Source organism: Brassica napus, chromosome C7 (genome assembly GCF_020379485.1).
Source record: "Brassica napus cultivar Da-Ae chromosome C7, Da-Ae, whole genome shotgun sequence".
NCBI lineage: Eukaryota > Viridiplantae > Streptophyta > Magnoliopsida > Brassicales > Brassicaceae > Brassica > Brassica napus.
The window spans coordinates 33333149-33390135 of NC_063450.1; the positions used below are offsets into that span (position 1 = coordinate 33333149).

The 56987-nt window shown below is 36.5% G+C and overlaps 5 protein-coding genes, 1 non-coding gene and 1 pseudogene across 7 annotated transcripts; 2 read left to right on the forward strand and 5 right to left on the reverse strand.

The window, feature by feature from the left end:
- Positions 1-7718: 7718 nt before the first annotated feature.
- Positions 7719-9825, reverse strand: LOC106374228 (myb family transcription factor PHL11-like). Its single transcript, XM_013814300.3, has 6 exons — positions 9225-9825; positions 8886-8962; positions 8706-8772; positions 8478-8553; positions 8320-8398; positions 7719-8233 (listed from the first exon to the last, which is right to left on the reverse strand). Exons 1-6 carry the CDS (start codon positions 9364-9366, stop codon positions 7832-7834), a joined length of 843 nt encoding a protein of 280 aa, XP_013669754.2. The 5' UTR covers positions 9367-9825; the 3' UTR covers positions 7719-7831.
- A 1368-nt stretch (positions 9826-11193) lies between these two features.
- On the forward strand, positions 11194-12162 carry LOC106372813. Its single transcript, XM_048764168.1, has 3 exons — positions 11194-11197; positions 11262-11498; positions 11690-12162. The coding sequence occupies exons 1-3, from the start codon at positions 11194-11196 to the stop codon at positions 12160-12162; spliced, it is 714 nt and encodes a 237-aa protein (XP_048620125.1).
- Positions 12163-26867: 14705 nt separating this feature from the next.
- BNAC07G18530D lies at positions 26868-28599 on the reverse strand. Its single transcript, XM_013814299.3, has 4 exons — positions 28319-28599; positions 27658-27773; positions 27486-27570; positions 26868-27158 (listed from the first exon to the last, which is right to left on the reverse strand). The coding sequence occupies exons 1-4, from the start codon at positions 28514-28516 to the stop codon at positions 27069-27071; spliced, it is 489 nt and encodes a 162-aa protein (XP_013669753.2). The 5' UTR covers positions 28517-28599; the 3' UTR covers positions 26868-27068.
- Positions 28600-28867: 268 nt separating this feature from the next.
- Positions 28868-30738, reverse strand: LOC106375376 (putative F-box/FBD/LRR-repeat protein At5g44950). The gene is made up of 3 exons (XM_013815265.3): positions 29683-30738; positions 29457-29600; positions 28868-29344 (listed from the first exon to the last, which is right to left on the reverse strand). The coding sequence occupies exons 1-3, from the start codon at positions 30511-30513 to the stop codon at positions 29018-29020; spliced, it is 1302 nt and encodes a 433-aa protein (XP_013670719.2). The 5' UTR covers positions 30514-30738; the 3' UTR covers positions 28868-29017.
- A 1666-nt stretch (positions 30739-32404) lies between these two features.
- On the reverse strand, positions 32405-38614 carry LOC111207805 (annotated as a pseudogene).
- Positions 38615-46157: 7543 nt separating this feature from the next.
- Positions 46158-46264, reverse strand: LOC125590789. Its single transcript, XR_007326791.1, has one exon. It is a non-coding gene; the product is annotated as a small nucleolar RNA R71 (small nucleolar RNA).
- A 5303-nt stretch (positions 46265-51567) lies between these two features.
- Positions 51568-53198, forward strand: LOC106375374 (transcription initiation factor TFIID subunit 14b). 2 transcript variants are annotated; one of them, XM_013815264.3, is made up of 6 exons: positions 51568-51862; positions 51986-52062; positions 52182-52403; positions 52484-52671; positions 52752-52873; positions 52970-53198. In XM_013815264.3, the coding sequence occupies exons 1-6, from the start codon at positions 51758-51760 to the stop codon at positions 53054-53056; spliced, it is 801 nt and encodes a 266-aa protein (XP_013670718.1). In that variant the 5' UTR covers positions 51568-51757; the 3' UTR covers positions 53057-53198. The 2 variants fall into 2 exon arrangements, with proteins under 2 accessions (XP_013670718.1, XP_013670717.1); XM_013815263.3 differs by having other exon boundaries at positions 51570-51862; positions 51983-52062.
- Positions 53199-56987: the final 3789 nt, after the last annotated feature.

The window sequence follows — 56987 nt, forward strand, 5'->3', positions numbered from 1 at the left end:
AAAAGTTTTCTGAAAACCAAGTTGCTTTGGTCTAGTGGTATAGGAGCTCCAGCTGGAGTGCCCGCCCCTGGGTTCGAGCCTTGGCCACTGCGGAATTTACATGTGGGCTGCAGCACCCGAGACCGAAGACCGTTACACGGTGAGCCACATGGTGACGCCCTGGCAGCGTCCTTGCTCACTTCGGTCTCTAGTCTGGACCACCTCGGTGAGGCCAGGATACTCGGTTAGCAAAAAAAAAAAAAAAAGTTTTCTGAAAATTGTGTTTGCAAGCAGTTACGTGTTCTGTGGTGATGTATACACATCTAAGGAATTGTATTTGCACCACATTAGCTATAGGCTCCATGCTCATGGTTTTGGTATAAGTAAACTCTATAGAGCGATTTAGTCATGTTTTAAAGCTTTTTGTACAACTTATCAGTAGACTTTAAAAATGTGAACAAAAATAATTGTTGTGTTCAGTATTAATTGTCAACTAGATCTTCACCCGTGCGACTCATGTTTTACAGTATATAAAAATTTTAGAAAACGAAAAATTTAACGATTCCATCTTAACTACTTTTGTTTATTGTTTAAACTATGTATTTCATCATTGTTTCATGTAACAGGAACGTCCGTAAAATGTTGTGAGCCATAAACATTGTAGTAAGAATTTTAAGGTGAGCGGTAAAATCGATGGCATTTTAAATTATTTGATCAGTTGAATAATCAATATAAAAATGACTGGTTTGATAGTCCATAAAATATTAAGGTTTGTCTGTTGGGTAATTTTGTTTCTAGTATTGTATATCTAGTTTTTTTTTTGAAACATCTATATGTTGTTTATAGATAGCTCTAGTAAATTTATATGGTTTTGGGTTTGTATGAAATGGTATTCTTATGATCAGTTATGGTTTTGGGTGTGTAGGACTTAGTTTGATCTCTAATCTCACGTTTACATTTTATATGTATGTCATCTTTGTTGTTTGATTAGCATTGGACCAACTCAAAAGCATGTCTAAAGATATTACAAAATTACATGCCCATTTGTGTATGTTTGTTTTTTATATAGACTCATTCGTATAGTATATGTAGATTTAGGAAGTTAATTATAAAATATTAAATTAATACATTGCTATCAATGTTTCCGAACAACCTTTTTTTTTACTGCTATCCACGTTTCCAAACATATCTAAATGGTACTTCTAGTTTAACAAGATAGATATTCTTCATGTGCTCCCTCAAAAGGTTTGTTTCCAAGATGTGTTTTTTTCCTTAATGAGCGAGTAGCCTGATTCCAGAAATGCTCTCACGGGGAACCAATGATTAATAAAAGATCATTGTGAAGCTTGTGATGGCATTTACTTCAAGAACTAAGGCACCTCTTTGGTCTTTTTGCGCCTGATAAGAGTTTTCCCTTGAGTCTCTATGTTCTGTTATGAAACATTGCATTGTCCTTCACCTCCCCAGAATCCCGGATACATAGATTGCCGAGATAAACCACAATGCTCAAGAAATAGTGGACATATATTAATCACTGGATCTAAACAGAGTATAAGGAGTCATTCATTGCCAAAGAGCAATCAATAGAAAAGAGTGTCCAAGCGAGATTAAGTGGTGAATGTGGAAGAGGAAGAAGATCGTAGTGACAGATTAATTGAAACGTAAAGAAATGTTTGCAAGCGCAATTAAACACATGTTGCAAATGATGACATGTGATACCACTCAAATTACCCTAAGGAGTAAATTACTCTCTCAAATAAGAGGTTCAGTTGCAGTATTTAGGGATCGAATCCACAAGGAGCTAGGGAACCTGTTAAATCTAGTCAGGTTATTAATTCTAGGTGTTTGTTGTTTCATGGGTTTAAAAGTAAATAGCAATCCTAATTGAGCAAGTCTATTGCTCGACTAACAAGATGATTGGGGGTGTAACTTTATTGGAAGATATTAGATGCATGGTTTATATTCAGGTGTTGGAGATTATAATCATATAGATGCCTAACAGTTGCATGCATGATATATTAGAGCTCAACTCCTTAATCACAGTGATCAGCGATGACAATGTTTCACTGGTTAACTAACTAGATCTTGGATCTCAACTGTCGTCTTTTGATCACAAGAAAGTGTCGATTGATGATCCTATAGGGATATCGATCGATACACCTTTCACAATATCGATCGATTGTCAGATGACGATATCGATCGATAGCTTCTAGTTAAGCCCTAGGCGCATGTTGATAATGCTCACTAGTCTCCTAGATCAGCGGTTAGCTCTCTCTAGCAATCCTAGCATGACCGATTAGATTCAGGACAGGATGATCAAGGATGCTTGACACATGAAAATTCCTAGGTTCAATATTCTATTTAGCAAGGCTAGAACAAGCATTAAGAACAATCAATCAATGAATATCCCAACTAAGCAATTCTATAGTTGGGGTTAATCCCTCTAACATATTTGAACCCAGAATCTAACAAGTAAACTACTCAGACATAGCTAAGCAATTCATGACACAAAATATAAATAAAAACTGCATAGAATAGAACAGATGAATCAATGGAGTTCCAATCACAAATCTCTCTATGATCTTCTCTCCTAAAACTCTCTCTCTCTCTCTTGCTGAAAGTAAGAATACAATGATGGTAAAAGTTCTTTCTGCCTCCTAACACTTAGGCAAGTATATAACTATTAGGTTAAAAACTCGTCAGGGGTAATCTTGTAATTTGGTGAAGCCTTGGGTTTAAAGTCGGCTGGAACCAAGTCGCGCGTTTCGCGTCTCGACATCGATCGATGGTATAAGATGTACATCGATCGATCATAATCTTCAATTGTCGAGGCTTCTCTTCTGTATCGATCGACGACACTGGGTGTGCATCGATCGATTGCTTCTTCTGCATATCGACCTCTAATGGTCAGCTCGGATGAAATCTCTTTTAAGCTCCTAAATGCTCCATAATCATCATTTTACTCCAAGATACTTCTGAACCTGAAAACATACCTAATAGGATAGAATATATAATATATAGATAGTAAAACACTTATATACCATGGATGAAAATGTGTCAAATCCATGGTATATCAACTCCCCCAGACTTACCCTTTGGCTTGTCCTTGATATACCATGGATTTGACCCATTTTCATCCATGGTATATAAGTGTTTTACTATCTATATATTATATATTCTATCCTATTAGGTATGTTTTCAGGTTCAGAAGTATCTTGGAGTAAAGTGATGATTATGGAGCATTTAAGAGCTTAAAAGAGATTTCATCCGAGCTGACCATTAGAAGTCGATACGAAGAAGAAGCAATCGTTCGATGCACATCCAGTGTCGTCGATCGATACAGAAGAGAGGCCTCGACGATTAAAGATTATGATCGATCGATGTACATCCTGTACCATCGATAGATGTTGAGACGCGGAACGTGCGACTTGGTTCCAGCCGACTTTAAACCCAAGGCTTCACCAAATTACAAGATTACCCCTGACGAGTTTTTAACCTAATAGTTATATACTTGCCTAAGTGTTAGGAGGCAAGAGAGGTTTCAGCCTCCATTGTATTCTTATTTTCAGCAGAGAGTTTTAAGAGAGAAAATCATAGAGAGATTTGTGATTGGAACTCCATTGATTCATCTATTCTATTCTATGCAGTTTTTATCTACATTTTGTGTCATGAATTTCTTAGCTATGTCTGAGTAGTTCACTTGTTAGATTCAGGGTTCAAATAGGTTAGAGGGATTAGCCCCAACTATAGATTTGCTAAGTTGTGATATTCATTGATTGATTGTTCTTAATGCTTGTTTTAGCCTTGCGAACTAGAACATGAACCTAGGAATTTGCATGTGTCAAGCATCCTTGATCATCCAGTCCTGAATCTAATTTGTCATGCTAGGACTGGTAGAGAGATGCTAACCGCTGATCTAGGAGACTAGTGAGCATTATCAACCTGCGCCTAGGGCTTAACTAGTAGCATCGATCGATATTGTCTTCTGACAATCGATCTATATTTGCGAAAGGTGTATCGATCGATATCCCTATAGGACCATCGATCGACGCTTTCTTATGATCAAAAGACGACAGTTGAGATCCAAGATCTAGTTAGTTAACCAGTGAAACATTACCATCGCTGATCACTGTGATTAAGGAATTGAGCTCTAATATATCATGCATGCAACTGTTAGACATCTATAGGATTATAATCTCTAACACCTGAATAGAAACCCTGCATCTAATATCTTCCAATAAGTTACACCCCCAATCATCTTGCTAGTCGAGCAATAGACTTGCTCAATTAGGATTGATATTTACTTTTAAACCATAAAGCAACAAACACTTAGAATTAATAATTTACTAGATTTATTAGGTTCCCTAACTCCTTGTGGATTCGATCCCTAAGTACAGCAACTGAACCTCATATTTGAGAGAGTAATTCACTTCTTAGGGTAATTTGAGTGGTATCAGTCCTCAAGCAAAACAAACAGGCAGTCTCTGTGAAAGAGGTTTGAAAACAGCAGGTACTCACAAATTTAAAACATAGAAATCATCGTCTCTACTTTTTTGCAATCCACATCTAAAAAGTCCTAATCACAAAAGCATATTATGCAATATCCTAGCTTAGCAACCAAATTCAAGTAGTCAACAACTCAGCAAATCATGTCTGACATTCCCCTCTACTAACCTCATTTCTTAGGATAAATATAAAAGTGCAGGTTTTACCTTGGGAGTATCGATCACAGGATGCAATGATTTTCAGACAAGTATCTGGAACTTCAGGTAAAAGTTAGTTCCTAATTTCTCTCTCTCTAATTTTTCTCTTGAGTCAAAATCTGCTTTTATTGCAAGATTAGTGACCAAGGTTGGACAGGCTTCCATGAATCAAGACTTAATGGTGGCTGCCACCAAGCCCTGTTCACTTCTTTTTGACATATATCCAAGAATTCTTTGTGAAGCGAGCCTTGAAGATTGCCGCCTCCGAGTCCCATTCGAATTCTTTTTATTGGAATCTTTATAAATCAAGCCTTAATGGTTTTAGCCACCAAGTCATGTTCAGATTCCTCCTAACTAAATCTTAAGTCCTATTTAAATAATAAATTTCGGAATATATATATATTTTTTAACACTATCTACTCTATGGTCGAAATAGAGAGAAAAAAAGTGATAAATGAATCTACACAAGGCGTTACCTTCTAGACTTGTCTGAAGAATCCGATCCCATGTATACAAAGCCCCAAGACAAACAATTATGTCAGGTTTAGTGTTGGAGGTCAGCTTTGGTTCCTTCAAACAATCAAGGCAAGTGTGTATAGTTGACAGGTTGATCCACTTTAGCATCTTTAGTACTATCTGCAATCAGTAAATCTAAAATTGTTCTAAAGAGTGGTTAGATATTCAAGTATAAATCAATAATAAGATCACAGTCCCTTTCTCATAGCTAAGTATAACTTTATTAAAATGCTTTTAATAAGAATTGTCAGTAAACCTCCCCCCAGACTTAAATTACACTTAACACAGTCGGAGTTATGGTGGAAATAAATCATAAGTACTCAATGTAACAAGTTAGGAAGATAAACCTGACCGGAGTGGGAATCGATCGATGTGCATCGGTATGCATCGATCGTCACAGGTGTCAGCATGTCGATCGATGTCGACGTCTCGTCCACGGTCGATATGGTGATCATCATCCTACTTGGGTTTTGCAATAAATTTAAAAGAATAAAAACAAAAGTATATACTAGTAACTAAGAAAACCAATTAAAATTACCTAATAGTGGGTTGCCTCCCACTCAAAGCTTTGTTATAGTCATTTAGCTTGACTGTGGAGGTGTTTGGTTAGTTGGTGGAAAGACAGCTACTTGTTGGGAAACAAGCATCCACCTCATCTCTGCACTTTTTGGACCAAGCTGCAATGAAACTTCTTGTGGCCTGATCATTTTTGGTCCATCTCTCATCCATCTTTTGAATTGCATTTGAGATGTCCTGTAGCCTTTCCAGGATGTTTTCAATGCTGAACTGATGTTTTCAATGCTGAACTGATGCCATCCTATCTTGTCGTAGGCGTATGCTGATAGCTCGTTCAGTTCCTCGTGCATTGACTCCATCTTATTGTGTATCAGCTGCTCGTCGTCTGGTGTAGACGTGGTATCGATCGATGCGACCATATGTCTATCGATCGTTGCTGGTGCATTACTGTCGATCGATTTGAAGCGTGCTCTGTCGATCGATGCTGATATTTGGTGTTGCGGTTGAACCGGTAAACCCGACAATCCAGAAAAAATCCGGTTTGGGTTTTGTGAAAAACCCAATATTTAGAAACCCGCAAAAACCCACAAAAACCCAGTAGAACCCGGAACCCAATACCGGTTGAACCACTGGTTGAACCAATAAATAATTTTTACTTTTTTAAAATTTTAATTATGTTTTTAGATTATGTTTTATATTCTAAATTTCTAATTAAGAAGTTATATACTGACAAAAAAAGTTAAGTTTTTCCTTTTCAGTTTTATATTTGTGATTTTTAGATTTTAATGAAGATTTCACTATGTCACTTGAATAAAATAAAGTGAACGATGGTAGAGAGAACTAGGCCTGGGACTTATTATCCGAGATCCGGATTCGATCCGAGATCCGCTCCGGATCCGCTCCGAAAATAGGATATCCGGGGTGCCCGGATCCGAATCGAGATAGTAAAATCTTGGATCCGTGCAAACCGAATCCGGATCCGGATATCATAATTTTTAGGTCCGGATATCCGGATCCGGATCCGTGTTTTTAAAATACATTAAATTTTTAAATTTTATTAATATTTATATTTGATATATTAATATTTATACATGAATTAATCTTATAATATTATATTTTAGATTTTACAATATTATAAACATATATAAATATATTTATAAATATTTAATTTATGTATTATATTAAAAAAATTAGTATTTTTTGTTAAAAAAATTATTTTTAATTATTTTGACGGATCCGGATCCGGATCCGGATATCCGCGGATAATAGAATATCGAGACGGATATCCGAAACCCGGATATCCGGAAACCACGAATCCGGATCCGGATATTAAATCCACGGATCCGACGGATCCGGATCCGGATCCGGATACCCTAAATTTCCCGGATATCCAGATCCGTCCCAGGGCTAGAGAGAACCAAAACTAGTTGATGTGATTTGGTGTTTATTTATTTCCGTTATTGATAATTTATTATAATGATTTTTTTTTTGGTTTATTTTGTATTTGAAATTTAATTTATTATTCACATTAAACATTTAAATATTTATAAATTTTATGTCTTGATTTTTTTAGATGTCATAACTCTTACCTTGTTAGACAAAATTATAAATAGTCTAAACTATTTTTTGATATTTTGTATATCAAATGAAAATAAAAATATAGAAATTAAAGTTAAGTATTTTCTGAATGTTATTAAACATAAAAATATACATATCCAAACTATTATTTTATGTTTATAAAAACATTTAGAAAATATTAAACTTTAGTTTCTATATTTTTGTTTACATACCTGATATATTATTATATAATAAAATTAATTCATTTATTAACCCGCGCTTTGTCCGCGGTTGACCCAGTGACCCAGCGACCCAGTAAATCGTCCGGTTCAGTGTCCGGGTCGGGTTTAAAAACATTGATAATAACCGTTCCCTAGCCTAAACATAACTTATTTAGTTAAAAGAACAATTATTTGGTAATTATCTGTCTTTTAAACACTGATTCAGTGGCCAGACTTCAAAGAGCTTTGATATTTGAGTGTGACGAAAACTTGAAGCCAGTATGTGTAACATTCTATTAAAGAAAAAGGAAATAAATTAAAGAAAGCGTCTCTTTTGACTTATTGATGTCTATCTGCAATCACATTTGGCTTCATTTCAATCCCATACTTCCCAGAATTCAAGAGATCATACCCATCTTTGGAGTTCAAATCAAAATGAACAAACCCGGATTCCGGTTTAACACATGCATCTTCGGTTTCTCCTGTATCTCTTTCTCCACATAACCGAAAATTATCCGTCAAATCACCATTAACGTGTGAGATATCAGTAATCAAACCCGCCTTATTGTACTTGTGATCATTTCCTACAAGTCCTGAAAGTGCAAGATTGAAGTCCGAGAATTGACCCTTGTCTGTCTCTGCTCCATTACCACCACAAGGCATGCTCTTCTGTGCTTTCTCGAGTAAAGTCAACAAATACTTTCCTTGTGCCTCCATTCTCATCTGCAACTTTTTCTGCACCTATACATTACAAAACATAGATTCATATTGCTTCTTGATTGTTTAAAGAGAACAAAGAAGAGCCTCCTTCTTATCTTTCTAGTTACCTCGAGCTGTTCTTGAAACCGCTGTTGCGCATCGACTTGATGTCTCAACGTGTCAGCAAAAGGTACATTCCCACTTTTTCTGCGCGTGTTTGTTAACATATTGTCAAACCATATATATAAAAGAAATCTACAAGTCCATTGAGAGTGGCATCAATTACCTAAGATGGTTATCAAATCTTGATTCATTCGAGATTCCTCCTTGAGAACAATTATCAAAATGCACATATGAACTTCCTGCACGTTTTAGCGTAAACTAGAATCAAATTCTTCCTTTGCTTCCAAGTCCTCTATATCTATTATCTATATAACTAATTTATTTTCTAATACAATATGTGCGTATATTGTATATGATCATCATTTAGACATACATAGGATACATAACATACCAGCATTTTCCTTGTTTTCTTCTGTTCGATTTTGTTTTTTCGCTTGCTGTTGACCAAGTCTATACTTCTACACAATCACACATTGTAAATGAATTATGTAAAAGAGCCATAGTAAAGTGTACAACATGTTACTTTATTATATAACTAAGTTTCGTATGTCTATGTGAATGGAAATTAAACCTGTAAATGACTTTTGAGATGGTACAATGTTAAGCCTTTTAATCCCATCAGCTTCAGAACCGACTTAGGAGTTGCTTCTGCAGATCAAATCAAAGAAAACTATCACTAATCGAGCCAGATAATTACATTGATTAAATAATCTAAACAACGACGGAAGTTATCAAGGATGAATTAGGGAAATAACTTTTTCCCAATTCGGTATATTCCTTTATTTAACAGTGAAGATAAAAATTATATTAATCAAACCGGAGTAAACCAGAATCATAATAGGAAACCGGTTATCTCAATTATTGAAGAAGAAAGGAAAAATAAAAACAAGAAGAAAGAGAAGAAGCTTACTGTCTGCGCCACCAAGTTTTGCGACGGCGTCGACGAAGCGATCGTGGAGATCGGCGGTCCATCTCAGCCTCGGTTTAGGATCTCTAGTCATCATCACTCCACCATTTTCATAACCTAAACCTCCTAGATTCACTCTCTCCATTTCCTTTCTCCGATCAAATATAGATAATGGCGGGAAACGCAGAAGGAATCTAACGTCAAGGAAGACGTCGGAAGGATGAAGCGTAACCTTGAAGATTAAAAAAATGGGAATGCAAGTGGAAACTAGGTGTTAAGAGAAATTGTTAAGAGATCGAAAACGAGAGGATGAGAGGAAAAGAGAGAGCAGGTGGTGAAGAAAGATATCAAGAAACCATTTAAGGAAAAATCTGAGAAAAAGGGAGAGAGAATAAAAAGTCGTCGCGGTGATGATGGTGGAGGAGGAGAAGTGGAGACATGATTCGTCATTTAACGTCAACCTTCGCTTTAAAAAAAATAAAAATAAATTTGTATTTGTATTTTTTATTTAGCGTAAGTAACATGGAAGAGAGGAACATGGCCCGCATCATGCATATTTGTTTACTTACTAGATTTTAAAATGTCCAAGGAATTAATATAGTTTTTCGGGAATTATAATTTTGAAATTTGAATAGTTAAATGCTAGATTTCGGTATTTAAAAGTCATATATAACTTACGACTAAAGTTTTTGTTTCATTCCCATACAATCAAATCTCTCTCCACGTTGGTCCTTTGTTTAGGTATCATATTTATATGTATTGTCGGACTCGGATCTATGGCAATGGCATCTGGTTTTTATTCTTCTTGAACTTCAGAACACACATGAATATCATAGTTTTTTAACAGCAAAAAAGAAACTTGAGAAACATAACAGTTAAGTTTCAATCATATAACTCGCATATAGTTTATTTTTCTGGTTAAACATCATTTTATTGTTGACTAAAAATGAAATAAATCAAAACTTCTAATCCAGGAAACAGTTACACACGCCCCTTTCTTTGACGACTCAAGAGGCGAAACCCTAACTCGTGACAGCGCTGCAATCGACGGTTCCGCCGTCTCCTCCTCTCCCCTTCCGGTGCATCTTCTCCACTCTCCCACATCGCCTTGGTCGCTACAGATGTCTAGTCCCGAATCCGAGGCGTTCCGTTCGTCAATCTCTCCGCTCGAGAACGTGATTGACTCCAACACCGACCATGATCCTGGCCTAACTCCTCCGCTTCTTCAGGTCGCGGAGACAGGCTCGTCAATCCCTGAAATTGAGATCGTATTGAATGGCTCTTCAACTACTATATATGTTCCTTCATCTCCTTAAGCTTGTTCCCAAGATGGTGTTCCTGAGAACAACTTTGTGCTTCAGTCGACTGATTTATCTCCAGTTATTGTTCCTCCGTCAGAGTTATCCTCCGACCCTACGGCTACTTTTGTTCCATCGATTGGAGCATGGGCTAAACCTCTCACTTTTGCTCATCCAGCTACTCCACCAACACCGGCAACACCAAAGGATTTTGACCCTCAATACCTAAACAAACTCCTTGATTCCTTCTGGCCGACATTGACTGACGGACTTGGTCAAAACCAGAAGAAAAGAAATCACATCACTACTGTTAGAGAGTTTCCTCTTATACCAGTTCAGAAGATACCAGTTCCGGAACTTAAAGATGATGGAACACTAAGATTTTCGTGGGCTGCCAGAATGAACCCTGCCACCAGGAATTTTTATTGAGCTGCCAAGCCTACATTCCGACTCGACGAAACTCCTCAGGTTTCAATTCCTTCTCAAGTACTAACCTTAGGACCGGAGAATAAAAAAAAGTATGTTATTGGTCAGTTTCATCGCTGCTCTCTTCCTCCTAGAGGCTTAATTCATGCTGTAGTGAATAGGTTGTGGGAAAGATCTTGCAGAATAGGTTGTCGTAAGATAAGCGAGTCATCTTATATGTTTCACATTCCTCATGATTCAACTCGACAATGGGTAGTTCAGAGAGGTGTATGGCATGTTGATGACTGCTTGTTGTTTGTTTCACCTTGGAAACCAGTGAACTCACTTAAAGTTCCTGAAGTTTCAACTATTCCGGTTTGGGTAACCCTCAAAAATGTTCCAGATTGTTGCTACTCAAGATTAGGCCTCAGCCATGTTGCATCAGGACTTGGTGAGCCTATGAAAACGCACAAACCTCGCCTTGATCCGACTTGTTTGGGAGAAGCAAAGCTACTGGTTGAAGTAGAACTTGATAAGCCCTTCCCAAAGCAAATTGCCTTAGATGACAAACAAGGTAATATATTTTTGGTGGATGTTGAATATATTTGGATCCCGAGTATTTGCGGCAGATGTGGGCAATTAGGACATAAGGAAAGAAGGTGTCTTCTCCCAGCTGTTCAAGAAACAAGTCACGCTGGAGATTGTCTAATAAATCACCAAGGAGACAAACTGATAAAGAACAAGGTCAGTTCACTGTTGTCTCAGATCAAGAGATGGTACAAGTTGAAACTTCAGAAATGGAAACCCAAGCTGGTGTTGAGCAGGTTCTTTCAACGCGACCACACTTCCCTGCTCACTTTCCAATAGCTACTACTCAGAAGGATAACTCTACTGTGTCTCACTCATCTTTGGATGCAAAATTTATTCCAGCCGCTACAATAGCAGGTTCATCATCTGCTCCCACTTTCCACCAAATTATGGACAATGTTCCATCAGATATTATCAGTGAGGATATTAAACTCTCAGGAAATGATCCTTTAACCATGACCCTTCTTTCACCTGAATCCAACCAAGAGCTTGGTGATATAGAGAGTGATTTCTGTATTACTGAACAAATGAATGAATTTGGAAGTATGACAAGAAGCGGTAGGTTGGTTAAGCCTACACAAAAATATGGAAATGAATGGTTCACAGTTCATGGAAAAGGGAAACGAGGTCGTAGGGGTCGAAGTTCCTAAATCAAGCGGACAAATATCATTCTTATCTTGGTTAAACTAAAGAGTTGTACTAATCTTTTGGGTTTATTAGTTCTTTTATTTTTTACTTTATGTATCTAATTTTTTCAAACTACGTGATCTAACAATCGCATCATGTACTTTTGTCTTTTTAAATAGAATGTTTTTTTCAAAGAAAAAAAAAAGAAATAAATCATTTAGGAGCAGCGATGCATGTTGAGCGGCGTCACGGAACGAGAGCGACACAAAGCTTTCATTTTAATGGATTGGCTATAAAAAATAATAATAGTAATAATTGATTGGCATTGTCGTTCAAAAAAAATTATTGGCATTTAAAAAAAACAATCAATGATTTACGAAAAGAAAGTGAGTGCATGGGGCGAGCATGTCACGTAGATTGCCAGCGTGGAATATTCGCCGGTGGACAAGGAAAATAGAATAATCTGAAAGTCACATGTTCGACGGTGGGGGCGTAATTGTAAATTTTTAAAGAACACGTAGACAAGCTCTTTTGTCTTTTGTCTTTACGTTTGTTGGATCGGGACCCACTTAGTACATGTGGCTCGATGACCGCTTTGGAAGGAGATTCACTATCGCCAGTCGCCACCCCCATTTTGTTCTGACCATGATTCAGTGATTCACTTCACGGCTCAGCAGCCAGCAGGGCGAACCCAGTAAGGTCCAACAGCGTTCACATGATACCCTTAAAATTGTCTAAGGATAATCTATAGCAGAAATGGTTGTTGTGTATATATCGACACCCCAAAAACCAACGTTCAAATCCACATTGACATATTTTTTTCCTTATTTTTCAAAACTATATAAATTTGACCCCGTTAAAATAATTTTCCGGATCAGCCACTGCGGCTCTGTACAATTTAACTTTTAATCCAGAATATCCGAAACCACCTAACCAGACAAAATCGAGAAACCCAGTGTCTTCGGGTCTATTTGGATCTATTAATTTGTGTACATTTAATTTGTTAATGATTTAGAAATAAATGTTCATTTTTATAGCTGTTATTTTAATTTATTCGAATGTATATTTAACTTTCAAACTTGTTAAAATTCTTCATAAATTCAAATCTCGATTCTACTAAATAAATAAAAAAAAATCTATACAAATAAAGCAGATTTTTTTTCTTCCTTAAACCACTTTGAATGTGATCGATAAGTAGTAGAGTAATTAAGAATAAATAAAGTATAGTAAATAGAAAGAAAGATAATAAAGTAAAAAGTAAAGATAGAAAAAATAGAAAAAATAACAGTAGTATGTTAGATATGATTTGTCCAAAACTAAAATACATTAGAAATTAGGACATAAACATAGAATTTTTTTTTTTTCAAACCATACTTCATTCATTCATTCAAAATAAAAAAGGTTATTTGACAACAGGAGAGTTCAAGCATAAACGAAGGGCAGACTTTGCTGACCCGTCGGCCAAAACATTCTCCGACCGGCCAATAAAACAAAAGGAGATAGATGTAAGAGAACTACTCAACACGCTAACACGCGGATGTCGTGGAGGATCCCTTCGAGCTCAACTGTGGACGAGTCCGTTGTGAGCAGAGAGACTAGACTACGAGAGTCGGAGGTTAGTCAGCGATGGTAATCGGGATGGCATGGCCGATACAGTCTAAAATCCATAAAATCTGTAAATATTTGAGTTTTATGATTACTCCAGCCTAACATTCACACAATTCGTAAATATTTGAGTTTGATCCAATCTAAACTAAAAATATTTTAGAATAATTTACTATTTAATAGTATAGCTGACATTTTTATCATTATATGCATGTAAATCTTCATAAAAGCAATATTTTCTGAACTATTTTCTTTCAAATATAAAATCAAATCAGATATAACAAGACTTAAAATAATCTGATATATAATTAAAACTAAATATATAAATAACAACACTAGTGCCCATCGATCCTTACTCGATATTCCGAGATTGACACTCAAAGAATCATCATCTCGAGTGAGCGTACTAGAGGTTAAGTCTCCCACATCGGTAGATCTTAAGTAATATATAAGATAGATATGTTAATCAACTTATGATCAATTGGTTTTAGTTGGAAGTTCATCTAGCTTAATGATGTGGGAGACTTAGTCTCTAATACAAGACAGCTAGTCATGCTGCTAAACTAACTGCAGGATACTATAACCCATCAAACCGTGATGGGTACTCACTACAATAAAACAGCGGTATTCTGACGGACATTCCGACGGAAAATGAAATCCTCGGAATATCCCGAGGAATTTTCGAGGAAATTCCGAGGAAACACAAAATTTGGTTTCCTCGGAATTTCCTCGGAATATACCGACGGAATTCCGAGGAAATATTAATCCGTCGGAATATTCTTATGGAATACCGAAGAAAAACGTATTCCTCGGAAAAAACCGATGAATTCCGAGGATATATTATAGCCGTTAGAGAGCCGTTGGGGGATTTTAAAAATTCCAAGGAAATTCCGACGAACTAGCCGTTTCCGTCGGAATTTCCTCGGTCTGTCGGCAGGATTTCAACTATAAATACAAGCACCCTTCTTCCTCTTCATTCACTCCATATCTTCATCCTCCCTCTTACTCTCTTTACACACGAATTTGATTCATAAAAACATGTCTTCTTCATTATTTTCGTTCTTGGATCGATCGACCTCATTTGGATCCGAACACGAGATTGCTTACGGAAGAATACCAACGAGGTATAACCGAATTCATGGGGTTAGTTCACCGACAACCGGAAGCAAAAACAGGTATGTTAAGATGTCCTTGTTCTAATTGTAAAAATAGAAAGGTTATTAAAGAGTGGGATGTTTGGACTCATCTATATTTGAGTGGGTTTACACGAAGTTACAAAATTTGGTATCATCATGGGGAAACTGATTATGAACATGGTAGTACTAGCGAACCTCAGCCAGCGGTTAGATTAGAAGAACCAATTAGAACGGATGTAGATTATGGTGTAGGTACAGAGCAGATGGTAAATGATCATTTTAGAGGGGAAGATTTATCCAATGCACAAGCTAGGAGATTTTATGATATGTTGGATGCTAGAAAGCAACCATTGTACGAAGGTTGCAGAGATGGTCATTCAGCTTTATCATCTGCTACAAGATTGATGGGCATTAAAACAGATTATAATTTGGTTGAAGACTGTGTGGATGCGATTGCTGATTTTGTAAAAGGTATTCTACCCGAGGATAATGTAGCTCCTGGTTCATACTACGAGGTTCAGAAACTCGTAGCTGGTCTTGGTTTATCGTATCAGGTAATAGATGTATGCAGCGACAACTGCATGATTTATTGGAGGGCGAATGAACAGCGTGTTATATGCAAATTTTGTGGAAAGCTTCGTTATAAAGATACGAGTGGAAGAGTTCCAGTGCCATATAAAAGGATGTGGTATTTACCTTTGACGGAAAGGTTGCAGAGGTTGTATATGTCTGAACGCACAGCGCAACCAATGAGATGGCATGCGGAGCACTCAACAGATGGTGAGATCAGACATCCTTCAGATGCAAAAGCGTGGAAGCATTTCCAATCAAAGTATCCCGACTTTGCGTATGAGAGAAGAAATGTCTACCTTGGATTATGTACTGATGGTTTCAGTCTGTTTGGCAAGAGTGGAAGACAGTATTCTCTATGGCCCGTCATTCTTACACCATACAACCTACCCCCAAACTTGTGCTTGCGACGAGAGTTTTTGTTTCTCTCGATTCTCGTTCCCGGACCAGAGCATCCTAAGAGATCACTTGATGTGTTTCTTCAGCCACTAATATATGAGTTGCAACAACTATGGGCTCAAGGTGCTGAAACATACGATGTTTCGAGTAAAGAAAACTTTCAAATGCGGGCAGTACTAATGTGGACAATAAGTGATTTTCCAGCATATGGTATGTTTTCTGGATGGACAACGCATGAAAGGCTATCATGTCCATATTGTCAAGATAACACTGATGCTTTCCAACTAAAACACGGAAGGAAAACGTGTTGGTTTGACTGTCACAGGAGATTCCTACCACCTGATCATCCATATCGTAGGAGTAGGAATTTGTTTACGAAGAACAAGAGGGTGTTTGACAGTCCACCTCCGGAAATTTGTGGGAAAGATTTGAAGATACAACTAAGAGATTTTGGTGCAGAAAGGACGCCAGACGTCGGTGGACATGAGCGTTTTCCGGTAGATGCTGTTGGAGAACTACATAACTGGCACAAAAAAGTATTTTCTGGGATCTGCCATACTGGGAGGATCATCTGCTAAGACATAATTTAGATGTCATGCATATTGAGAAGAATTTTTTTAACAATCTCATGAACACGATCCTTAATGTTCAAGGTAAAACAAAAGATAATTTAAAGTCAAGACTGGATTTAGTCGATATATGTGCTCGTTCAGAACTTCATGTTGATGAGAATGGTATGGCTCCTTTTCCCATATACCGACTTGATGCAGAGGGAAAAGATGCATTCTTTGATTGGATTTCAAACGATGTGGAATTTCCAGACGGTTACGCATCAAATTTGCGTAACTGTATCGACAGAAAGGAATGAAAGTTTACTGGCTTGAAAAGCCACGATTGCCATGTAATGATGCAGCGCCTCCTTCCGTTCGCCTTCAAGGAACTATTAGCACTAAATGTTCATGAAGCAATTGCAGGGCTAAGTGGTTTCTTCCGCGATTTATGCACGAGATTAGTGACTCTTGAAGGTGTTGAAAATTTGAAGACTAACATAGCCGTGATTCAGTGCAACCTTGAGAAGATATTTCCTCCCTCATTTTTTGATGTTATGGAGCATCTTGTTATTCACCTGGCAAGAGAATTGGAACTTGGTGGTCCTGTGCAGTATAGATGGATGTATCTGTATGAGCGGTATATGTTCCATTTGAAGAAGATGGTGAAAAATTTAAGTAGGGTGGAAGGTTCTATAGTCGCACAGATGATCAATGAAGAAACTTCAAACTTTGCCGAGTACTACTTTCCAGCAGAAGTTCAGACCAAAAACAGAAGACCTGCTCGGCATGATGATAGAGGCGAACGGGCAACATAGCATGTTACGGTTCCATACATTTTCACAGACGTTGGACAACTTAGCGGAAAACCAAAGGACCGTCGACTTACTAAGCATGAGCGCAGTCATTTGCAAACATATTTGCTCACCAACTGCGAAGACGTTCTTCAATATGAGAGGTAAATAAATTAGCTTACAAATTTTTATTTTAACAAGTTGAAATTTAAATCTTAATTAATTACATTATTGTCATCATATATAGGATTTTCATGGCAGAAAAGCGGTTCGATTATAGATACGTCACAAAGGACGAACTAGAAGAAATGAAGCAGAGAGAATTTACTGGATGGATGTTTACTTATGTGAGTGCTTTAAACAAATTAAAATATATTTTATCACATATTTATACTAATTCACATTTATTGATATAACATATATATATATACATATATATATGTGCTATTAATAGGTGTCTGCTGGTTTGGCCAGAGGTAAAACATTTGAGGATTGGATACGTGAGATGGTCGTTGGACCAAACTTTGTTGTGAAGTCATATCCGAGATTTTGTACTAGAGGATATGCATTCACAACTCAGAAGAGGAGACGTTTGAGTACGACTTATGATGCTGGCGTTTGTTCTGCATCAGGAGATGATGTATACTACAGACACATACATGAGATTTTGGAAATCAAGTATTTGGGCATGGTTGGATTGCGCTGTACTGTTTTTTATTGTGATTGGCACGACAACACTCCAGATCGAGGTGTGAGAACAGATGCATTTGGTGTTACATCAGTAAATTCGAGTCGAAAGCTGCAATATTATGATCCTTTCATTCTTGCTTCTCAGGCCGAACAGGTAATTAAATGATAATTATTCAGAATGATTCATCATCATGTGTATTAATTTATAATTTTACTAATAATTTTCTAAATGTTACAGGTTTGTTATATCAAGTACCCCCGGGTAAGGAACAGAGTTGATCCATGGGTTACTGTTACAAGACTCAACCCGAGAGGCCGAGTTCAGGGAAGTTCTGAGCTGGAAGACCCACTACAACCAAGCACATCCGGCAACTTAAGTGCAGCAGAAGATTTAGCTGGAGTTGGCCTTGTAGTCGATTTAACCGACTTCGGAGAGGAAGTTGTCGTTCACGTAGAGGATGAACCAGTGATTGGAGAGTTTCACCAAGATCCAGATTCAGATTCATCTGGTGATGATGACTCGGAAACAGACTACCATTGATTTTTTTTTAAAGAAATACCGAGGAAATTCCGAGGAACACTTCCTCTTTCCTCGGAAAAGCCTCGGAATTTTCCGAGAAAATTCGGAGGAACACTTGATATTCTCGATCGATTGGATAATCTAATCGATCGATCACATTGTTACGCTTTGGTCCATCTTAGTGATCGATCGATGCGTTTTCGGACATATATCCATCGATCGATCCGTTTATAATAAAACTTACAAGATTTTCCGAGGTCATTCTGAGGAACGCTTGAGATTCTCGATCGATCGATGGGATAATCTAATCGATCGATCACATTGTTGCGCTTTGGTCCATCTTAGTGATCGATCGATGCGTTTTTGGATATATGTACATCGATCGATCCGTTTATAAAAAAAATTGACGTATTGAAACCCCAAACACTAGTTCTTCGGAATTTCCTCGAAATATTCCGACGGACTTCCGAGGAAGAGAAGGGTTTCCTCGGAATTCCCTCGGAATAATCCGAGGAAATTCCGAGGAAATAGGGTTTTTAAACCGAAAACAACGTTTTGAGGTTTGAATAACACCTATATAACCCTTATTAAGTGTGTTACCTTCATTATGAAGTCAAAAATTTGTTCCTTACCGTATAATTAACACTTTTGCGATTGTATAAACGAAATCCCACAACATAAGAGAAACACTTATACCTTTTAATGAACGGTAAAGGGAATACTTTCAATTAGTTTTGAAATTTTTTATTTCATGGTTTATGCTCACCTATACAAAGAATCATCAATGGTATGCATTACAATTGTATAAAAAATGAAATACGGCAAAAAAATTGATGTTTTGAAACCCCAAACACTAGTTCATCGGTATTTCCTCGGAATATTTTCATTTTACCGGGCAAATATTTCGCGAAAATTGAAATTAGAATTCCGACGGAATTCTGACGGATAGTGTCCGTCGGACCCTAGGTTTTATAACCACGAGCCCCTTCTTCTTCCCCATTTCTCTCTTCTTCCTCTGCACGACTCCTCTCTTCTCTCCGGCGATTTCCCCCTGTAATCCGACGATATCTTCGGCGATCTCCCCCTTCTCTTACACAAATCATGTAAGGACCCTATCTCACTCTCTTAGGTTCTATTTGTTAGGTTTTTGTGTAGTTTTGATAGATTTTTGTTAAGGTGATTGGTTAGGATTGTGATTTGGTTGTATAATAGGTTTAGAATTGTGATTTGGTTGAATAATTAGTTTTGTTGAATTGATTTAGAATTTTTTTATTTTTTTGTATTTATAAAATTGGTTTTTGTATATAAAATCGATTTTTGTATTTTAAAAAACGATTTTTCTATATAAATTCGATTTTTTGGATTTTACAAAATCTTTTTTGTATATAAATTTGATTTTTTGGATTTTACAAAACATTTTTTAATATCTATAAAAAAAATTTGTGATTAAAAACTATTATTTGGGATTTAAAAATATTTTTAATATATATATATATTTTATTAAAACTATTTTTTGTAATTATTAAACTATTTTTTATTTATTAAAACTATTTTTTGTTTATTAGAACTATTTTTATATATTTATTAAATATTTTTAATATCTATAAATCTTTTTTTGTAATCAAATTATTTGGGATTTTTTTTAAAAAAAAATTAATTTATATATTTCTGTATTTATTAAATATATTTTTTTAATTTACAGGTCTCATGATGATCAGACCAGGCCTCGACAGCGTCGTGGTCGTGGTGGTACGGGGAGCCAGTCTCGGGATTCCAGCCATTTTCAGGATTCCCCTTCGCCCCACAGCTCCAACCATACATCTCCCTCTGCTGCACCCGCTCCTGCTTCTCTCGCTCCCGCTGCTGCATCCGCTCCTGCTTCTCTCGCTCCCGCTACTGCATCCGCTCCGGGTCCTCCAGGAGTGATGAGTGTTGCGGAGTTGGTTCAACAGCCCGGTAGTGACCATCTTCCGTATCGCACTCCGTATCCACATGGACGGGGTCAAACATGGTAATTAAACATTTTTTTTCTTTAAATTTGGATTCATTATTAACCGTTTGTTCTTTTTATTAGGTTCAACCGATCCGGGAACGGGATCAGCGCATGGATCAACCGTATGATGTACTCGGCCCTCGATAGGGGACATCCGACTTTCACTCACTTCCCTACCGACAAGCAGGTTCTGTGGTTTCGTCAGTTTGCGGTAAGTATTCTAATTTTTTACTTATATTTTTAATATTTAATATAAATTTTTTACTAATTGTTTTTTTTTTTCAGCAAGAGTTCAACTGGAATTCCAATGAGACGCTATTTATCTATCACCACTTCGTCCATAAAGTTATGGCAAACTATGGGAAGCAGATCCACGAGTGGAAGAAGAAGTGAGAAATCAATAAGGTTCGATTTAATTTATTAAACAATTTTTTAATTTATAAACTATTTTCTTTTTTTTTTATTAAAAGGTCCCAAAGTCGATGAATGACACGGTCTGGAAGGAGTTGTGTGCGCATTGGGATAAGGAAGAGACGAAAGAAACTTCTTCCACCAACCGCAGGAGCGACCGTAAAGGTAAGGAAGAGATGAAAGAAACTTCTTCCACCAACTCCACCAAGCGCAGGAGCGACCGTAAAGGGAAGGGCATCTACAAGCATAACTTGGGTGCTCAATCTATTGCCACTCTGGGAGATCGCTTGGTAAGTTCAACCGCTTTTTCTTCAATTATTTGAGTTTCAGAATTTTAATTTATTGTGCATTTCTTCTAATTTCTAATGTTTCTTTAATTTATGTTTTTTTCAAGGCGGAAGAAAATGATGGCGAGCCGGTTGATGATCTCGCCCTAATGAGGAGGGCGTATACCAACAAGAAGACCGACCAGATTGATGACGGTCTTGTGAGGGGCGTGGTCGACCTGGTCCAAACTCAGGTGGTAGACGAAGTGTCTCAGCTTCAAACCGAGGATGACGCTTCGACGGCTTCGACCAACTTGTCCCGGTTTCGAATCAACGAAATCGTTGAATCCGTAAGTTCTTTTTTTTTAAAGTTCAATTCATTTATTTCTTGGTTTATATTGGAAATTTGGCTATTTTCTATTCAGTCGGTTCCAAAGAAGAAGGGACGTTTAGTCGGTTTGGGTCGTCGCACCCGGTCGGTTCCTCCTTCTTCTGCACCACCGCCTTTTGTTGATCCAGAAGTACTTACGGCTCAGTTGAAGGACAAGGATGATCGCATATCTTTGTTGGAGACCCAGATGGCGGCTCAACAGGCGGGCTATGAGGCACAGAGGAGGCTGAACCAGCAAATGATGGAGATGATGCAGAGGATGTACCCGAACGAGGTGTTCCCGGACGTGCCAGACCCGTAGTTTTTTTTTCCAAAAACTCGGAATGTTTTATTTTTATTTGTGAAACTTTGAATATTAATTAATATGATTTCAATTTTAATTTTAATTTTATATTTTCGAATTTAAATTTCAAAATTTTTATTTTTTAAAAAAAATTAATATTTTTTACATTCCGAAGAAATTAATTATATTTTTTACTCGATCGATCGATGCATTTTTGGACATATATCCATCGATCGATCTGTTTATAAAAAAACATTCGGAATATACCGAGGGACATCTTCCTCGGAATATACCGAGGGACACCTTTCCTCGGAATATACCGAGGGACATGTTCCTCGGAATATACCGAGGGACATTTTCCTCGGAATATTCCGAGGAAGATGTCCCTCGGTATATTCCGAACGTTTTTTTATAAACAGATCGATCGATAGATATATGTCCAAAAACGCATCGGTCGATGAACTTCCGAGGAAATATCCCGACGAAGTTCTTTCTCGGTATATTCCGAGGAGATTTCCGACAAACTAGTGATCCTCGGAATTTCCTCGGAAATTTGTTTCCTCGGAATTCCTTCGGAAAATTTCGAGGGATTTCCGAGGAAAGAAGAAATTCCGAGGAATTATTTCCGAGGACTTGTTTCGTCGGTATGTCGTCGGAATAACGTTATTCCGATGAAATTCCGACTATTTTTTCCCTCAGTATCCTTGCTGTTTTCTTGTAGTGTATAGCAGTCTAGAGTGGAGGGTGAAGTACCGCTAGGTTTCACTGATGGCCGGACGGGTGGCTGTTTCACCACGCTTGGCTGCGCTGGCACCATTCTTTGGCGTCCCTAATAGCCTTGTTTAGGACTTCTTCTTCAGATAACTTTCTATCTTCAAACAGGAGCTGATTTCTACTTGTCCATAAGTTCCATAATATCCAAGGAAACAGAGGCTTCGAGATACCTGTTGGTGGGAGGGAGATCATCCTTTTACCGTTCTCCATGAGGCTCAAAATTGTAGAGGTAGTGTTGCACGGTTTGTGTAATGCCGGAAGGAGATCCCAGACTTTTTTCGCAAAGGGGCAGTGAAAAAAAGTGTGGATTTCACTCTCAATGGCGTTACAACGCTTGCATGTTGTTGTAGCTTGGATACCTCTACGAGCTAATGCTGCACCCACCGGGAGGGCCTTGTTGGCCAGTCTCCATAGAAATACATTAAGCTTCGGGGCGGTTTCTATATTCCAGACACACGATCGCCAGCCAAACTGGTTAACCTGGCTTGTAACCGGTGCAATCTATCTTGATCTCGCGCGATCTTGGCCAGGGCGTATCCAGACTTTGTTGTGTAGCTTCCTGTCTTACCAGGTAGCCACACAAGAGCATCTTCCATATTGTATGAGCTTGGGTGAATCAGGCGAATCGTCTCCTCATACTGCGGTAAGTGAGATCGGATAGCTTCCAAGTTCCAATCACCCGAGTCATGGTGTAAGAGGTCGTGAACCGTTAGTTCTTGAGCGTCAAAGGGAGGAGGACCGATCAGGCGCTGCATATCTGATGTTGATAGCCAGTTCTCCTCCCAAAGATTAACTTCTTTCCCATCTCCTATGGCCCATCCAAAACCTAGCTTTAGAACTTCTCGGCCTGCCAATATACCACGCCAGCCGTGAGACATAGCTCCACTTGTGGGACAATCAAGGAGGCTTGAGGAATGGCAGTATTTCCCGAGCGAGGTCTTTCCCAACAGTGAGGCTGGGTTTTTCAAAAGCCGCCACGCTAACATAGCCAATAACGCATCATTGAAGTGCTCGATATCTCTAAACCCGAGTCCTCCCACTGACTTGGGCAAGGTGAGTTTATCCCAAGGAACCCAGTATAGTCGTTTGTGTTCCGGCTTAAGGTCCCACCAGAAGCGTGTCAGCACCGATTGGATCTGTTTACACAATGATACCGGCAGCTTAAAGCATGACATAGTATAAGCTGGCATGGCTGTCAACACAGTTTTTAGAAGAACCAACTTTCCCGCTCCCGAGAGGAATCGATTGGTCCACCCGTTCGCTTTTTGTCTGATACGATCAACAATAGAGGAGAAGATGTCTCTCTTCTTCCTTCCAAAGTGCTCCGGTAACCCAAGGTATTTGCCAATACCGCCTTCCTGTCCAATCCCCAAGGCCGTCTTAACATTGTGCTTTGTTGACGGTAGTGTTTTTGACGAGAAGGTGATGGCTGACTTATCACGGTTTATGCACTGACCCGAGGCTAGCTCATACCGGTTAAGGATCTTCACGAGTGTCTCACAGCTAGCCCGGTCCGATCTGCAGAAGAACATGGTATCGTCGGCGAACAATAGATGGTTGATCGGGGGGCTTCCGCGAGCTACCTTAACGCCCGTTAGCTCTCCATGTTCTTGTGCCTTGTTGCATAAGCCAGATAATACCTCGATACACAGGATAAAGAGGTAAGGGGACAAGGGATCGCCCTGCCGGAGTCCTCTCGTCAGAGCGACATTGCCCTGTGGTGCACCGTTTATGAGAAAAGCGTATGAGACCGAAGATACGCATTCCATAATCCAAGAAATCCACACACTGTGGAACCCAAGTCGTGTCAGCACTTCTCGGAGAAAATCCCATTCAATCCTATCGTACGCCTTGCTCATGTCGGTTTTTACCGCCATTGAGCATCTTTGTCGGGCAGCCGACGTACGGAGATAATAGAGAATCTCATGGGTAATAAGTACATTGTCGGAAATTGCCCGACCTGGAACAAAAGCCGACTGATGTTCTGAGATGAGATGTGAGAGAATGGGCTGAAGTCGCTTGGTGAGAATCTTGGCGATGATCTTGTAATGAGTGTTGCACAAGGAAATGGGTCTATAGTCCGCTACCTTCCTTGGTCCAAAGATCTTTGGTATGAGGCGTACATGTGTTTCATTTTGGCGCCTATGAATCTCGCCGGAAGAGAAGAAGCCCCCTGATATCTCTTGAGATATTGTCGCCAATGATATCCCAAAAGGACTGGTAGAAACCCGCTGAGAACCCATCAGGCCCCGGAGCTTTATCCGCATTAATAGAAAAGACAGCAGCTCTGATTTCCAGGTCGGTAGGTAATGCAATGAGAGCTTGGTTCATTTCCGAAGAGACCTTGGGGCTGAGAGCTTCCTGGACAACACTTAGGTCTCCAACTGAACGAGAGCAAAAGATATCTTGGTAATAGTTTGCTATGGTTTGCACAATTTGTCTCTCTTCCACAAACGCGTTACCAGTAGCATCTTCTATGACAGCAAATTTATTTTGTGCTCTGCGCCCTCTCGTAACCGAGTGAAAAAAGGTGGAGTTCCTATCACCGCAGCTTAGCCATTGGATGCGGCTTCGTTGCCGCCAGTATTGTTCCTCATCCGCATAAGCTGCACTAAGCACCGCTTGTAGCGAGTCAATGAGACCCGCGTTTGGTATAATATCCGATAATGCAGCTTCAAGTTGTTCTTGTGTAGACTGGATAAGCTCTCTGCTGTTCTGGTTCTGAAGTTTTGTCCACTCCACTATCTTCGTTCTAACCCGACAGATTTTCGTAAGGACTGACTCCTGAGGTTGCTGGCTCCATGTTTCTTCCACAAGAGATCTGATTTCAGGCTTCTCGCGAAGGCTTCTATCAAACCGGAAGACACCTTTATGTTTCCTTAGTAAGTTACTGTCAAAGAGAGTGAGCACTGGCCTGTGGTCTGAGCCTTCGAAGCGATGATATTCACAGCGTCCTTGCGGGAACATTTCACTCCATTCCAGATTGGCCATTGACCGGTCCAGGCGGGATTGGATGAAGTGGCTATAGCGGGTTCCTCTCCATGATAGAAACATAGAATGTTTAATTCCTAGAGAATAAAGGAAAGAGATAAGATTTTATTAGGATCCTTGAGCATTATGTAAGCTTGAAGTTGTGAGTCGATTTGAATAATTATGTAACGCTTTTTTCTTTTTTCTTGCATCATTGAACTAAAAGTTGTTTGTGTCTAAATTTGGCAGTAAGGTTGAACATATAATGAAACCTCAATATGAAGTTCAGAGCCTCAATGAAACCTCAATATGAGGTTGAACTGATTAGAGTTTTGAAGTTCTTTTTTATAGAGCAAACAATTCTATATTTGAAGTTATAAAGTTTTTTTTAAGATGCTCTGAACGGTTCGAAACAAATATTTTTGAAGAAAAAAAATGACAACAATGAAATTTAAAAACTATAAACAAATATGGACTTTTTAAGTTAGAAATACATTCCAACTATAATTCTTGAAGTAAGCATTCACACATATGACAACAAAATAAACTGAAAAAGTGAGAATAAAACATGTATTTTATTACGAGATCATATTGCAAGATGAATATATTTACACATAAGTAAAATAACAAATAGAGTTTATATATATATTCTTAACAACTACAAACACCGATAATTCTTTAAATGCATTTTTATTAAATGCACGAAAACTATTGTCGGTACAAACAAAAACTATAGTAAGTATAAAATTTACAAATTACAATATATGCATATATGAAACTAGTTAAGAAATATACTATTTTGAAAATATTATGTATGCGTATATCAAAAATAATCCATGATTTATGTTTCTAAGATACTTCATTCTATTTATTATCATAATTAAGGTAGAACAGTCGGTAAATAAATGTTTTAAAACTACATATTTGTGTTTCTAAGACTTCAACGAAGCGGTTTCTTTATTAATTTATTATATTCCCGATTATGAGATTAGAAACTCTTGCATTAAAAAAAAAAGAGAATCAATAGATATAAAATTCATACATGATATATTACCGAACACTTAAAACTAAAAATAAAAGTAAAAAATTTCAGCACGCGCAGATAAATTCATAGTATACAATACACCAGTTAAATTTATTATTTAATATTAACATCACATAATTATTAGTGGTCTAATTTTAATTAAATTTTCTATTCAGTTAAAACTAAATGGTACGTAAATCTTCTACGGTTTTACCATGTTCAGAAATGAGATGTAGAAGAGTTTTAAACTGGTGCAGAAGAATTTTCTATTCAGTTACCTTATTCTTCTTCATTTCAGTGAAATCACTTAAAATCTTCATAAATTGGTTGATTCAATCAAAAGAAAATAACAAGTATAAAAAGTTTTAACATATATCAAACCCCTGAGAAAAATGAGCACAATACCAATTTATTACTTGGAGACAAGGTTAAAATTAACTTGAACAACAAAAAAAAAAAAAAAAGAACTAAAGTTTGATCAAATCTTTGGGTGCCAGTGAGCAATATCAGGAAAAATCTGGAAGAGAGACTGAACTGTTTCTTGCTCTTTATCCCTCAATTGCAGAAATTGAGTTTCTTCATGACTTTGGCATATGCTGGTGGTACTAGTCCAGGCTGTCTTAATCTACGCTTTGATTTCTTTGACTGCATACAAGTAAATAGAAACAAATATTCTTAACACATTTCAAACTTATAGACAGCCAAACCCAGAAAAAAAAAATTCAAAACAATAGAGATGGTATTTGTAATACAAGTTCGCCTACCATTTTAATCTATCTAGCTAAACAAAGAATCACACTTTCTATGTCAAACTTATTTTCACTGTCACCATTAATCAGATGAAAGCCAAGTTTTGATCAGTTAGATCCTAGTTATTATCATCCTGTTCTTCCAGAGGCACTCGCGGAATGAATAAATAAACTGATAGATTCATATTATAAAATGAGGAATAAGGTGTAATAGTTAAGTAACCTTCAGGTGTGCGTTGTGGCGCTTGCCTTCTTTCCAGCGACGGATGGTACCATCATTCAGTGGCTTAAACCTGTCTTTGTATGACCTGAATTCAACAAAAAAATTGACTTGTTAAGAGAGAGAGAGACCCACAAACTTTCCACTTAAAAAACACTAACGATGATAAACGTACGAATAGAACTTGATCTTGACTTTCTTGACTTTAGAGGTGATTGGAGTCCTAGGCCTCCACTTCTTCTTCCATTTGGCCATTTTGTCCTTGGAAGTGATGCTCCGTACTTGAACAAACTGAATACAAACAAGAGAGCGGATCAGTGTGGAAAGAAGAAAAATTAAGATATAAAATGATGTTGCAGACTAGGAGAAAACATATGAGTGCTGTTTTCTTTAGTCAATCTAAGATCCAACCAGAACCTGGTCCAGCAGATCTACAGTTTTCCGAATACATGTGTGTACGTACACAAAGCGACACTACTGAAGATATGTAAGCATGACATCAAAATACAAGAAGAGCTACTTATAACCCACGATCAGAGCCAGGACACGAAACGTAACGTAACAGCTTTAAACTAAGAGCTCGAATCTTTGAGATTCCAAAGTAACTCGTTTGTGTATTAATTAAATGAGATAGTAGCTTGGTTCAAGAACATGACATGACAAATGCATGCAACTTCCCCTAATTGTAGAATCAACGCATAATCATACCCAGTGCGACTCCATTTCACATGATCTATTAAGGTTCTACGCAATCAAAACTATTCAGATCTTGTCCTCAATCGGCACTTTAAACCCTAAATCGTTTGCGTTCCAGTTAAACGAAGGATTCGACTTACATGATGAGGAACGAAGGGAGAAGCTCCGGCGAGCGAGGTGGCGGGGAGGAAGCTCCATTTGCTGGGCGGCGTGGCGAAACCTAGGGTTAACTGAGAAGTCGGGGAATGGTGGATGAGACGGTGGGGAGCACCGATTAAAGAGAGGTTCCGGTTTGAACGGACTGAAATGGAACGGAGCTTAGTGCAAAGCCTCTGCATTGTCGTCGTCTCCAATCAAGAACGATTTTTTTCTTTCTTTTTGAGATTGAAAGGAGGGCCGGGCCGCCTGCGATCTCTTTTGTGAAATGGTTTAGGGGGTGTTTGGGCGTTAGCTTAACTATATTCGTCTTACTTTAAAAAGTTATCCCAAGCGTAGCTAAGAATTATGTTTATCACTCATTATTTTCTCGATTTCCTTAGTAATGGTGAGATTATATCCCCCATTAACCTTTAATTCTGCTTGTCACTCACCCTCCGAAAAAAACTTAATTGATATTTTCTTGAACGTTTCGAGTTTCAGTCATTGCAACCCCTTAGTGTTTTAATGCTTTTATACAGCCAGAAACTGAGTAGCTAACCAACAAACTTTTGCATTAATCTCACTTTTTTAACTCACCGATGGTTGAACAATCCAAATCTGTACAAAACATCATAACCACAAGATTTTTAACATAATAAACCCTCTCTCAAATGCTAAGCATAAACTCACAAGCATATCATCTAACGAAAGATAGTTTGACACCGGCGAAAACGTTTTGTGAACGTAACAAGCTTCTTGGTGATATCTGAATCTGTGAGACACAATATGAGATTCTTTAGAACTACTGAATCCTCAAGAAAGTACCTCACTACTTCCATCCATATTTTCTTCTTCTGCTTTGCTAATTTCATCGCTGTTGTCTTACCAATCCTTACTCTCGCCATCCCAGTTTCTTCTCCTGCGATCATTTCCTTAATCTCAACACACTCTAGAGTCGATAGTAAGCACCGTGGGACATTAGTAAGTTCAAGATTCTCTCGTTCAATCTTCGTTGAGAAAACTAGACACTGCCAAAAAATAGCAACGAGGAAAAAAAAAACAAATATGACAAAATCAGGTACTTCCACAATGATTTCTCAAGAAAAAAAAACATATCAAAAGTTTGTAACATGATTTTACCAAAGTGAGGTACTTTAGATTGGGACTAATCTCAAGAAAATTGGTCAACACTTGTAATAAGAGATCACTGGAGAATGAAACCTCCAAACGAGACAAGTTATGAAATTTGCTAATTGGTTCCATGTTTAAGCAACGATATAGTTCCTGCCCCCAAAGAAAAAAAAAGGATTAATATATATAGAGAAAGTTCATTATGAATCGAAGAGTACGTAAATATATTTAATACCATTATAGTACGCTGAGAGATGATCATACTGCGTCTTGCACTAGAAACACCATTTAGAAACTCGTGAAGATTGAATTTAGTATCAATGTCGACCATGAGAAAGAAGCTCAGATTCTTCCCCACGACTCTATCATCATCTCGGAAGTCAATACATTTGAGTCCCGGAGCATCACTCTCTATCCCAGGGCCAGACTTTACACAAAACCTCTTCAGAGTCTGAGACATGACACGCAGAACCACAGGCAACTTATCATCAAAAGACCTGCACAGGGTCAGATCTTCAAGAACAGGACACCCTGAGACGAGCTTCTGTATGATCAAAGAACCATCATCATCACTGTACTGAATATCTTCAAGATGCATGATCTTGAGACATGGTAGAGAAACAACGAACTCGGGCTTCAACAGCCCTACGTTGACGAGCTTCAAAGACACCAAAGTCTTGCTCTTGTAAACATCCAAAGGCATGAAGTCTTTGTAGAAAGGACATCTAAGGGTGTCGACATCTAGAACCTGAGCTCCACGGTTAATCGCTGTAACGAACCATTCGCTGATTCCGAAGAGGTATACATTGCATTCGTCGTACTTGATCTTGAACTTTAGGAGGCGTGACTCGCGGTTTAGCTCTAGAAACTTGTCGGTGAAGGTCTTGATGGCGGAACTGGAATAACGGAAGTCGTTGGAGTGGAGATCTAGTCCTGGAACATCGAGCCATAGGTTTCTCCATCTGGTCGAAAGGAGGCTTGTCTTGACTGAGTCTTTGGTCGGAAGGTGTAGGAGTATCTGAGTTAGTAAGGAATCTGGTAGTAAGCTTATTCTGTCGTACCCCATCGCCGAGACGAAGCCCTAAAAATCTTAATTCTAAGGTTTCAAGGTGAAATCGAGGGAGGGAATCAGATGGACTCACCGTCGATTTGATTCGCCGCAGTCTTCGGCTTTGGGAACTAGTTGATCTGAATTGTGTGTCGGGTCTTTCTCATCTCGCAAACAAGCAGGGGGATCAATTTGAGAATTTGATACGGTTTTTCAAAGCACCCTAAAATCCTATTTAAAATAATGAAAACTGGATTTTTTTTTTTTTTTTTAACCATCAAACTCTATCTAAACACTCTAGAAACACCTGAACAACCATGAAAGCTACAACTTAATTTGTTTTAATAATAGTAGATTTCAAAATATTTTATAAATAATACTGGATTTTCATTTTAATATATATCAATTTAAACATTTAGTTGAATATACCTTTATGTGTTTATGATAAAAAAAATATATATATAGTGATTAGGACAATGTTTTAGCTCTGAAAGAGACATCATTTTAAACTGTGCTATAAAAGTTGGGATAAAAGTTTAAGATGATTTAAGTTGTTTGGGATTATGATGGAAAAGAATAAATAAATTAATAATTTGAAGAAATGATAAAAAGTGAAGTTTTAGTACTTGAAAAAATTTAAAAGATTTTTTTTTTGGAACTAGTTTTGGTAGAGAAAAGTTGTAACAATCTTCTGAGATAAAAACCGCTTAACCATCATGTTTAACCATTTTATTAGTCATTTATTCATTAGAACATATAAAAAGAAAAGAAGAAACTCAGATTAAGGTTCTGGATGGTAACAGCGGGTTGAGCGGTGCGGGACAAGCGGTTTGGTTAGTGCGGTGCGGTTTAAATGCGATTTATGTTAACAAAACGCATATTGCGGGACAAGTACGGTTCGTCTAAAAGAAGCAGTTCAAAACAATATGTGAATGGTGACCAAAGTAATAGCTCGTGCGGGACAAATGTTTGAATGGTGATTACAAACTAAAAGTGCGGAAAAATATAAAATAATATTTTACTGTATATTATAAATATATTTTACATATTTTTATAAAGTACAAATAAATTACAATCAGAGATAAATCTAATTTATTAATTTTTCCATAACAGATTTGCAATATTATCTCTTATTTGCGACATATGTCATCCACCTGTTACTTCAACTGTTTCCACATCATCCAAATCGGCATGAAAATCAGCATTCCCATGTGTGTTGAATCCTCCTGTTTCGGACATTACTTCAGCAAAATCTGCATCAGAAAAAATTTGAAATCTTGATAAAATTATGCAATCCCATTGTAGCCATTATCACTCACTTTTGTATGTTAATACTATATCTTGGAAAATCACAAATAATCCTCCATTTTTTTCTTGCAATCTCCAAAAGTCCTCTCGATAACTGAACGTAAAACACTTCTTCTTTATTCTGTGGAGCAGGCCCATAGTTGAACTGGGACATATGATATCTGACAACATTGTTTCGTGATGACTTATATGGAGCCAAAAATCTTTGCCTGTTTGGATACCCCGAATCAACGACATAATACTTTTTCATCGGAGGCAAAGGAAATTCAGGATCGCTTTCTTGTGTCATTGTGAAAACGGCTGTATCATGACAAGATCCTGGTGCTCCATTCCATATATATGTGAATAGCATATTGAGATCACAGATTGCCATGATATTTAACGATGCATTATCGTGTCGATTCCAATACATTCCTTGTAATTCTTGTGGCACTTTTACGCAAACATGAGTCTCATCCATAGCTCCAACAAATCCACTAAAATATGGATAATATTTTGGATGTACTTCAAGTCTTTCAGGAATTCGGTATAGTTCTTGTCTTGTTGGAGTTCTGATATAATCGCATGCAAGTAATTATGTCGCTTTAAGAACTTCTTTAAATTTTCTTTTCACAGTCTCTTGATTTCGTCCAAATCTCATCCCAACATCTCATTGAACTTCATTGTGCCCGCATATTCGCAAAAATATAGCCACACTTTCCTCAATGCTTACATTTGAAGTTGGTTGAAGACCATAATTTGTTTGTAGCATGTTACATAATGTTCCGAAACATGGCAGCGACATTCGTAGGAGTTTAAGACAAGCCGCATCATCTTTTTGAAGTCGAGCCCACATATTTCTCCACTCTAAACCTTCGTCTGTCCGGGCAGGTGCTCTATGAAAATATCGCTCATAATAACTCAAAGTGGGTTGAATTATTAACTCTTCAAATTGCTCGTTTTCTAAATTTCACAACTCAATTCTATCTTCATAAGAGAGTGTGTGGATGTTTTGTGATCGCAATTGACATATACGAAATGCCTGAAAATTAATAAAGAAATATATTTTATTAGACATATAGAAATAATAATAAATAACACATTAACACACCAAAAATAATATAGAAATATTTTAAAACACATTAAAATTCATTAACACCCAACAATAATAATAATATATCACAATATTAAAACATGACAACCAGATCGCTACTCTTCGTCTCCTGAATCACTTTGATGCCCTTTATTAGGTTCTTCTGTAGTTCCCCAAATATTGAATAGACCTCCACGTCTTGGTCTTGTGATGTGCTTCTAGATTCAAAATAATTAGTGAAACCGTTACTAGTTGATGGTGATTGGTGGACCTTTGGTAAAGTATCTATGCTTGCACCTTCTGAATAGTTTTTTTGATTATTCACAGGACTTCCAACTTGATTTCCAACTGTAAATCCGAAGTGAACATTTGTTGGTGTTGTCCAGAAGAGCCGGCTTCCTGAAAATTTGATGGTTGTTGAACATGATGAAAATTTTGTGAAATGCTCTATTGCTGAGGATATGGTGGCGTACTCCATTGTTGAACATTTGGAGGTATGTTCCAACTGGGACCATTTGGAGGTACACCCCATGGTTGAGCATTTGGTGGTGTCCCCCAATATTGAACATTTGGTGGTGTTCCCCAGTGTTGCAAATTTGGAGGTGTACCCCATTGTTGTGTAGTCGGTGGTGCACCCCAGTTTTAAAAACTGTTTCCTCTTGAACTATTACCCACAGAAGATTGACTACCAGATGATAAACCTCCAGAATGTGGACTCCCAAATAACTGTCCAGAGCCCAATTGCTTTGGCATATCTTCATTGTTTCGTGATACACCAGTCATAGCTTCTAGTAGTTGCAATTTGTCCTCGTCATTACCTCCAGCTATATCAATAAAATACTTTCGCCAAAAAAACCAGCTCTTTAAGTGAGTTAATACAAGCCCAGTAAAATTTGGTGAATTTAGGAAGCTCTAAAGCAAGAAATATTTGTTCTGCTTTTTTGAATTCATCATAATCATCCTTATCAAAAGCACCTGGGCATAGTTGTTGTAGACTTTGACGTTGAAATTCTTTATATCCATTAATTGTGTCTTGCATTGTAGTCTCAAATGATTGTCTTCTTCGGTGACCTCTTGAACTACTTCATGAGTTTCTACCAGACATATGCGACGTACTCCCACGTCTTCCAGTTCCTTGTGAAATACTCTTCGAGAAGGAAGCCGAGTTGGATCTTGAATATATTCATTTGAAGGATGTGTACAGTGTTAAGGTTAACACGCTATATTTCTTCACTTTCTTGGGTTCGGGGAACATTATTTTGAGGTATGTTATCACCATCGATGTCTGAAAAACCATGCAAGTCATCTTCCTCTGTTTCTTCGTTCAATATTTGTTGTCTTCATTGACGTGACGACTGTTGAGGTTGCGAATACACATCGTGGAATACAAAACATCGTACCATCACATCCCAAAACTGTGGTGGTTCTCTTTTAAAAGATCTTGTTATTTTGCATACCTAGTAAAATTTTACGTTTATAAAAATCATAAATGTGTTGTTTATATTTATTATAGGTTAATACAATTAAAAGATTATTACCTATTCACGGGCTTCCCACCATTCGTCTGATGCATACATTTTCGAAGTCTCCGGATCAACCGTTATACCAGTAGAAGTCATGAGAAACTTCCACTTCTTATATGCTTTTTTGAAATCATCAAGTTTGTTCTTGAAAAATGCGTAATTTATATTCAAATTAAATGCACGGTTGAATTTGTCAACCATGTACTCTCTTCCAAGAACCGTAGGATCTTTAAGAGTATAATCGTTCATAGAAATTGCTTGATCAAACAAGTCAATCAATGTTTTTTTCTTGTTCATAAGTCCACATAAATCTCGACGTCTTCTACAAATTAAAAACGTTGAACTTAAAATTTTATCTAACAATATGTAATTAAAATAGTTGCATTAAATATAAAATAAAATTTCTTACTCGTGATGTAGTCTCATTGCAAACATTTGAGTTTCTTTGTTCCAAAGGATTTGTGTTTCCACGACGTCTTCCCGACATATCTAGATTTTAAAAAGGACACAAATATTATTAATATAGTTAAGTTTATTAATTAATATAATTCAATATATTAATTAAATAGTAAAATATATATACGTATTACGCCTTCAAAAGGGGAAAATTCAGCAAACACAACAAAATTGTTTAAAAACATTATTCAAACACATAATAATTATTCAACTTTATGTTTTGCAGCTTATAATTAACAAAATAATATTTTCTCTGGTTTCATTAATATATAACAAATTTTTATAAGCATAAACAGTTAATTTACTTACATACGTAGAAAGCTTCTATTTGTTGATTTTGTACGTAACAGGTCTGCTCTAGGTCTAATATTTTTATATATAACAGGAGTAAACCACATAGCGTAATCCAGATAAATACCAAAAACTTATAAAAATCGAACATTTTGTTACGTAGACAGAGACTGGGACCCAATTTTTTTTCTCGTTTAGATACCTTTAATAGTTTAACTTAACTAATTTATATGCTTTTAATAGCTTCCCATACTACCAATTACAAGCTAATATTCTTTCAGACAAAAAAAAAAGAAACGTACCTTGTTCTTGTTTGAAAACAAAAAACGTTTTTGCACCAGAGAAAAAAAAGAGAGCGAGATTATACGTCGTTTTTTGTGAGATAACTGGAATGTTTGTGCAACTGAAGTGTGAAATGAAAATGTTTGTGTAAATTGATAGTGTACGTCGTCTTTTTATAGGCTAGATATTTTAATTTTTTGTTGTATTTGAAAATAATAAAAATAATTTAAGAAATCACAAACCACCACAAACCACTGCTTTTTCACGTAAAGTGCGGGTATGGGGTGTTTACCATCTGACAACAGTACATGGTGTTTTCTCTCATTTTTTTATCAGAAAACGCAAAACGAAAAGGTAAAGTGAATGGTGACAATTTTTGTCCCGTCCGTTTCTGTTTTATGGACCATTGTTACCACTCAAACCCTAAAGTCTAAAGAGAACTTATTTAGAAATTTGATAAAAAGAAAAATGCTGAGAATGATTGAGTATAAGTGATTGGCTACCAATTGTGACTAATAAATTTTTCTATTAATTGTACTATTATAATATTAAAATATTCAAAGACCAAGGTGAGTGTGTAGCTATAGATGGTTGTATGTGTAAGATCATTTTTTTCGTATATTTATGTTGTTTTAGATAAGACTGTTACGACAGTTATGATTACTTAGTATATAGTATTTTATGTTATGTTGGCTTTTTTTGTTAAGTTGTAGTTTTAATACTAGATCTAGGCTCTGATTGGCGTTTAGCTTTAAAAAGTTTGACTTAATTCTAAAGTTCTTAAAGTATATTTTTCACCAGAATTTCTAATTTTAAAGTTCTCAAAGCCATTTTCTATTTCTCTCTCTTTCTTTTCAAAAAATGTCTACAGCTTCGTTCACGTGGTTTACAAAGAAAAATAGATTTTTCGTTATTTTATTGTAAAAAATACTTTTTTGTCTTTCCAATAATAACTAAAATACTTATTCTACTTTATATTAGTTTTATTATAAAATTTATTTGATAAATTATTCATTGTTATTTTTTCTTGTTATTTTGAGATCCATATTGTATAACTTTTGGTTTCATATATGCTTTTTCTTTATTATTGGCATAATTTTATATTTATAATAAATGATTTTAAATATTATTTACTATTTTATGATTTTGATTATTAATTTTACTTTTTCAATATTTAAAATAATACTAACAGTTTTAACAGCTAAAATATCTACAGCCAACAGTCTAAAGCAACAGCACAGCCTAAAGCGAAAGTTCGTACCAATCGGATCCTTATATTTATATTGTTTGATTTAATTATTCGAATTGGTAGATAAAATCAGTTCATCCATGTATTTTATGTTATATTGGCTTTAATTAAATGTTTGATTCTTTTCAATAAACGTCTAAATCAAACAATTTGCTTAAGGGATGTCATGTTCGCTAAAATTTGATTGGAGTGCGACATGACATATTTAACAGATTGGGAAGCCGTTTAATAAACATGTTAGACAATTTGAATTAACTGTTTGATTGACTTAAATCTAAAAATGGATAGTGAAAAAATACACTAGTGGAGCCACCCATTTTTCTCTATTCACAAATTAAGAATGTGAATAGATAGTATTTTTACCATAAATATTTAATATGGATGTTAATTTATTCCACATTCCACTAAAAACTTACCAATCAAGTGGAACATAATTGTTTATGTTTTACTTTAATCAATGTTTAATTAAAAAAATATAAACTCAACTTTACTCTATATTTTTCTATAGTGATAGTTTTTATGTTATTTTAATTCTTTGTTTTCACCATTTCATTTTTCATATTTTTCTTTTATTCGAGTTTACTTTAATGAAACCAATTTCATAATAAATTTACACTAATGAATAAGGTGGGAGGTACATAAGTGAGTTATGTTAGTTTTTTAAACATGGATGACCTGATTTTATCTGTCAATTCAATAATTGAAGTGAATGCTCTTTATCTTTCCATACATACCAAGACATCAAAATATATGATAGAAAGTTCAATAAAAAATTGTGCTTCTAAATGTGATGCATATTTATGTTAAATATAATTATTTATATTTTACTCTAATAAATATTTAAATGAAGAAACTTATAAACTTAACTTTACTCCGTATTTTTATACAATAATAACATTTAATTTATTTATCTTCATTTACTCTTGTTTCATCATTTTATTTTCCACATTTTTCTTTATGTGAGTTTAATTTAATGAAACCAATCAAAACCTATATTTATATTAATAAATAAAGTGGGATGTACATATGTGAGTTATGTTAGTTTGATAAACTTGGGTGAACTTTTTTTCTGCCAATTCGAATAATTGTATCAGATGTTCTTTATCTTTTCACACATACCAAGACATTATAAAAACTATGACGGAAAATGTAAAACAACCGTGCTAGTAAATATGACGCATACCTTCTCATTATATTCACTAACTAGGAGAATATATATAACTAAGTAATCATGATAGTCATAACAATCTTATCTAAAAAAATGTAAATTTATAAAAGAAAATGATCCTACACATGCATCCATCTATAGTTAATTACACACTCACCTTGATATTTTTGAATATTTTAAAATATCTTGCGTTTGATCCTTACAAACTTAAAAAAATAAAGTGTGAGATTATCTTAGATGATGAGTATAATGAGATGATATGTATTCTATTTACAAGCACAATTGTTTTACATTTTTTCACATTTTTAATGTCTTGGTACGTGTGGAAAGATTAAAAAAAAGCATCCACTACAATTATTCGAATTGGCAGATAAAATTATTCAATAATGTTTTGAAAAACTAAATTAACTTACTTATGTACCTCTCACTTTATTCAATAATGTAAATTTGGGTTCTGACTGGTTTCATTGGAGTAAACACAAATAAAAGAAAAATTTGGAAAATGAAATGGTGATACAAGATTAAATGAAGAAAATTAAAATAAATGTTATTACTGTAGAAAAATAAAGAGCTAAATTGATGCATAACTTTTATCCATTTAAAAAAATGATTAGAGTAAAACAAAAATAATTTTTTTTTTGATTGGTAACTTTTAGTGGAATGTGGAGCAAATTAACATTTGAAGTAAATATTTATGACAAAAATATTATTCATTTACACTCTAAATTTGTGAATAGAGAAAAATATGGACGGACTCCATAAGTGTATTATTCACTTTTTCATTTTCTATTCTCAAACTTAAGTCAATCAAATTGTCTAAAATGTTAGTTCCTTGCTTTCTTGATGAAGAAGTAAAGTAAGATGATAAAACAAACATTATGCATGTAAGAACGATTCGTTTACGTTACCTTAATAATCCAGCCCTGACCAAAATCTTTTCAATTTCTTATGATTCTTACCAACAAATTTTCCTATGTTTTGAAGTATATTAGAATTGTACCTTCGGATAATTCTAATACTGAGCCCAATGAAAAAATTCACGTCCAAGTCAAAAATGAAATTACTGGGAAACAAATCCAAGAAAGCCCAAAAATAAAAGTGCGGAGAAAAGAACTTATTGTACAAAAAACGTTATTGTGCTCATTTACTCTATACGCGTGTTATGATAGAGTGAGCTGGAAAGGTTCCGTCTTTCCAGAGAAATTCAAGAGAGCTATATTATGTTCTCACCAAAAGACGGAGTTGTCGAGTAAGGATTAGCCAAAGTCAGTTACGTAAGAATCAACCAATAAAACATAAAGAAATAAAAGCGTGATCTGAGTAGGCAGACCTACATAATGCATATAGGGTAAACGAGGACTCTGGTCAGCTTTCAGCTGTCGAGTAAGGAGTGGCAAGCCTTTAGAAATCCGAGAAAAGCGGGGGATTACTCTATACAGTGCGTTCTATTATTGCCTCTTATTCCTGAGGGAGTGGTCGTAATTAAGTTGAGTGACAATACCTGCAAAAAAGACTCTTTGATTTTGAGGGGCGGACTTTTATCTAGGAGAGAATTATTCAGCGTACTTAACTACTCAAATTAAAGTTCTATATTTTCTGGAATCATGTTACGTAAGAATACTAATTAAGCTAAGATAATAATACTAATAATAAAGGATTTCTTCGCCTGGGCCTATAAATAGCAGCTTCTTGTAGTCTGTATTTGACATCGACAAGAAAGATGGATCTTGATATGATTGCAGCTAACCTTGAAACCATTGAAAACCAAATTCGAAGGCTGGAGGAGAAAAAGCGAGATTCTGAGCTTTTTATCTTTCCACACATACCAAGACATAAAAAAACGGTGACAGAAAATGCAAAAAAGTGGTGCTAGTAAATGTGACGCATATCTTCTCATTATACTCACCATCTAAGAGATTAAACGTAGGAGATGTTAAGATATTTAAGATATTCAAGGATCAAACGTAGGAGATGTTAAGATATTCAAAAAGACCAAGGTGAATTTGTAGCCATGTATGGTTGCATGTGTAGGATCATTTTCTTTCGTAGATTTACATTGTTTTAGATAAGATTGTTAGAATTGTTGTGATAACTTAGTTATATGTATTCTATGTTATGTTGGCTCGAATTGAATGTTTGATTCTATTCAATGAGTGTCTAAATCAGGAAATGTGCTTAAGAATTGTGATGTTCGATAAGATTTGATTGGTTACATGATGTCATGTTTAATGAATTGGGATGGTTAACTCATTTAATTGGTCGTTTAATAAACATTTTAAACAATTTGAATTAACTATTTAATTGACATAAGTTTGGAAATGGAAAATGAAAAAAGTGAATAATACACTAGTAGGAGCCGTCCACATTTTTTCTCTATTCGTAAATTAAAAGTGTGAATGAATAATATTTTTAGCATAAATTTCCTCCACATTCTTAAAAATATACCAATATAAGTTAAACATAACTATTTATGTTTTCATTTAATCACTGTTTAAATGGATAAATGTATACACTGATTTTTGCTATATATTTTTCTACAGTAATAACAATTATTTTATTTTTCTTCATGTATTTTTGTTTCACCATTTCGGTTTCTACATTTATTTATTTATTTGAGTTTAGTCTCATGAAAACAACCAGAACCCAAATTTACATTAATAAATAAAGTGGGAGGTACGTAAATGAGTTAGGTTAGTTTTTCTAAACATGAATGAATGTTTTTATCTGTCAATTCAAATAATTGTAGTGTATGCTCTTTTTCTTTTCATACGTACCAAGACATCAAAAAGATGTAACAGAAATTTAAAAACAATTGTGATTGTAAATATGACACACATCTTTTCATTATACTCATCATCGAAGAAAATCTTACACTTTATACTATGTTGTTTTGGCTTGGATTGAATGTTCATTTTTTTCAATGAGCGTCTAAATCAAACAATGTGCTTAATGGATGTGATGTTCGCTAAGATTTGATTAGATTGCATGAGGACATGTTTAATGGATTAGAAGGCCAAGTCGCTCATGTGGTCGTTTAATGAACATGTTAGACAATTTGAATTAACTAAGTGGTTGGTTTAAATTTGAGAATGGAAAGTGGAAAAATGTAAAAAATACACTAGTGAAAACCACCCACTTTTTTTTCCATTCACAAATTAAGAGTGTGAATGTGAATATTATTTTTAACATAAATATTTAATCTAAATGTTAATTTACTCCACATTCCACTAAAGAATTACCAATCAAGTGAAAATAACTATTATATTTTACTCTAATCAATGTTTAAATGGAGAAAAATATACGCTCAGCTTTACTCTATATTTTTATACAGTAATAATATTTATTTTATTTTTATTCTTTTAATTTTGTTTTCACCATTTCATTTTCCACATTTTTCTTTTTACTTGCATTTACTCTGATGAAACCAATCCGATAATAAATTTAAATTAATTAATAATATGGAAGGTACATAAGTGAGTTAGGCTGTTTTTTAAACATTGATGAACTGTTTTTATCTGTCAATTCGAATTACTGTAATGAATGCTTTTTATTTTACCACACATACTAAGACATCAAAAAATCAAAAGTGATAAAAAATGCAAAAAAATAGTGGTTGTAAATAGAACGCATTTCTTCTTATTATACTTATCATCTAAAAAATATTACATTTTATTCTCTCCAAGTTTTCAAGGATCAAATGCAAGAAATGTTAAAATATTCAAAAAGAATAAGGAAATGTGTAACTATTGATGGTTGCATGTGTAGGACCAATTTTTCCGTTGATCTATGTTGTTTTAAATAAGATTGTTATGACTGTTATGATTATTTAGTTATTTTTATTCTATGTTATGTTGGCTTGAATTGAATGTTCAGTTTTTTTTTCCAATGAGCATCAAAATCGATCCAAAAGATGAAACTTAGTTCAAATTTTATTATTCTACTACTAAAGATGTCTTAATTTGTTTTATGTTTTTGTAATATCTTTAACATTTTGTGTAAACCAATCATTTCATTTACTTTCATATAATTTTTTTAAAAATTAGGTTTTCGTATATGCCAACTACGTCACAAGGAGTTCAGTTTCTAAATTATGAAGAGAGAGTAGAGTTGTAGAATTTGGTGAATGAACAATTTGAAGAGTTGATTATTCAACCGACTTTGAGTTACTAAAATGAATATTTTGAAAGAGGATCAATCCAAATTATTTGGCTTCGGTTACAAGAAGATCATGCAGCTTATCTTCAATTATTATGAATATCACATGATTGCTTCAGAACATTGTGTCATCAAATGGAAGCAAATTATGGGTAGGGACCAACACTGAATTTAAACAGTGAAGAGACTGTAGCCATGTTTCTACGGATATGTGGATACAATGAAGTTTAATGAGATGTTAGACTACGATTTGGTCAAAACCTATAAACAAAGAAAACAAGTTAAATTGCTTAGAGCGACTGAGTTACTTGCTTATAATTATATTCACACTCCGACATGGTAAAAACTAAATAGAATTCGTGATTGACTTATGGATAGAAAATATTGTCAATTATAACGGATTTGTTGGATCAATGGACATGGTTCATGTGTGTGTGAAGGTCAAGCCAGAGTTACAAGGAATGAATTGAGATCGACATGATAGAACATCTTTTAATATCATGACCATTTGTGTTTAGATATGTTGTTCACATATGTTTGGAAAAGAACCGCATACGGCATAATCTTGTCATGATAAATCATTTCTTACAATGGCGCAAAACAATCATCGTGAATTTCTTTTACCACCACCAGATAATATGATGTTCTTGACTTTAGCTATTCAAATAAACAAGTTTTTTTTCTCCATATAGATCATCACGAAATATGGTCGTTTGGTATCTTATGTAGCAGTAACTTTTTAATCGTTAGCATGTACCTTTGCGTTTAGTTATTGAAAAAAACATTTGGAGTTTGGAAAAAAAAATGAAGAATTGATTTTTTGTGAATTTTCAAGACATAGTATTGATGTGCAAAGGAGATTGGTATTAGCTACAATGAGTCTTCATAATTTAAAGATGATGTATTTGCTGAAATAATGGGACAAACATATGTTGAAAACACCGAACTGGAGAATGATACTAAAGACATGAAAACGCTGGATGCAAATATCAGAGAGTATATTGTAAACACACTATGAGTCGTAAAAATATTATGTAATACTGTTTTTCTAATAATGTATTTAAATTTATGTTATGTATTTGATTTTTGATAAAATAATATGTAATTGTTTGAGTTAATCTTTTTTTAAAAAAATAGTAATAAACCTTTCTCTTTCTAAACTTTTTCTCCAACCTCTCACTACAAAACTTCTTAACTAAGCCTGCGTTCGGTGACCGGCGGTGAGCTCCGTCGTCGGTCACCACCACCAACTTTTGTCTTTTGATGTAATATATTCGGTCCGGTACCGACTCTACTTCCGCTCTGTCGGACTTCCTCTTTCGCTAGGCGAGTCTATGTTGGATTTTCTCTTTCGCTAGGCGATTTTTTTCTTTTGTTGTGTTTATCGGTTTCAATCAGGGCTGATCTTCATGATATCTTCTATCCCTGCTTTGAACCGATCAATAATCATCCGATCTTCATGATTGGATAACTGTCAATATTTGCTTTTCACTTCGAGCTTAACTTCATCCCGTAGAATACTCAATCAAATATCTTCTTCATCGCTCACTCTGATCTCTTTTTGATGAGAATCAGTCTCTACTCTGTTTATTTAACCGTCCAAGGCATTCAAGTGGAGCATCTCTAATAAGAAGGAAGAAGACTTTGATGGTTAGCTTGAATCGTTTGTGAAGTGGATTCAGGAGAGTCCGGCGTTGTTTCAACGGTCCGGCAAAGGGTCTTTTGATTCCAATTATCCTTGGAGTTAATTCCGGTGAAGCAAGACCTCTTTTATTGAGTGTTTGCGTTAAAGTGAGAAGCATGTAAATTGGTATTGGACTTGCGATTAGGTTTCAGATGCTACAACAGTGGCAAACAGAAAAGATCGGAAGTGGTGAAGATGAAGCTCCCACGGTGGAGAAGCTCTTGCGGCGGAGAAACTCTCGGTGGCCATCTGATATCTTGCATATTTACATTGTTTTATCCATTCACCCATGTGCATTTTGATCATATAGACTAGGATTTAGCCATGTTTAGGTTGCATTTTGCATACATGAGTCTTTATCAGGTATTGGAGTACCACATGGAGCTCTTGGAGGCATTTGGGTACATTTGGAGCTCAAAAGAAGTGTTTAAAGCGATTAACGGACGAGCAGCGCACCAGAGCGACCTCACCGGAGCGACGCCGTGAAGTCGCTGTGACACACATCCCGAAGCGATCCAGCCAGAGCGACATGGAGAGGTCGCTCGCGTTTCTATCGTGAGACACCCCTCTCAGAGCGACTTGCCAGAGCGACGCTCCGAGGTCGCTCGCGTTTCCATGGCGAGACGACACAAAATGAAGCCCGGAGCGACCTCTCAGAGCGACCCACTGAGGTCGCTCCCGAATTCCGGAGCGACTTGTTGGAGCGACGCACCAAGGTCGCTCGCGTCCTCTCGTCCTGGAGCGACCCCTCAGAGCGACCTACCAAGGTCGCTCCCAGCCAGAGCGACCAGCTCAAGTCGCTCACGTTTTGACGGGCCGAGACACGAAGAAACGCGTCGGGAGCGACCTCCTGGGAGCGACTATGCTAGGTCGCTCCGCGTGTTTGATTGGACGATTTTTATGTTATTTCAGGGGCCTTTTGATCATTTGTTTTATTGTTTTTAGATTGCCTAAACCTAAGTTAAGTACTTGGGGAGCCACCAGAGAAAAAACAATCTCTTTTCCAGAGAAGAACTAGTGAAAACTTCTTTTGATTCAGATTGGATTGCTCTCGTCTTGTGTTCTTGTTGATTTCTTATCTATTTCTCTACATGATTAACCTGAAATCCACCATGGGTTTAAGAGGAATCATGGAGATTAGTGAGTAATCACTTTTTGAATTCATGGGTTAGGGAGATTAATGGTGATTAGGTTAGTTTTAGGATGTTTTAGTGTAGATCATTCTTGTTCCTTGCTAGTAGAGTATTCATAATGCATCTTCTGAGTTGGCCACTCAAAAATTGATCTTTCGGCATTTCCCACCCACAAGGTGTTTGATGAAATGCCTGAGACAACTCTCCTAAGCTTTTAACATACTTTACCAAAGACATTTGTTGTTAAAGGTGTTAAGATAGCCAATAGACTTGTTAGTAATGATTGCTTTCATATTATTCAACCAAAGACATTTGATGTTTGAGATATGTTAGTAAATGAACATTCATCTAGACATAGAGTTTGTTTAAGATTGTGTCTAAGCTTAAGGTTGATAGTTTGATTGATCGTTTGCCATCCTTAGTTCGAAACTTGATCACCCAAGATCTAATCCCTATGCCCATGAGTTCTCTTTTCCCTTAGTAAAGAAAGTCATTTCATTTATCATTAATCATTAGTTTAGAAACCTCTTAAATCATTGGTTGCACTTAGATTAAGTGAGTACTTGCATTCTCAGTGCTTGAAATTCCTCAGAACTGGTTCGACAATTACTATACTACAACATTTGTCTTAGGAGCCTTGAAAATTCCTAACATTAAATTGGCGCCGTTGCCAAATTCTGAGTAGATTTAAACATTGAGATTTAGTCACTTGCTTGAGACTAAGTCATTTTTATTTTCTTTTGTTACTGATTCTCCTTCTTCACCTCCCTTTTACTTTACAGGTGTGTGAACCTGAGGAGCAAGGGTCCATCAAACCTAGTTCCAAGAGCCGCATACATCAGAGCTTTAGAGAGAGAGTGTGCTAGAAAGAGACGAGAAGAAGAGCAACAGTCTCACTTGCAGAGATTGGATACTGATATGGGAGACATACCTCAAAATGATGCCAACAACGTTCCACACAACTAACAGCGAGCAGCTCGACCCATTGGCACTTACGACCGCCCCAACATACATGGTCATAGATTCGGAATCCGAGCACCAGCTGTGGCAGCCAATAACTTTGAGGTCAAGTCAGGACTCCTCAACGTGATCGAGAACAACAAGTATCATGGCTTGGCTCTAGAGGACCCATTTGATCACTTGGATAGGTTCGACAGCTACTGTGGGTTGTCAAAAACCAATGGTGTGTCTGAGGACGCCTTGAAGCTGAAGTTATTCCCTTTCTCTTTAGGGGATAAGGCACGTCAGTGGGAGAAGTCTCTACCCAGCGACTCTATCACTACTTGGGATGAGTGCAAGAGAGCATTCTTGGAGAAACTCTTCTCATCCTCAAGAACTGCTAAGCTGAGAAATGAGATCTCCAGTTTCCAACAGAAGAACTTGGAATATTTCAGTGAAGCCTGGGAGAGATTCAAGGGCGACCAAGCTCAATGCCCACACCATGGTTTCTCTAAGGAGAGCTTGCTGAGCACATTCTATCGTGGTGCTCTTCCTAAGTACATGGCCAGACTGGATACAGCTAGCAATGGGTTCTTTTTGGGGAGAACTGAGGAAGATGCAGAGGAGCTGGTTGACAACATGGTAAAGAGTACAGTGGAGACCACGACAGAAGTAGTCAAACAGATGATAAGCAGACGAGGAAGGAGTTGAAAGCTCTACAGGATAAGATAGACATCCTCCTTGCTGATAAATCCACACAAGAGCAGCTGCACTTTGTTGGTAACCCAAGCCAAAAGACACCACCTGTTGTCCATGAGGTTGAGGGTTTGGAAGGTCAGGAAGAGCTGTGTTTCATCAACAACAATGGTAGCTGGTACAAAAAAGAGCCCAACTTTCAGTACAACAACTACCAACAGAAATCCAATCCCAACAACCAACAGAGTGGTTATCCGCCTCGAAACAACCAGCAAGGCAGCTATCAACCTCAACAAAACCCCTCATCTGGTTCCTCTGCTCCTCAAGAGAGCAGCACTGACACCCTCCTGAAACAAATCTTGGAGTCTCAGACTAGAAGTGATAAGCATGTTGGTTATGAGTTGAAGAACTTTCATTCCAAGATTGATGAGAGCTACAATGAGCTCAACAACAAGTTCTCACATCTTGCTTCTACAGTCAAGAATTTAGAGAATCAGTTTGCTTCAATGAACACTCACCAGACTCGCCAGCAAGGATCTCTACCTAGAAAATCTGACCAAAACCCCAAGGAGCCCAAAGCTATCACCCTTAGGAGTGGTAAACAGTTACCTCCTACAACCCTCACTAGGGATGCTGAGAAACTAGGCGAGGAGGTGGCCATCAACTTAGATGATGAAGTGGTGATTGTTGATGAGAAAATCAATGATGAAATCTTGGAGAAGATTGTGGAAGCCAAGGGTAAAGGAAAGGTTGGGGAAGAGAAGAAAACAGTGAAGGATGGTGAAGTTCTTGCTCCAGCAAGTGAGAATTCTTTTGTTCTTCCTCCCTATGAACCCAAACTACCATTCCCTGGTAGATTCAAGAGGCAGCTGCTAGAGAAGTACAAGGCTTTGTTTGAGAAGCAAATGAGTGAAGCTCAGGTTTCAATGTCCATCATCGATGCTTTCATGTTGATTCCTCAATACAACAAGTTCCTGAAAGATGTTGTAGATGCAAAGAAGAAGGAAATGGAAAGCATGATGATTCTTACCCATGAGTGCAGTGCCATCATCCAAAGGCTTGATGTTCCAGAGAAGTTAGAGGATCCATGATGCTTCACACTACCTTGTGCTCTTGGACCTATGGTATTTGAGAAATGTCTCTGCGATTTGGGAGCTAGTGTCAGTGTGATACCTTTGTCTGTTGCAAAGAAGCTTGGATTCACTCAGTATAAGAAGTGTAGACTCTCTCTGGTGTTAGCTGATCGTTCAGTGAAGTACCATGTGGGCATCTTAGAGGACCTACCTGTGAAGATTAGAAGGTATGAGATACCTACAAATTTTGTGGTGCTTGAGATGGGTGAGGAGGCTCAAGACCCATTGATTCTCGGAAGGCCATTCTTAGCTACAGCAGGAGCAATTGTTAAGGTGAAAGAGGGCACGATTGATCTCCATTTGGGTAAAGGGCATGTTCTCCACTTTGACATCAAGGAGAAAATGAAGAAATCAACAGTGTTTGGGCAAGTCTTCTACATTGAAGAGATGGGCACTCTTGCTGATGAGCACCTTGAAGAGTTACCACCTGAGGACGAGGAGGAGGGAGCATCTCCCTCTACTCATTCCCCATAGAAGGTAACCCACTACTTTCCCTTGTATATACCATTTCGTTTTTGCATATTAGTTTTCTCTTTTTGGGTATCTCTCTCTCCTTGACAACACAGAGACTGTGTCATTTAAGTTTGGGAGAGGTACCAAGTATTTGATCACGCTTGCTTTGATGATTTTGAGCCTCATGCATTGCATTATACATATATCTTTGCATAAAAAAAAATCATTTAGTTTGCATCATTTGCATTTCTAGGAGAGTCTAGAGCATATAGGTTGCATTTACTTGCATTGGGAGCAATGATTTGAAATGCCTTGTAAAGAACATTACTTTGCACCTGAGTAGCTTATGCACCTCTCAAAAACACTTGTATGCTTTGAGCCTTGAAAACTCTTCCTGAAACTTGTTGATTGCTGAAACTCAGTCTTAGAAGCCAACTACAACCTTATTTGAACTGGACGAACTTAATGCATCTTGCTCATGGTCCCTTGGGTACTGAGTCATGGATATACACACTTGAGTTGTCACATCCTTTACGCCAATCTTTTTGACAAACTCGAGTGGTACACCATTCCCAAAACTATTTCCTCCTTTTGAGCTTTCATTATTTGATGAGTGAGACCTTTTTCGGAAAGCCTTACATGTGCATAATGTTGAGAGTATCGGGATCAACAATGCTTGGTCTTCATTCTTGCTAGATTAGGCACTCTATTGTCTAGCTATAGGTGGGGGTGAGTGTTGTGACTATGGTTTGGAAGCATGAAAAGTTCGAAGGAAAAGAATAGACTCTTTGTGTTTAAATGGATAATCTTATTGGAATTAATAAATAAACGTCTAGCTCGAGTTTATGAAAAGTCTTGGCCCCCGAAAAATATAAAAAAATAAAAAAAAATAAAAAAAAAAAGAGAAAAAGAAAGAAAAGGGGGTTAGCAAAGTTGTTTAGAGCTAAGATTTGTTTAGAAGTTGAGAGAATCCTTTATAGATTTCAAAGAAAAAAAGTTTTATGTGTAAAGTATTCTTGGGATCTTTTGGTGAGAGATGGGAGTTGGGTTTGACATTGGGAAGTGATTGTGTAACTTGTATGTTTGGGAAAATGGTAGAACAATGGAGATTGAGCATTGTATGCATGAGTTGATCCATTTCTTAGATATATTATGTGCAATGTCAAGGCTACTTGTTTTGAGAGTAAACCACTTTAAAAGATCATGGATTTTGAACCTCTTGACCCACTTGAATAAAAGTCTTCCCTTACTCAACCAAATGATTTGGACCAATTGACCATTTGCAAGAATTCACTTGATGATATGCTTAATGAACTTGAGAGTTGGCTGATTTGCATGTGTGAATGCATGATGATGAGTGTAGGGATGAAAAGAGTTGAATAGGCCTAGAGAAGCTATAGTATAATAAGAGAGGGTGTACTAATGCTGAATTTAGATGTTGATTTGAGTGCTTTGTGTGTTTCTTTTGGCTATGAGTTCCCACCTTCAAACCTCTCTCCCTATGAGTTCTAGAAAGTTCACTTGAGGACAAGTAAAAGAATAAGTTTGGGGGAGTTGATATCTTGCATATTTACATTGTTTTATCCATTCACCCATGTGAATTTTGATCATATAGACTAGGATTTAGCCATGTTTAGGTTGCATTTTGCATACATGAGTCTTTATCAGGTATTGGAGTACCACATGGAGTTCTTGGAGGCATTTGGGTACATTTGGAGCTCAAAAGAAGTGTTTAAAGCAATTAACGGACGAGCAGCGCACCAGAGCGACCTCACAGGAGCGACGCCGTGAAGTCGCTGTGACAAACATCCCGGAGCGATCCAGCCAGAGCGACATGGAGAGGTCGCTCGCGTTTCTATCGTGAGACATCCCTCTCAGAGCGACTTGCCAGAGCGACGCTCCGAGGTCGCTCGTGTTTCCATGGCGAGACGACACAAAATGAAGCCCGGAGCGACCTCTCAGAGCGACCCACTGAGGTCGCTCCCGAAGTTCGGAGCGACTTGTTGGAACGACGCACCAAGGTCACTTGCGTCCTCTTGTCCAGAGACACCAAAATCGAGCATCCTGGAGCGACCCCTCAGAGCGACCTACCAAGGTCGCTCCCAGCCAGAGCGACCAGCTCAAGTCGCTCGCGTTTTGACGGGGCGAGACACGAAGAAACACGTCGGGAGCGACCTCCTGGGAGCGACTATGCTAGGTCGCTCCGCGTGTTTGATTGGACGATTTTTATGTTATTTCAGGGGCCTTTTGGTCATTTGTTTTATTGTTTTTAGATTGCCTAAACATAAGTTAAGTACTTGGGGAGCCACCAGAGAAAAAAACAATCTCTTTTCCAGAGAAGAACTAGTGAAAACTTCTTTTGATTCAGATTGGATTGCTCTCGTCTTGTGTTCTTGTTGATTTCTTATCTATTTCTCTACATGATTAACCTGAAATCCACCATGGGTTTAAGAGGAATTATGGAGATTAGTGAGTAATCACTTTTTGAATTCATGGGTTAGGGAGATTAAGGGTGATTAGGTTAGTTCTAGGAAGTTTTAGTGTAGATCATTCTTGTTCCTTGCTAGTAGAGTATTCATAATGCATCTTCTGAGTTGACCACTCAAAAGTTGATCTTTAGGCATTTCCCACCCACAAGGTGTTTGATAAAATGCCTGAGACAACTCTCCTAAGCTTTTAACATACTTTACCAAAGACATTTGTTGTTAAAGGTGTTAAGATAGCCAATAGACTTGTTAGTAATGATTGCTTTCATATTATTCAACCAAAGACATTTGATGTTTGAGATATGTTAGTAAATGAACATTCATCTAGACATAGAGTTTGTTTAAGATTGTGTCTAAGCTTAAGGTTGATAGTTTGATTGATCGTTTGCCATCCTTAGTTCGAAACTTGATCACCCAAGATCTAATCCCTATGCCCATGAGTTCTCTTTTCCCTTAGTAAAGAAAGTCATTTCATTTATCATTAATCATTAGTTTAGAAACCTCTTAAATCATTGGTTGCACTTAAATTAAGTGAGTACTTGCATTCTCAGTGCTTGAAATCCCTCAGAAATGGTTCGACAATCACTATACTACAACATTTGTCTTACGAGCCTTGAAAACTCCTAACATCACCATCCTTTGTGAAGGACACGTGGTGTTTCATGCAGTTTCTTCAATTGACGCGTGGAAGATGAGCTAGCAGTAACCGTTTTCGATTTGGACTTCATTGTAATTTTCTGAACCTTTTGTATTAGTTTAATACCAATATGTAATCAAGTCCATTGGGCTAGATATAATGAAAAGAAAGTTGACAAAAAAAAAATAGTAATAAAAATTAAGTATAAATTTTACATTTTCATATAAACAAATATTTTATACCGTTTGATTCGTGGTTATACAGTTATAAATATGCATATGTTTTACTTTGTTCACTTGGACCGGGGCATTTCACTGGGCCTGCAGCCTAAAGAAAAAACGAACTGGGCTTGGCTTTAGATAGGAGTAGATTATTATCTTGCCGCAAAATAGTGAAAATAATAATAATAAAAAACAAATAAAAACCCTAAAATTGGAGAACGAATAGTTGAGATCGCCGTTTGGATCGGGTTTCTCTGAACCCATCGGAAAGCTGAAAAGAAAAAAAGAGATCTGAAGAGAGAAGAACAAAACTGAGTTTCTCTCCTTTCCAACCTTGTACTTATGTCCGAATGAAATTATTAGTTACGCAAAAGGAATGACGAGTAGCTCGTCATCTAAGAAACAAGCTCAAGATCCGCCTGAAACCTCCGAGCCCACTTTGAAATCCCTCAGAACCAAGATGACCAAATCCGACGAAAAGGTGTTGTCTTGTCTCTAGACTTCCTCCATTTTTTTTAGATTCAAAAAGCCAGTAAATACTAACAAAAATCATATATTTTTTTATTGTTGTTGTTTTGGTAATGTTTTATTTAATGGACAGAAGAAGCTTAAAGACATTGAGATAAGCGTTCCACTTGTGTATGGCAACATTGCTTCCTGGCTTGGCAAGAAGGCTAGCGAGTAAGTCTTTTCTTCTCTGTCTGTAAGTTAATTTTAAAGTCAGCTACTTTCTTAATTTCCAAAAGAATCCAGTTTATATTTTGACAATACCCTTCAACTGAATGGATATGTTTCTGCAGATACCAATCTCACAAATGGTCTGTATATGTTCGTGGGGCAACTAACGAAGACATCAGTGTTGTAATAAAGAAAGTTGTCTTCCAGCTTCACTCTAGTTTCAACAACCCCACAAGAGTCATCGAGGAGCCTCCATTCGAGGTTTCCGAATCTGGCTGGGGAGAATTCGAGATTGCTATTACATTGCATTTCCACAGCGACGTCTGTGACAAGCCATTGAGTTTGTAAGTCTCCCATTATAGTTATCGCATGCCATCGATTGAACACATTATATCACTTACGAGTTTTGGTGTACAAAAAACAGATATCATCACTTAAAGTTATACCCAGAAGATGAATCAGGTCCTTTGACTATGAAGAAGCCTGTGGTTGTGGAACACTACGACGAGATTGTGTTTCCTGATCCTTCTGAAAGTTTTCTTTCCAGGGTTCAGAATCACCCCGCTTTGACGTTTCCTAGACTACCCTCTGGTTACAACTTGCCTGCTCCTAGTAAGCTTCTCTTCATTCTACTTTAGTTGATTCATGTTCTTGTAAAATGACTTCTTTACACAACCTGCATTTTTGAATAGTGCAAGTTGATGATAACGGGAAAAAGAAGAGAGGTGATACTAAAGATCATAGCTTGGGACAATGGTTCACGAGCTTCTCTGAAGCTGATGAGTTGTTACAGCTTGCGGCTGCTCGTCAACAGGTAATTAATTAATTAACCAAAGATGGAATAAAGTTACATTTTTCTTGGTGTATGTTTTGATGATTTGTTTCGTTTTTTAAATTCATTGTTCGATAGGTTCAAGCTCATATTGCTAAACTCAGGCGACAAATAAGTTTGCTCGAGGGACAGAATCAGACCATCAAAACAGGTTCTGATCCGTGAAGTTGTTGCCAGTTTCCATTGAGTTGCTTTGTTGTAACATTAATGTGTACCAGTATTAGCTTAGAGTTCGTACCATTCCTTTCATTTTGTATTTGATAAAAATAAAAAAAAGATTAGTTGAAAAAACCCTCTAGGGTGATTCTTTTGCGGTCTTGAATCTTGATACGTTCTCTCTAAGAATCAGTTTGCTAGGACTGTTGACTAAGTTCCATGTTATAGCCGAAATATCTTCTGGTTCGGTTTTGGAATCGAAGTAACCATAAAGCCATAAACTAAAAACTGCTAGAAATAGATATGGCAATTATGGATCTGGACTGCGGGCCTATCCCATAAAGGACTGTTGCGGGACGGTATTGGAACGAGGTTTTCTAGGTCCGCAAATTTGCGGGCTTCGTGGGACGGGTTTTTGCGGGACTGGGTCTTTTGCGGGATGGGCCGAAACGGGTCATGCAGGATTACATAGATCCGCATTTTTTCAGCATTTTTTTATTTTACCTGAAAAAAACGAGAAAGAGAGTGAGAAGAAAGTGATTCTTAAAGAGAGTGAGAAGAAAGTGATTCTTGTGACTTTTCCCCCAGAAAACATAAGGAATTCCGGCGATGATGATTCGAGCTCCGGCGATGACGACTCCAATTCCAGCGACGACGATTCGAGCTCTGGTGGTGTTTTGATTTGTTTTTTACTTTTTATTACACACAACTATGAATTGTTTTATTACAATGTGATATTTCTTGTTTAAGTTGATTGGTTTTATTTTCAGTACTGTGAAGTGGTGTTTTTCTTAAATTAAATTTGGTTATAATGGTGTTTTTAGGAGTAAAGTTAGTTGTATATCAAGTCACTTGTATAATTTGGCAAAGCGATTCACGAATTTTTTTGCAATCGAAATAATTAAAAAGAGAGATGGTTTGATGAAGACATACACCATTTGAACCAAATTATTACAAAGAAAACAACTCAATCAGATTTAAACTTAACAAAAGCTTATACTGATAACAAAAGAAGGTTTTTAACTCAAGAACGCAAGCACAAACGGAGCTTTGTGGCATTGATTTTGATAAGGTTTTGGTGAAGCTTAATGAGCTCTCTTCAACTCTTTTACACAACTCTTCTACTTGAAAATTCATAAAAGAAGCTGTAGCAGGCGGTTTGATAAGGAGGCGTCCCGCGGGACAGCCCGCGAAGGTCTATAGATTCTGCGGTACGGATTTGGGCCGGCAATTTGAAGACCGCAGCCCGCGCAGGACAGGCCCGCTATGACCCGCTCGATGACTAACCCGCTGCTGTACGAAACGAAACGGGATAGGTAAACCTGTTTGACATCTCGGGCTACAAAATTGAATGTAAATAAAATAATAAACATAGCAATCGGGTTTTACTTAATATGTTTTCAATGAGACAAACCGAAAAAACAAGAGATAACAAAAGTGTATTTTATTTAATACTCCGTCCGTTTCATTTTATTTGTCGTTATATACTTTGACAAACAGATTAATAAAACATTTAAGTTTATCTATATACTAGATAAAAACATCATTACCAATACAACTAACCAGATTTCAACCAATAGAAAAATAAATTAGAATAAAAAGTCGATAAATTTTGCATTAAAATCATAAAACAATACTAATTTTGAAACGAAAATTTTGCTCTAAAACGACATCTAATTCGAAACGGAGGGAATTCGAAACGGAGAGAGTATATAATTTTATATGAAAGTGTCTCGTCTGGTTATATTACATTTAGATGATAACCCGCGCGTATGCGCGGGGTGAGTTCTTATAATAACGTTTGTTTATGAAATGATTTTAACATTTTGCAACACTACAATCTTTATCAATTATAAAATGATGAATATAAATGTTGGTCTGTTAAATATATTATCGTTGTTGAAAATATTTATATTAATGATTCTTATTGCTCAAAATTAGATAATATACAAAATAGTGAGACTTTTATCATTTTTAGTAATTTATAGTCGTTTTTAAAAATTCAAAATATAACATATAAGAAAAAATCTAATTGTTTTTATTATATGCTTAATGTGATTGTTTAATTTCTTTTAATAGTATAAAATTGAACAAAAAAAGAGAGGTTAGAATTTTTTTTATCGAATATGTATTATTCATAATTAATTGTCATATATGTGTTAATCATATTAGGTAATGCCGTAGCTTTTATTTAAAGAAAGAAAAATATTTTTTTGTACACTATTAATTAATTTGATAGTTAGTTTAATAAAAACATAGTATATGTTTATATGGACCAACTTATTTTTCTAATAATTCTAAGAATCATTCTCGTGGTGACACGTGGCTACAAAAACATGTTGTTATGCTCCATGATTAATATATAGGGATATTAATCACTATTTTCATGATTTTTTTTTTAAAAAATATTGTTATCTTAAATATATCAAATTAAGTTTCATTGTGATTAATTAAATTTTATAATTCAATTTCCAGGCTTTTAATGAGCTATGTTATGCTTTATTTGGACGGTGTAAATCTTTTTGATTTATTTAAGGTCATATGATTTTATTTATGCTACTATATGTTTATTTATTGTTATGTTTTGTATTGCATCCCTAGTTCGGATTGTGCAAATATATATTTTTTATTTTCATTTACTTTCAGGTTGTGCAAATATATATTTTTATAATTCATAATGTAACCTTTCTGAAAAAATCTTGCATCTATTTGAATACAATAACCTTGATCTTTTGTTTATACATCTGTTGTTTTTACGATGGTGGCGATAGAGTTACTTCCATGGCAACGATCAAGCTATCAAAATTGTCAATGTATTAGTAAGGGAACTTTCTTTACTAAAAGAATTATTCAATGGATTTTTCAAAACTAGTAAGTCTAGATTTGTTACCAAATTTTAAAATGGTATATTTAGGATATTTTCTAGAATAATTCGATAAAATCTTAGAAATACATTTCTGATGATAAATATTCGTGTGTATTTGTATATATCTTACATAAAATAAAAATAATATATATAATCTTGTTCAGTATGTATACACGAGATATCTCTTAAAAACACTTAACTCAACAAACTTGAAAATTACGCTCGCTCTCTCTTCTTTCTTTCATCATGGATGCTGAGGGGAAAGCAGAGGGGAAAAAGGTTCAGGAATCAGCAAGCACAGAGTTAGTCGTTGATATCCATCAAGGATTCACAATAGATGAAAGAGACCTTACACAACCTAGCAAGGGTCCTGGGTACTTCAGAGTTTTGGTATGGATCTGTGTTTAAAATGGCGCATGGCGCACCAAGGCGAGACGTGCCGAGCCTTGCGCCTCGCGCCATGGCGCAATATGGCGCTCGCCTTGAAGAAAATTTTAGTTACGTCATTTTAGTTACGTCTTGTTTTGTTTTGTATTGGAGAAGAAACTTAGAGAACACTTATGCAATGATTGATATACTAAATTTAAATAAGATGCAAGCTTTATTATACTAGAGAGTTCTAACCTTAAGCAAAAAACCTTGAGATCTAGATCTATGTTTTACGTAACTTCTCTTTTATAAAGCTAGGGTTTGGCGTTTAAGTTTCCCCGGTTAAGTTTTTTTAAAGTCTAAGGTTTAATTTTTTTTTTTTTTGAGCAAAAAAGTCTAAGGTTTAATTATTAATTAAGGCTTATATGGTTTAGATACGGTTTACATTAATCTCGCCTTACGCTCGCCTTTGCCATGCTCGCCTTCTCGACAAGGCACCCATGGCGCGCGCCTTAGGGAACCCACCCTCGCCTAGGTGGTACATGGCGACAGAGCCATCGCCTGAGTGCGCCTTGCGCCATGGCGCAAAAGGCGAGCGCCATTTTAAACAGAGGTATGGATAGACGAAAAAGATGTACACGGAACGAAAGTGGTCAAGTCTTTTGGAGGCTTCCATCAATTCAATGAAAGATTAGTGATTGATTT

Excerpts from the sequence above, each read along its gene's own strand:
- BNAC07G18530D (XM_013814299.3), bottom strand. The coding sequence starts at position 28,516 with ATGCAGAGGCTTTGCACTAAGCTCCGTTCCATTTCAGTCCGTTCAAAC. Across the intron at positions 27,571-27,657 it reads GTCAAGATCAAGTTCTATTC|GTCATACAAAGACAGGTTTA; the intron begins GTACGTTTATCA and ends TGTTGAATTCAG. Across the intron at positions 27,159-27,485 it reads GCCACAACGCACACCTGAAG|TCAAAGAAATCAAAGCGTAG; the intron begins GTTACTTAACTA and ends ACTTGTATGCAG.
- LOC106375376 (XM_013815265.3), bottom strand. The coding sequence starts at position 30,513 with ATGGGGTACGACAGAATAAGCTTACTACCAGATTCCTTACTAACTCAG. Across the intron at positions 29,601-29,682 it reads TCTCTCAGCGTACTATAATG|GAACTATATCGTTGCTTAAA; the intron begins GTATTAAATATA and ends CTTTGGGGGCAG. Across the intron at positions 29,345-29,456 it reads ATCTAAAGTACCTCACTTTG|TGTCTAGTTTTCTCAACGAA; the intron begins GTAAAATCATGT and ends ATTTTTTGGCAG.
- LOC106374228 (XM_013814300.3), bottom strand. The coding sequence starts at position 9,366 with ATGGAGAGAGTGAATCTAGGAGGTTTAGGTTATGAAAATGGTGGAGTG. Across the intron at positions 8,963-9,224 it reads AAAACTTGGTGGCGCAGACA|AAGCAACTCCTAAGTCGGTT; the intron begins GTAAGCTTCTTC and ends TTTGATCTGCAG. Across the intron at positions 8,234-8,319 it reads GGTTTCAAGAACAGCTCGAG|GTGCAGAAAAAGTTGCAGAT; the intron begins GTAACTAGAAAG and ends TGTAATGTATAG.
- LOC106372813 (XM_048764168.1), top strand. Across the intron at positions 11,499-11,689 it reads TGCCTTAGATGACAAACAAG|ATCAAGAGATGGTACAAGTT; the intron begins GTAATATATTTT and ends CTGTTGTCTCAG.
- LOC106375374 (XM_013815263.3), top strand. The coding sequence starts at position 51,758 with ATGACGAGTAGCTCGTCATCTAAGAAACAAGCTCAAGATCCGCCTGAA. Across the intron at positions 52,063-52,181 it reads CTTGGCAAGAAGGCTAGCGA|ATACCAATCTCACAAATGGT; the intron begins GTAAGTCTTTTC and ends ATGTTTCTGCAG. Across the intron at positions 52,874-52,969 it reads TTGCGGCTGCTCGTCAACAG|GTTCAAGCTCATATTGCTAA; the intron begins GTAATTAATTAA and ends ATTGTTCGATAG.